This window comes from Pollachius pollachius (genome assembly GCF_949987615.1).
Source record: "Pollachius pollachius genome assembly, chromosome: 5".
NCBI lineage: Eukaryota > Metazoa > Chordata > Actinopteri > Gadiformes > Gadidae > Pollachius > Pollachius pollachius.
The window spans coordinates 13,289,373-13,361,461 of record NC_136938.1 but is presented as its reverse complement, the minus strand read 5'-3'; the positions used below and the strand labels follow the sequence as shown (position 1 = coordinate 13,361,461).

At 42.8% G+C, this 72,089-nt stretch overlaps 4 protein-coding genes across 4 annotated transcripts in view; 2 read left to right on the top strand and 2 right to left on the bottom strand.

The window, feature by feature from the left end:
- cdh16 (cadherin 16, KSP-cadherin) overlaps window positions 1-32,142 on the bottom strand; it is a 37,110-nt gene extending 4,968 nt beyond the window's left edge. The window contains exons 1-15 of the mRNA XM_079736571.1: window positions 31,710-32,142; window positions 31,274-31,324; window positions 31,068-31,166; window positions 29,999-30,133; window positions 29,540-29,669; window positions 27,634-27,792; window positions 27,258-27,454; window positions 19,944-20,069; window positions 18,536-18,686; window positions 16,103-16,315; window positions 15,595-15,671; window positions 12,924-13,115; window positions 4,710-4,951; window positions 3,932-4,062; window positions 1,696-1,935 (exon numbers count right to left, since the gene is read on the bottom strand). Of these exons, the coding sequence (XP_079592697.1) occupies window positions 1,696-1,935; window positions 3,932-4,062; window positions 4,710-4,951; window positions 12,924-13,115; window positions 15,595-15,671; window positions 16,103-16,315; window positions 18,536-18,686; window positions 19,944-20,069; window positions 27,258-27,454; window positions 27,634-27,792; window positions 29,540-29,669; window positions 29,999-30,133; window positions 31,068-31,166; window positions 31,274-31,318 (2,137 nt within the window). The 5' untranslated portion in view covers window positions 31,319-31,324; window positions 31,710-32,142. The remainder of the gene's footprint in view (window positions 1-1,695; window positions 1,936-3,931; window positions 4,063-4,709; window positions 4,952-12,923; window positions 13,116-15,594; window positions 15,672-16,102; window positions 16,316-18,535; window positions 18,687-19,943; window positions 20,070-27,257; window positions 27,455-27,633; window positions 27,793-29,539; window positions 29,670-29,998; window positions 30,134-31,067; window positions 31,167-31,273; window positions 31,325-31,709) is intronic.
- Window positions 32,143-35,538: 3,396 nt separating this feature from the next.
- On the bottom strand, window positions 35,539-38,037 carry rrad (Ras-related associated with diabetes; the record flags this gene model as incomplete). The annotated part of the gene is made up of 4 exons (XM_079736105.1): window positions 35,539-35,816; window positions 36,649-36,853; window positions 36,978-37,051; window positions 37,665-38,037. 4 exons carry the CDS (start codon window positions 38,035-38,037, stop codon window positions 35,539-35,541), a joined length of 930 nt encoding a protein of 309 aa, XP_079592231.1.
- Window positions 38,038-40,271: 2,234 nt separating this feature from the next.
- Window positions 40,272-43,734, top strand: LOC307075673 (ATP synthase F(0) complex subunit C3, mitochondrial-like). Its single transcript, XM_079736348.1, has 5 exons — window positions 40,272-40,317; window positions 40,594-40,683; window positions 41,560-41,637; window positions 42,768-42,949; window positions 43,530-43,734. The coding sequence occupies exons 2-5, from the start codon at window positions 40,645-40,647 to the stop codon at window positions 43,642-43,644; spliced, it is 414 nt and encodes a 137-aa protein (XP_079592474.1). The 5' UTR covers window positions 40,272-40,317; window positions 40,594-40,644; the 3' UTR covers window positions 43,645-43,734.
- A 3,676-nt stretch (window positions 43,735-47,410) lies between these two features.
- LOC307076418 (tRNA (cytosine(34)-C(5))-methyltransferase, mitochondrial-like) lies at window positions 47,411-51,411 on the top strand. Its single transcript, XM_079737418.1, has 7 exons — window positions 47,411-47,618; window positions 48,084-48,214; window positions 48,617-49,404; window positions 49,589-49,743; window positions 50,157-50,278; window positions 50,818-51,175; window positions 51,272-51,411. Exons 1-6 carry the CDS (start codon window positions 47,442-47,444, stop codon window positions 51,092-51,094), a joined length of 1,650 nt encoding a protein of 549 aa, XP_079593544.1. The 5' UTR covers window positions 47,411-47,441; the 3' UTR covers window positions 51,095-51,175; window positions 51,272-51,411.
- The last annotated feature ends 20,678 nt before the right edge of the window (window positions 51,412-72,089 follow it).

Genomic DNA, 72,089 nt, shown 5'->3' with positions numbered 1-72,089 from the left:
TCCAGGTCAATCTGGTCAGGAGAAATAAGGCTAATTCATATTTTTTTTAAATAGCGCCACCATTTGGTGCAGTACCACAATTTGGGTTTATGGGTAGTGCGATCGCTGTACATATACATACTGTACAGAGAAACCAAACACTTACCTTTGAATGCAAAGGTAACTGTATTCAAATTACATTTTGACTTATTTGTATATAGACTTAATTGGTTTTACAGCAAAAGCACCATACTTCTGTTTGTATTTTGGAAGTTAATTGTTCCTACTCTGATTTATATATTGGATTGCAAGGTTGCAATGTTATACAGTTCTGCTTTCACATTTCTTTGTCCATTTCTATTACACATTGCACACTTTCTTTGACAATGTAAGTCAACATGTTGTCCTTCATGTCTTATCACCTTGTTCTTTCCTCTCTCAGTGACCTCATGGAAGACGTTGCTAATAAAAACACTATAACCAAAACACTGCATCAGTGCCTCTATTTTCCAACCACCGCATTCTCCTCCTCTGACTTCATCACTAAAGAAAGACAGTTCTCTACTTTTTGATACAAGACAGGTTGATAGCAAATGTTTTTTAAAGAATAAAATACAGTTTTACATGTATGTTTTTTTGGTTTGTTACTACAACCTCATCCACTTAAGTTGTTGACGATCATGGGCACGGCTGTGGTTAACAAGAAGGGGATAAATGATCGCTGCTGCTGGCAAACACGTCACTATTGTCATACAATGGTCCGGGCTTGCGCACTCATAGTGACTCAACCCTTCGCCATCTCAACCAACAGCAACCCAGCTTTCAATTCCACATCCTTCAGCACCCTTCACCAGAGGCTGCGGTTGCCATGGTGAGCTATGAAAGCCAGTGATTGAGCGTGAGTGAGCGAGGTTGACGACAGTGTTTCGTCGTGTCGACGAACACCCCCCCCCAGGATCACCAGTTTTGTGGTGCTAGTAGGATGCATTCACCATGCTTTCACTTTTGACTATTTGCAAATATGATTTTGCAAAAGTCTTGTTGCCAATGTTCAGCGAAATTAATCCTGTGATCAATCTCATTGTGTGCTGAAATGGAGGATTTAGGCAACACAAATTAAATACAATTCCAGGATGGATCACCTCGGATCCCCATACAGTTGGGCTAAGACCCAAAAGGTTATATCAGCCAAAACCCTGCACTGATTAAGCTTAATTTGTCCACAACAAAATGTATATTCCTTTTTAATATGTGACCACTACACCATAGAGCATACCACTACACCATGGGGCATACCACTACACCATGGGGCATACCACTACACCATGGGGCATACCACTACACCATGGGGCATACCACTACACCCTGGGGCATACCACTACACCATGGGGCATACCACTGCACCATGGGGCATACCACTACACCCTGGGGCATACCACTACACCATGGGGCATACCACTACACCATGGGGCATACCACTACACCATGGGGCATACCACTACACCATGGGGCACACCACTACACCCTGGGGCTCAACACTACACCCTGGGGCTCACCACTACACCCTGGGGCTCACCACTACACCCTGGGGCTCACCACTACACCCTGGGGCTCACCACTACACCCTGGGGCTCACCACTACACCCTGGGGCTCACCACTACACCCTGGGGCTCACCACTCCACCCTGGGCCTCGTTGCTACATCGTGGGGCTCACCGTTGATAGGCGTGAGTTTCCAGTTGCGTCGCACGGTGGCATCGCTTCGGAGGGAGAAGTTGAGGCGCCCGCCGTGCTGGGGCCCGTCGCTGTCTCGCGACGCCAGCACCAGCGCCTGCTCCTCCCGGCGGGGTGTACACAGGTACTTCCAGGAGTAGTCGCCCACCAGCACCGGGCTGTTGTCGTTTACGTCCAGGATCTGCACTGTCACCAGTGTGGATGCTGACAGGTTCGCGTTCCCTGGCAGGCAGAAAGGTGAATCAATTGATTAACCAATCAATCCATCAATCAACCAATCAATCAAACTTTATATACTATTTGGGTAAAACTGCGATACAAATGGCAATTCAAAATCAACCCTTTAGGGACATCACAAGTAGGAGTTTCAAACAGAGATGTTAGCTGGACAGTGAAGTTGATTGATCTATCATACATCTTGGTGGACACTCCCCCTCGTAATATCAGTAAACTGTACTTTGCTGGTTCCACTGAAGGTGGTAACGGGCACTTAGAATATTGATCTGGTGTTGGAAAGAGCTTTGTGATAAGGTCTTAGTTCTGCAGCCTACAGGACCTTGATGCTCTCAGCTTAAACCACCAAGTAAAAAAATTGATCATTGATCACAGTATGCCACCCATGCAGGTAAGGCAGTTCAACCCATTTTTGCTTCTATAAAGGTGAGTTAGAAGAACCAAGGAGACCTATATAAAGTATTGTTTTTGTATGTAGTATGTATTAATTACATTTATTTTATGATAATTGGACCTCAGGATTGGATTCAGCAGATACATTCGGCAAACCTAATGTGATTATTGTTTATCCGTAATGTATTTATATCTTTCCATCTATATAATTGTATTTAACTGTACACCATGTAATGTCAACCTTTGGTGTACAAAGTAAGACCAACAGGCCTAAACCCGTCCTAAATCGCAGCAATCAGCTCAGCAGGCTATGATGATTAACAAGACTCCTAGTTCAGATGTTTAGATGTCTCTATGTCACAGGCTCTGTGCCCATTACCTGGTCTGAAGACACAACCAACAACGTGCTAGATCTACTCTCCTCATTTACTGTGCAACCCTGAGGAACCAGCCAAGCGAGGGGAAGAAATGGGTCATGTGTTTGGGTCAGGCGATGGTGTGTTACTGTGCATATGTTGTTGCGTGGCATCGTATTGAATCAAGCTCAATGTTTTTTGTCATCTATAAAAGCCAGAGACTGATTCATTTTAAACTCAGCTGAACCATAGCTAATGTCTGGGATGCATTGGTTGGAAGACTTTGCCGCGCGATTCGCCAGCAAAGCTGATGACTGAAACGATACATCTTGTCTCTGAAAGAGGAAGATGACGTTGGTACCTGGCTGATTTCTTTGTGAAAGCAACCACTTAAGCTGCAGCTAGCCCTTTCCCGCCCCTCAAGGTTTCTCTTAATTGTATCTTTAGTATAAATATAGACCTGAGGAACAGGCTACATGAGCAATGGAGCTTTTCTAGTACATGACAAGTGGATACCGTCAGCACGGCTATAACTACATGGTTCAATTAGTATTCAGACTCATAACTTACAGCTGCTACATTTATGTTTTCTTTCTTCTTTTTGTTTATATCATTTCATCTATAGGAAACTTTACCGATGGTAAATAATCCTGATATGACGTCACATTTAGGGCAGGAAAGTCTGGTGATTAGGGTGTTTTACATCGAGCTGAATGACCAGTCTCTGTATTCACTGTATAACTATTACCTGATTCTTAATGGCCTGTCACTGTATTCACTGTCTAACCCCATCTACTATTTAATTACCTTATGATTGTATTCCCTGTCCAACCCCTACCTGCCCCTCAATGACCTGTCACTACACTGTCTAACCCCTACATACTACTTAATGACCTGTGTCTGTATTCACTGTCTAACACTTACCTGACCCTTAATTACCTTCTCACTGTATTCACTGTCTGACCCCTACCTGACCCTCAATGACCTGTCACTGTTTTTACTGTCTGACCCCTACCTAATACTTAATGACTTGTGTCTTTATTCACTGTCCAACCCCTACCTGCCCCTCAATGACCTGTGACTTTATTCACTGTCTAACCAATACCTGTCCCTTAATGACCTAACAGTGAATTCACTGCAAGCCCCTTTGGATACTAGTACTGTCCTGTACTGTCCAGTATTTCCAGTCTTGGATTAAGTATTCATAAAAAAAAATTCCTGGGCAGCCATCTTACGTCCATCCACAGCGATGACCTCCATGGTGTAGGTGCTGTTCTCCTCTCGGTCCAGCGCCTGCACCGTCTTCAGCTCCCCTGAATACTTCCCGATGGAGAAGTAGCGCTTTGTGTCTCCTCTCAGGGAGTATCTGGACACAAGAGGGACAGAGCAGAACGTTTTACACTGGATGGGATGAGAACAGGAGACACTGTCAAGGCGGGAGTCCTATTTTTTTAAATATTGAAAGGCCGATCAAATAAGTAAACATAGAGGCGGACCTCACATGTTCTGGGAGTTTGTTTAAGATGTGTGGTGGTAGATGAAAAGTAAAAGATGATTCACCTTGCTTGGTGCAAATCCTGGGAATAGTGAGCAGGCCAAACTCTCTGTATGATGCTTAATGTTTGTTTTTCCTGTAGCGTCAAATAAACTGGGTGAAAATAATTTCACCCAGTATGACAGAATCCAAGGTGCTTCCCTGTCCTGAATTAGAACACTTTGTATTTCCCTAGCTAGAGTCAAGGAAAGTTTATTTATAATACCCTTCAAACACAAGGCCATGCACTTTAAAAGTACTTTTTGAAAGTCTTTTAACCATTGCTTTTATCCAAAGCATCTTACAATTGATAATTTGTTTGATGTCATTAAGGGGCAGGTACAGAGATAGCCATCTGGCTGAAGGTTGCCTACAGGTAGAAAGAAGAAACTTTAAGGCGGAGAGTCGAACACCCAAAACACTTAGCTATCCTACATTTCCAATCTAGAGGTAATTCCAGAGACAAATGTAGGGCTCACCTGATTGGATGGGAGTCAGGGTCATGACCCCGGATGGTGGCAATGACCCGGCCAGGCTCCTCCCCCTCCCTGACCGTAACCTCATAGTGGCTCTGCGACAGGATTGGTCCTTCATTTACATCATCGACGTAGATGGAGACGGTTGCTGTTGATGCAGGCCCGTAGCGACCACGGACCAGAGCCACTGGGTTGCGAGCACTGAGAACTAGGATGTACTCACTCTCACGCTCAAAGTCCAGCACCTCCAGACACACACAAACAAACGAACATTCATAAACCAAACACACACACACGCACACACACACACACACACACACACACAGACACATTCATTTAGACACACGCAAATACATATACACAAACACATACATACATAGAATTCAAACTCACTCACACACACAAATACTTACACACACATCCACAAACATTCATACACACAGACACACGCAAACACAGATATACACACACATACACACCCAAACATGCACTGACGTACACACACAAACACACACATACAGTAATACATTTTAACACAGTAATCCCATTATGACTTAATACATGAATAATCATTGGCACAGGTGCAACATGTGTAGTGATATAATATGTAGTGTTCAAGTGTGTACAGAAGATGATGGGGCCTGCAGCCCTTAGTCCTGTCTCTGTTGCCGTAGAGACGATAGAAGCACAGCGAAGGGTTGTGAGTAATCCTGTAAAATGTTTGTGTGTGTGCGTGTGTGTGTGTGTGTGTGTGTGTGTGTGTGTGTGTGTGTGTGTGTGTGTGTGTGTGTGTGTGTGTGTGTGTGTGTGTTTGTGTGTGTGTCTGTGTGTGTGTGTGTGTTAGATGACAATACTTCTGTTAGTGTTCCTGGCAAAAAGTGTGATTTAATAATTTGCATCAGACGCTGTAGAGCCTCAGTAAAGTCCCAGTAGTCCCCCCTGCCCCCTCCCCCCTCCACATATGGTCTTCTGTGTGCATGCATCACCTCTGGTTCACTGCCAAGCCATTAGGTAGGCCCCACCCACTGCTTGGTGCACTGCTTGGAATCAACACTTCAGAATTCCCCATCCCCCCTCCCCCCTCTTCCACATACGTTCTTCTGTATTCATGAATCACCTCTGGTTCCCTTCCAAGCCATTGGAATCCCCCGCCCACTGCTTGGTACAGTAACCGTGGCAACGCTGTGAGTAATTACCGAGGCTCAATAAAACATTGGTCATCTTGTCCGTTTCTCTGTCGCCCTACTGACCTGTTCCCCTGCTGTGACTGTTGGATACACATCACTGTTCATAATGTTCAGAGCTTGGAGATGCTCATGTTTAAAGTCAACTGTCAAACCCAGTCGGCTGTATTTCCCTCTATTGCTCCACTTATACCCAATTATAGCTTTTAAGCAGAATTTTCTGAATTACCATGTTCATAAATGGGTTCTATTTGACTCCTGCAGCCATGCCACTTCTCAATCTCAGATCTCAATTCACGCTTTTTCTTTAACCAATCTGCCCTAAAGTTCTCATCACCCTATGCTCTGTTCAGCACTATGAACAAAAGCCTCTTGACAAAACCCCTTGGAAATCAATTTTCTTTGGAGGCTCTTGATTAATTAGCATTTGCAAGTTGGTCTTTGTCGATGTCAGGCTTCTTAATTACCTTTGATACAAAATACTGGAAAATCTTGACGCCGAGCACTTCCTTGCTTTTGCTAATATTTTGGTTAACACTCCATCTTGGTTTGACTTGACTTGCGCATTGCCTTTGATACCAATAGTCATACCGTCCTAATATATAGACTCAATACATGGGCTGCTATCTCAGGGGAAGCCCTTGAGTAGTTTGTGCCATATTTTTCAAATATACGCTCGTCAGTCCTGATGGGCACCTTGACGACCTCCTCCTCTCCTCTAGGGGTTACCACAGGGGTCCAATCTCTGTCCTATCTTTTCCATGAATGTGCTCCCTTTGGGCTGGTTAATCTGGCACTTTGGTTGTATATCCCTAAAATGTTATGCAAATTCAAACTCAGCTAAATTTATCAGTAAAGCCAGATGATTTCAGCAACATAGGCACTCTTCACAATTGTTTAGCCACTTTAAAGGACTGGATGGGACTCAAGCTTCTTCAACTAATTTCTGATGAGAAACAAGCTTATCAGCCGGGAAGATATTGAATATGGAATTCTCCAGTGTATTAGCTGGATTGCACCCAGTATCAAACCAAAGGTTAACAAAGGCGTTATTTTTTAATTTAAATTTAAATTCTAACACCATTTCAACTTATTAGTTCATGCCCATATCTTTCAACTCAAAAGATAACTCACATGATATTGCAAGAATTAGGGCATTATTAGTGGCCTCTGATGCAGAACTAATATTTTTTCTCATTTCGATTATTGCAAAGCCCTCTTCACTTGCCTTGGCAGGCTGCCCTGTCAGGTCTTTAGCTATATAAAATGCATCCTCTAAGCTGTTAAAGGCGCTACACATTCACTGTACAAATCATAAAAGGATTCAATTATATTTAATAAGAGATATAGGCTTCTCTGACAACAATTCTGCAGTCAACATGTTGTTCTTTGAAATTATCATTCTGGGGTTAACGGCAATGAAACAATTTTGCACACAAACACAGTGTGCTAGAGCCATGGAAGCAGGCAAGCAAACTCAATAAACTCAAATTGTAGCAGATTCTACTGGAGCTAAAACGCCTCATCCTCATTCGTAATAGCTCCATGGCCAGAGCTGGGCTAAAACAACGATTAATCTTGGAATTGCATTTTAGAGATGGAGACAGCTTTTATATACAAATAAAGTTTTACCTACTTACTTTTAATACTATATATAACTATAGGTAATATGAGCCACCAAGATGAATCATCAATCCACTAATCTATCTTCCTTTTCCTCATCCATTCATCCATTCACACATTCATCTATACAATCTATACTTGCTCTATACTAACCCATTAAGTCTTAGATTCAACCATTCATCCAACCATCTACCCATTCAATCATCCACTCATCCACCCTTCCACTCATTCAGCAACCCATGCATTTATTCATCCATTTAGACTTCAATCCATCCATCCGTCATACATTTCAAGTGATGGAGATGAAGAGAGTTAGAGAGATAAAGAGAAAGAGCGAGTGAGAGATGGAGAGAGATAAAGGGATAGCGCTTCATATATGAAGACTGAGAGAGAGACAGGAATAAAGTCACCAGGAAGGCTGTCTGGCAGGGGGAGGGGGAGAGAGGGTCTGGAGGGGAGTTGGGCCAATATATGAGATTGATTAGAGACCTGGAGAACAGGCTGTGTTGGTTCCTCGTTGTTCTACAAGAGACAAGACATTCCTTTCCTCCCCGTGTTTATGCTTCGTTAGACCGTCGCAAAGTGCTAAACCGGTAATGTCTGCTGGGGGGGGGGGGGGGGTCCAGAGGGCTATCCTAGTCAGCCCAGCTATTAAACACACCACGGGTTCACTCCTCTCATTGATATTTTAATCTGCTTTCTGCTTATTAGGTTCCACTTGCTAATGAGGAATTCTCATACACAGACACACATACTTTCACACGTTTGAATGTGAATGTTTAATGAAAGAGTCTATTCCCCCTAGTCATCATATCAAATGGTGTGGTCGTTAGGTTTCTCACTATGTTCCATAACATCTTAAATCTACAGTGCTGCACAAGGGAAATGTGTTTATAATCTATTTTTATAAGCATGTAATATGAGATAAACCCCCTTCTCTCAGTCTCTCTCCCTCTCCACCACCCCCCCGCCACGCACACACACACACACACACACACACACACACACACACGCACACACACACACACACACACACACACACACACACACACTCCTCTCTGAACATGCTGTGCAGGTGTTGGAGGAGGATGATTGGGTAAAAACAGTCCTGTGTTGTCTAGTCTGTTATCCTCCTGAAATATAATCTGAACACCTGGATAATCAACCTGGGACTTTAGACAGCCGATACCTAGCAGTATCTTCCAAAATGCAGCTTTATACAAATAACTTTGAGAGAGTGGGTCAGAGTGCGTGAGAGAAAAAGAAAGATATATCGTATGAGAATGTAAATGGGACCATTGCATCAGTGTATAATTGTGCATGAAAATTTTTTTTATCTGTTAGAAAAGAGAGACAGAACCAGCGAAAGAGAGTGAAACCAGAGTTAAAACCACTTTAATATAGTGACAATATATCTGTACTGCCTATATTAAATTTTAAAAAACTATCCCATATTTACTGAAAAGACTTGCTCCCTTTAATTTCCTTCCCCTTCAATTGTTATTCTTTCAACACAATGAACGTGTTGAATCTGCCTACATACTTAAGCATCTAAATACTTTTGCCACCTGCCACTTGACCACGCCCACCTCACCTGTTGCAGGTGTTTGTGCACACTTTGGCCCTTGCTTGGCACTCGCCACCAGCACCAGCTCATGCATCCTGTGTGCATCTATTCATTTGATTGTCTTTGGTTTATGCCAGATTCCTATGTTTGCTTGGTTCATGACCAGATTCCTTAGTTTGCTATTTTTGTGTTTGAGCATTGTCTAATTCTATTGTCATCTTGTTGTTATGCCCTTTCTGCAGCACACAAAGATTAGAGAAATCGATGCAGAATAAAGCATCAAATAAACCTGACGAATAAGAAAATAAACTAATTTGTGTTGCATCCAACCCTGCCTCCTCCCTGCTCTTATTCACCACCCATATCAGTTTTCTGACTGAGATACTGCCTACACGCCAAACCTCACTCCACCCACACAACTATTTACATCAACCTACAGTTCCTACAATGATCCTTCGAGCCGGAGACTGAGTGAGTGATACCATGGCAGGCATTGGTATGGAGTCACCAGACGAAAAAGAGTTGGATGAGAGGGCTCTCCCAGTCGACCCCAGTGATACTTCATCCAGGCCTCAAAGAGAGAGGCGGAAACCTGACCTCTATGGATTCCTGCTCCTGATGGGAGAGTCTCCAATAAGCCCTAAACTCTCTGAACCATCTCTTACCACGACTGCTGCTGCACCGGCAGATACCCTGGAACAACAGCCTGTAGAGGAAGAAAAGACAGCAGCCGAAGAGGGAGAGGTGGATGAAAAATAAATCACACACAATAATGCCGAGCCCGAATCAGCGGCCGAGGAGCAATCAGCTCCACGACCAGCTCCACCCTCGGTGAGACCAGATCTAGAGGCAAGAGGGATAAACGTGAGTCATTACCAAGGTCTAAGAAGGCTTCCTCTTATACTTACACTTATGCCAGTGGAAGTTCCCGAAGCTCACGCAAGAGTCACCAGCCATGATTGAGGAGAGGAGGAAACTTGGAGAACTGCAAGAGATCCAGGGAGAACAAGCCCTAGATGACAGGGCACAAGTGGACAGGCAAGCAACTGGACAGGCAAGCACAAGCAGCCTAGAAGGAGCGAAAGAGGTTGACACGATCTTTTACTCTACAGCGACGGCTGCGGAGAGATCAACGAGAATTGGAAGAGGCTCGGCTAATAACATCCTTCACCGGAGAAGTGACCACAGAGAATCCATCCTCACCTCCGTTGTTTAGTGCGGACCGTACCTCATCCTGCCAAGAGTCAAAGACCCTCAGATCCAGTTCCTGAGGAACCCACACCTCTTTCCTTGCTCAAGCCCGCTGATAGGGCATCGGAGGGAGCTAGTATCATGGAGCTGTTAGTGGCCACTGCTTTTCTGCATCCCAAAACCTAGACTGCCTTATTTCGAGAGTGGAAAGGAAAGTGACTTTGTTCTGCTTAATATGCCGTTGGAGAACCTGTTAGATTTCCACACTCACCTCTCTGAACAATACAAGTTCCAGGTCCTGATGAACCACCTGAGGCTGCCCAGTGCGTACAAGTTAGAGAAGTCTTATATGCATGCCTCAACTCCCTACACATCTGCTCTTGCTGCCCTTAAGGCAAAGTATGGCCAGCCACGGCAGTTGATCAAAAGTGAAATAGCCAGCATCCTTCATTCACCACCCATCAGATTCTGAGATAGCAACGCCTTCCAGGACATGGCTCTTTCTGTACATTCATTGATTGGCACGCTGCTAACAGTGGAAGGTGCAGGTGGAAGTGAGTTGCGGTGTGGCTCTCATGTCGACAGCCTACTTACCAAGCTCCCCCTTCCATACCGGGACAGTTTCGTTGAGCACTGTTTGAATCTTGGCATCCTGAAAGATGGCGCAGAACAAACATACACCTCGGAAGACTTCTCTGCCTGGCTCCAAGTGAAAGCCCGGACCAGGAGTATTGCCCAACAAGTCTCAGTTCCTGCTTCAATGGAGAGACGAGAGCCGGTCCAGAAGAACCAGGGGAGAAAGGGGATGCCTACCAGTGAGGGAAGCCAGCCTAGTGTCAACCAGGGCCGTGAAAAGAGGATGACCATCCCTGATAAACCCAAGTTCCAACCTTTCTCTCCATGCTGTAACAACACCACTCCCTGGGAACCTGCCCAAAAGTGAAGGAGTTCAGCCAATCAGAACTGAGAACATTGATAGAGAAGAATGATCGTTGCTACAGATGTGCTCACTGCCATAAGCCAGATAAAAGCAACCTAAAAAGAGCCTTGCAACACCTGCAAAGTGCTGCATCTCACCATCCTGCATGGCATCACGCATCGACTGTCCACACGCACACAGAGCCCTGAGAACTCGACTACGGCAGACATTCTTAATGTGCTTGTTCGGGCACCTTTCACTGAAGAGACTCTGTACATCCATCAGCCAAACCGAGCTGCCCGTGTGATGTTGAAGGTAGTTCCGGTCTTTCTAATCAATGGCCAGCGGAGGCTGCAGACGTATGCCATCCTGGACGATGGCTCAGAAAGAACGATCACTCTGACCTTGGCAGCATCCCAGCTACAATTAAAAGGACGAGAAGAGATCCTAAATCTCAGAACCGTGCGGCATGAGGTAATTCTCATGAGTGGTGAGACCATCTCCTGTCATATCTCCCCTGGTAGCCGGAAGAAAACCACGCCCACCTTACCTGTTGGGGGAGGGACGGAGCCTATAAAATGTTTCACCTTGGCTCTTGCTTGGCACTAGCCACCAGCATCCTGTGTGCGTCTTTAATTAACGAGTCAATCTATTAATTTGATTGTCTTTGGTTTATGCCAGATTCCTTTGTCGGCTTGGTTCATGACCAGATTCCTTTGTTTGCTAGACATGTGCCTTTGTTCATTTGTTTATTCATGTGTTTGATCATTGTCTAATTGTATTGTTATTTTTTTGTTATCCCCTTTATTCAGCACATAAAGATGAGTGAAATTGATGCAAAATAAATCAACGAATAAACCTGAAGAATAAGAATTGTGTTGCATCCAACCCTGCCTCCTCCCTGCTCTTATTCACCACCCATGTCAGTCTTTTGACCGAGACACTGCCTGCACGCCAAACCTCCCTCCATCTGAACAAGTATTTAATTAAACCTACAGTTCCTACCATGACACTTGGCCTGTACTCCCTATATCACATTTAAAACAACTATCCAATAGTGACACTAGACCTGTACTTCCTATATCACAATTAAAACAACTTGACAAAATTAATACATTCAAATAGTTAGATCAATTGAAAACAGAAATAAAATAATAATTGGAATGGATGCTAGCGATTAATTGAAAGATATTTTGAAGTTGCTCCATACTTAAAAATAACAAAACGCCATGGTCATTACATTGAATATAATAACAAAATACATGCAGGTGAAATAGAGACAGCTTCACTTCCTCAAAATATAATTAAAATGTCAAAACCCAAAATGTACAAACAAACTTCCAGCATTGCAAAAGTTGGAGATACCACAGCAACCAATCCTACTTGGAGACGATGTAAACACAGAGGCTGGATGAGAGTTTATATCCGTATGTCATGTCACACTAAAAGATTCCTTAGGAAAAAGAGGGAATGAAAGAGGGGGGAAAAGACATATGTAATCGATTGTGTGTATCTTTGTATTCTATTAGTCTGTGTATTGAATGATATCTATATGTGTATATATGTACTCGTTCCTTGCATTATCTACAAATACTTTTGAATATGCAATTAATTTTATGACAATGCTTCGGCAGCATTTTTTTTCAGAGAGAGTAAAAAGAGTGTGTGTGAGAGAGAGAGAGAGAGAGAGAGAGAGAGAGAGAGAGAGAGAGGTAAAGTTACTCTGCATTCACCTTGGAGAGGACCAGCGAGACCTCATTGGTGTGGCGGTCTACGGCCAGGATAAACACGTCCTCTTCGTTCCCAGACTCCAGACGGTAGTTGACCTGCCAGCTGTCCCCTCCCCTTACATCCGCATCCCCCGCCACCACCGCCGTAACCGTGGTACCCACCAACGCATCCTCCGGGATGTGGTACGGCCCATACTGATGGAGAGGGGAGTGGGTGAAGGGGGAAATGGGGGTGGGGGTGATGGTTGGGTAGAGTAGGGGTGGTGGTGGGGAGGGCGTGGGGTTAGAGAGGGTTTGAGAGGAAGATGGAGGTGGAGGGGTGGAGGTGGTGGCCGTGTTCAGAGAGAGACGAGGGTGGAGGTATGAAAGTGGTGGAGTGGGAGATGGGGAGGGGGGGTGGAGGTGGTCCAGAGATGGAGAGGGAGATGGGTGGAGGGTGGAGGTGGTGGGGAGGGATATAGGTGGAGGGTGGAGGTGGTGGAGAGGATGATGGGTGGAGAGGTGGAGGTGGTGAACAGGTAGAGAAGGAGACGGACGTAGGGTTGGAGTTGGGGGAGAGGAAGATGAGGGGGGAAGGTGGAGGATTTGTAGAAAGGGAGATGGGTGGAGGGGTGGGGGTGGTGGAGGTGGTGGAGAGTGAATGGGGATAGTGTTTAATACCATTTGACAAACCTGGTCCTTACATGATTGTGAATACATAGTAGTATAGTAGTAGTATAATAATAATAATATAGTAGTAGTATAATGTTATTCCCTATGTATCAGGGTATATACAGTCCTATAATGATATATAGGCAATACTAATTACATTTTTCCTTAAAAAAGTATACATAAAAGTTGAAAAACGATAACAGAACAGTGCATATCTGTCACTAATTCTCTAAAAGTTCATGTATGTGCTTTAGATTTACTTACTTAATCGCACTCATGGAAATTCAAATGCTTGTATCTCACAAGTTTGAATATATATATTTATATGTATATATATACTGTATCCATAACCTGACTAGCTAATGAGATGGGAGTGTATTATACATAAAGAACTAATAACATTATCTATACAAATACTATCCATTGTGAAGCTCCCCTCCAGGCAGCGCTCCTCGGCACCTGTCCCTATCAGCTGACCTTTCCTCACACACCTCTGGGGCCTATCGGTGCTATTGGCCTGGGCCTTTAATCACCCACTCACGGCCCCTCTCCTCCAGCCAGGGGACCTTCTCTCATGTGGCCGGCCCAGTCCCAGGGCCCCTGGCTGGGGTCTGTCATCACTCCGTCAGCACACCACCCCCCCCATAGAGCACCATGGAAAATCCAGGGCTGCCCCGCCTGACCCCCCCAACAGCTTTTTCCACCTTGGGAAAAGGGTGGTGGGGGTTTGTGTGTGTGTAGATGTGTTTGAGAGTTTGGATTTATTTGTGTGTGTGTGTGTGTGTGTGCGCTAATTCTTTTGAATATCTATTTTTGTGTAAATGTTGTGTGTCTGTTTGATCAGTGTGAATGTGCTTGCATGGAGGTGTTTATGTGCGTGTGCGCTGATAGTTTCTTGGTGTCCGCTTTGTGTGTTTGTGTGTGACAGTCAGTTGATGCTGAACAAAATGAGCATGTTTGTTATTTAATCATATCACTTAAATACGATTCTTCGTTCAACTTCGGTAATATAACAATGGCTAATGACTTAAAGATAAAATAGTATAACCCTTTCCAAATTTCTGTTATTTAACTTTTTATTTTTATTCCTACTGGTCCCTTTTATTTTACTTTTCCATTTGTGTTTTCTGTGAAGTGATTTTGAGCACTATACAAGATGAATGTATTACAATTAGCATTACTATTAATATTATCATCTGTTAATCTGTATATTCCTCCTTCTCTGTATGTCATAATACATGAACTGATCATTTGATGCGTGAAATGTGAATGGGTTGGATCTCATTCACACAGACATAGAGTGAATCCAGATTTTTTATGAAGAAAAGAGTGGTGGAGAACATGGATCGATGAATGGGATGTGAACTTCAGAAGCAGTCTCTATTGTTACCTGGCCTTCGTACACTTCAGAATAATATCACGACTAAAAAATAATTCCCGCTCACGACTATAAAACAGCACGACCTTTGGTTGATCAAAACACACACACACACATTTGCTTGTCCATGAGCATGTGTGTGTGTGTGTGTGTGTGTGTGTGTGTGTGTGTGTGTTCATGTGCACGGCTTTGTTTCCGTGTGTGTGCGTATCGGAGCGGTTGTCTATAAATAAATGAACTAGACCTTGATAGAGGCCTTTATCAGATTAAACTCAGAGAATACAGAGAATAGAAAATAAGTTATACACACACACACACACACACACACACACACACACACACACACACACACACATATCCTTCTATCTTTCTGGGTGGAAGATCAGAGGACAACTTTAGTCTCTTGACAGGGAGAGAGACATCAATGACCTGTATGATGGACTGCATTGCTTTGTGTGTTTAGATATATTTATAGGTGTGTTTGTCTGTCTGTGTCTAAGTGTATTTCTGTGTTTAAGTGTTTGTTTGTGAGTATGTTATTGTGTGTGTGTGTGTGTGTGTGTGTGTGTGTGTGTGTGTGTGTGTGTGTGTGTGTGTGTGTGTGTGTGTGTGTGTGTGTGTGTGTGTGTGTGTTCTTTGGTGCACCTCGTGTTGTGAGAAGACCGGGGCATTGTTGTTCTCATCCTGGACCGTCACGACCACTGTGCAGGAGCTGTTCAGACCTAGCAATGACATAATCAGCTAGAGACCCTCTCCCTACACACAGCCTGAAACCTCATGTCATCTTCAAGCCCTGCTGACAGCACTGCCTGTACCCAGCTGCTAGCAGTCCTGTTACCGTTAAAGACATGAGTAATAATTGCCTTGGAAACATCTATTTGACCATCAAAGCACCAATACCAGAATCATCTTATAGTATCTTCACAGGTTCAAAATGTGTGCCATATATTGACTTCAGCTCACAAAATCAACAGCATTGTAGGAAGTCTAAGTCTACTATCTTTGCTATATCCAAACTTTTTTCGTTCATGATTTAGATGTTACAAAACAATTTGCGATACCTCAACTCATCTCTTCTCTTTTTATTTTGTGAGTGAGTGACATGGTCCTGATCGGCGCACATCCAGACCGAACCAAGAGGTGAACAGGTCACCTTTAGCGTCCTCTGCGGTGATGGTGAGGGTGTACTGGGGGGCGGTGCCCTCCATGCTGTCTGCCTGCACCGAGATGACGCCGGAGTCCCGGTCCACCCTGAACAGAGCGCGGGGGGTCTCTGGGATCTGGACCACCAGCCGGTAGAAGATCCGCACGTTGTCAGTCTTGGGGTCATCATTGTCTGCGGCCTGCACGGTCAGGATCTCAGTGCCTGTGGGGTTGGGGAGAGAAGGGGTCTGTGTAAATTAAATGAAATGAGGGACCCCTCTGAAAATGGATCAAACCAACATTGTGGTGTAGCATGTTGTACACATAATGTAGCAAGTTACTTGTAGCACATAACATGTACCACTTTGCACATTGCATTCAGCACTCAGTACATCTTAATACTATAGATTAGTATATGCTACACTTAAACCTCCTAAGATGGCGGAATTTGATTGGTTCGCTATCTCGGGATATTGGGCAGTATCCCATGATTGAGATCTCAAACTCGGGATAATGTTTTCAGCATGCGTGACGTTCGTCTTCGTCACGCTAATAAAAACAAATAAATCCCGGCAAAGAGTGTTATCTAGTTTATTTTTGAAGTGGTCACGTGTAGTATATACTAAAACAATTATTCGCCTCAGGCTCCGTGAATGGTGGGGAATAGCCTCCGAGACCAACATTTAAATATATCACCTGAGGCGATATATTTAAATGTTGGCACTACTTTTAAGAGTCATTTTTGGTGAACACTAAAAGATAGGTCTTAACCCTAACACTACAATTCATATGATAAATTACAATACATGAGTTCACAGCTGCACGTGTATATAGATTTGTTTTTAAATTATTATTATTATTATTAACAGTTAGCTGAACATTATAGGAACCCATCCTTCCACTCCATGTTATCTCACTTAAACACAGAAATCAATTACATTCAATTACATTCGTCCCAGTGTTTGTTACATGTTTAATTAGGCAGAAAAATACGCTCTATATCTCCGGGAACACAGTTGTTTGCGACTCCTTTCTTCCTGGTCTTTTATTCTATTTGTCTCTAACTCATGTTCCAATCTTTCATCGATTCGGATTTTGAGGATGCAACGGAATATATGATGCATCATTTTAGCAAAATTTAAGATGATCGCGATGAGTTCTGCCCTTTCTGGCTCCATTTATTCTGTGGTCAAACCAAAACAAACTACAATGACAGTGGCCGCACTGATCCCGCCTCTTGGAACTTAGACCCTACGTCATATCCCGCCCCTTGCAAGCCCACCCCCCTAAACCCCCCATTGATTCTACTGATGTCTAAACGACATTGATGTCCGCTTATAAAGCATCAAGTGTGAAACACCATCAGGGTCGAATCTCCTGATATCTCGAAAATTATTATGCTTGCTTCATAACGTAAGGAGTGAATTATTATGATTGCTTCATTACTTAATAGGTGAACCAAAATGTTATACGTGGTAACATTAAAGGCAAAATGTTAATATATTATGCGCTCAGAAATTTGTTTCATTATCGACTGGGGTTTCCACATTATAGCTATGGGTTTAATTACAACTACAGGTTGAGCGCGCTCAATGCACGCGCTCAACCTCTAGTTGCATTGGTAGCATGGGAACGAGGGGGACATCTACGAATCATCTATCTATTGTTTTTTTCCTGTCCTTTTGATCTCCCCTTGCTGATTTCATTGAGTCAAAAAGATTGTCCGTCGCCATTCTTTTCCAAGAATGACCAAACAGAGGAAAAAACTGTGTTGGGTTGTTAATTGACACAGAGCTACACTACTGGACATTTTATTGGGGCCTTGTTGTCGTACCCAGTACCCATAGCATGAGGTCCAATCAGCTTTCCCCTGCTTGGCCGTTTTATTACTCTCCCTGGCCCTGCTCCATAGTCACTTCTAAAAAATGTTATTCTCATGATAGAGGATAAGGGCCAGATGATGTGTGTCTACACCCCACCTTCCCCTCATTTCTATGAATCTTAACAGGAAGGAGAGGCGAGAAATACCCAATGGTCTCAAATGAACTGTTAGCTAAGCACAAGTTCCAACTAAATATGATATATCACAATGTCCTTAAGGCTGACAATGTATTATGGTATCTTTTTACAACATCGATGAAGGGCTGACAAATCAAGAACAAATTTACAGGCGGAGGTACCATTAAACAGACAGACCATCAGAAAAAGCAGACAGACCATCAGAGAGACAGACAAGACAGACCATACGACAGATAGTTAGAAACCCCATCAAACTGACAGCTAGACATACGGTTTGATACACACACCAAACACACACACATCTACACATACACCCACACCCACACAGACATACACACACACAAACACACACACACACACACACACACACACACACACACACACACACACACACACTAACAAACTACCAGAAAGAGCAGCCGACCTCTGTGTGCCAGCTCTTTGACCACAGTGTGGTATTGGGCCTGGGGGAAGGTGGGTCTGTTGTCGTTGGCGTCTCCCACCATCACCCTCAGCTCCACCGGCTTGGCTATCTCCCGGCCATCCGGTCGCTCCACTACGATGCTGATCTGGAACTGAAACAGTTCCAAACACACACCTCCTTATAAGTTGCCGTAAGTGTAGAATCAGAATTGTAGATTTGTAGAATCACCAAACATATTTAGATTACCCCATGCTGATGATTTGTAAACGTTTGAATGGGCTTGCATATCTGTAATATGCTTCTCACATGCTCTCACATTTCGCGATATTTGTGATCCAATAATAATTATTTGAATTCATAACAACTTCTTATTTATAAAGGTTTGTACACAAGTCATTGAAAACAACTCCCTTCCTGCAAGTGACTAATCTGCGATTCCCGTAATTATTATTATCATTATTGGTATATTGAGCAAGAGTAATGTCTGTTACCGAAACCATCTCAACTCAACTGTCAAATAAGAGTTACTTGATTATATGCCACATTCACCTTCTCCTTTTGTAGAAGCTCGTACATCTTTTAGTGTCAGAAACAATAATAGAAACCATAAAAAAGGAAAAAGACCTCCATGAAACCTATGAAGATGCGTATTGAAGGTTCACTCCCATTTAAGCAGGTTACAGATGACCTGTGCCCTAAAGAAAAACATAATTTATTTACTTCAATATAATAAAATATGGACCAGGTTATCCCTACAGGCTACCTGTAGGGAACCAAGTTCAGTGAGAGTCAATTTGCGATATACAGGATAGCAGCCACACGCTGACCGAAGAAATCGGATGTAAAATAAATCAGAATTCAGAAGTCAGAACTTTAATCTCAGAATTCTGACTTTATTCTCAGAATTCGGATTTTGATCTCAGAATTCTGACTTTACTCTCAGAATTCTGTGATTCAGAATCCACATTTTAAAGTCAGAATATAATTCAATCAAATTCAATTGATCAATGATTAATTAATACTGAAAAAGAATGTCAGGGCACTTTTCATCAGCACCCCTAGTTTCTTCCCACTTCTTGTGGCTTTGGGCCGTAGTAAGTGTTAGATTAGTTGGAACGGTTAGTGGTCAGTGGTTGTGTTTGGTGTTAGGTTAGGGTTAGAATAGAGGTAGTAGTTAGTGATTGGTGCATGTGCCTGCTAGAGTTAGACTGTGATGTTAGAGTGTGGTTCTTAGTGTTAGGTGTTTGAGTGTAAGTGTTGGTGCAGGTGTGAGGTTAGTTTTAGGTGTTAATATAAGGTATTTTGGGATTAGAATAGGTGATAGCTTTGTGGGTGTTACTGCCCGGGTTGGACTGTGGAGTGTGGTTCTTGGTGTTGCTATGGGTGCATGTGTGCCGCTGATACAGACCTGGTCTTGGGTCTCTCTGTCCAGGGGGGCATTGAGGTAGATTACTCCATCCATGCTTATGGTGAACAGCATCTCTGGAAACTCCCCCTCCAGACTGTACTCTGCCTGGCTGCCACTCCACTTTACCTACACACACACACACACACACACGCACACACGCACACACGCACACATGCACACACGCACACACACACACACACACACACACACACACACACACACACGCACATTTGCAGCCAGAAAACCCATTCAGACACAGATAGAAATACACAGACAATTACGAAAAAACAAACACACACATTAACACGCACACACATAAGGAACACACACATAAGCAACCTTAAGTCAAGGTATCTTTCCATCACAAAATCAAGCAGTGTAAGTGGTATCATCTGTAGCGAGAGCAGAGAGGAAAACAGAACAGAAAGAGGTGAGCAGATGTATGATGTATAAGCCCTGCGCCAGGCGACTGCATGTTTACATGATAAAGAACCGACAGAACGAACTGACAATGATGAGGAACAGAGGGTCTCTCTCTCTCCCACTCTCTCCCACTCTCTCCCTCTCCCTCCCTCTCTCTGTCTCTCTCTGTCTCTCTCTGTCTCTCCCTCCTGGGATGGGGGGGGGATTTTCCACTTCGCTCCAAAGCCCCCTAAGCACACAGCGAGGCCCTGGTTAACCATCAAACAGAACCCAACAAGGAGAGAACAGCTTCAGCAACCCCCTAACACACACACACACACACACACACACACACACACACACACACACACACACACACACACACACACACACACACACACACACACATACACATATCCAGGGCATGTGAATCCACTACACCACCCCTCTCCCTCTCTCTCACCCCTCCTCTTTGTTTTGGAGATTGCCGTGCTTCTGTACACACATATAGACACACATGTGCGGCCACACTGCTGCATAACTGACTCCTTCCTGGTGTTCTGGTCGCGCTTCTTGACCGCTACGCCTTTTAAGAGACGAGTGTGAAGGTTTGATAAATGATCAGTCGCGGCGTTATAAATAGCTCTGTGCTGGACATCCACACAAGTGGTGAGGTCATCTGTTTTGCCTGGACTGTGTTTTGTGGTTGTTGTGCAATCCAGTGTTTTTCAAAGAAAGACTCTACTGCCCCAGTCTGAGCTTGGCTGCTGTGTTGTTTATATTGCTGCGAGGAATTAGCTTTTAGGGATTCGTCCTTTGGTTTTCATGAACCCCAAGTCTGGAAATAACATCTGAGGTCTGCCTGATGGCGTTACACTTTTAGACCAGGGGGGTTATCATTTTCTGCAGCTATTATTTCAAATATATACTTGAAATATAATATTTTTCATTGTACAATCATATATTTATACATTATGGTTCTCTTTTAAATTACTTTTAAGTTAAAATAAAATAGGATAGTCGTAAAAGTTTTAACGATCACCTCTTAAAATTTCTTTAAAATGTACTAAATGTAAAGTCATTCTAATGGCCTTGTTTTTGAAGGGTGTATAAATAAAGGGACCCATTCTGCCTGACTCCAGTTGTCCTGCAGGTTAACTGAATGGGGACGCATGTGATCTAATAATGGAGAACCTGTGTTTTGGAGAGGTGTCTCTCCAAACCAGACCAAACCAGAACCTTTCATCCAGACTCTCAAAGTTTGAGATCTTTTTTATGTCCGACAACATCCTGAAGGTAATTATGTTCAAACAATATATTTAGTGTTTACACAAGTGGGCATTTGTGTAGCAAAATACATTTTAGATACAGTGTGACACAAATATCAGCAAACTAATTTGGTATTAAATAAAACACTATTGAAACAGTATAGCATGGAATTTGGCTTATTTGAATGGTTAACACATATGTCACATCAATTTGATGCTGCAGATGGCATTTGGCAATATTCTGTAATGCTAGAAACTAGCCCAGTGGGATGGTTCCCCTTACAAGCATTTCTTCTATTATTCATATATTTAGCTTTTCCAGAAGTCTAACATCTCCACATTCATCATAGAAAATAATGATCATGTTATACATTAGTCATGAATATATCTTGCAATATTTATTTTCTTTTCCATGATAATGTAAAAGTTACGCATGGTTTAAAGACCCAAAATATAGCCAAATATTGTTCAAAAGTGTCTTCCACTGTTTCAAAAGTCTGTGTGTCATGACAAGAGATGGAACAAACACACAAATATTAATCCACACCAATGCACAGTCTCAAAAACACACACTTATGTGGACGTGTATGCCAATATAGAACTAAACTACGTAAAATACCCTCAGATAAGTTTACCTTAGACTATATGGAAATATTATATGGAAAGTTTAAGAACGTTCCATGTACTCTAAAGAGAATGATGTGCTTGTATTGCTGACTGTTTCCATGGTTACAGTTGTTACAGCCCATGAACTAAACAAACCAACCGGTAATCCCAGTCTAACTAGTCAACCAAAGATCCATCAACAAGGACCAGGCAAGATATCATTATTCATAACTCAATACAATTGTAAACAAAATGATCTTGTCTACTACCATGATGTCAAAGAGACATTGTTTGTAGAATGTGATTAGACCAGGGCCCATACCCTGAGAGAGAGAGAGAGAGAGAGAGAGAGAGAGGGTGGAAGCCTTAGAGGGATTGACTGAGTGAGTGACTGAGGGTGTGAGTGAGTGAGTGACTGATGGTGTGAGTGAGTGAGTGACTTAGGGTGTGAGTGAGTGAGTGACAGATGGTGTGAGTGAGTGAGTGACTGATGGTGTGAGTGAGTGAGTGAGTGACTGATGGTGTGAGTGAGTGAGTGACTGATGGTGTGAGTGAGTGAGTGAGTGACTGATGGTGTGAGTGAGTGAGTGACTGAGGGTGTGAGTGAGTGAGTGACTGATGGTGTGAGTGAGTGAGTGACTGATGGTGTGAGTGAGTGAGTGACTGATGGTGTGAGTGAGTGAGTGAGTGATGGTGTGAGTGAGTGAGTGAGTGACTGATGGTGTGAGTGAGTGAGTGACTGATGGTGTGAGTGAGTGAGTGACTGATGGTGTGAGTGAGTGAGTGACTGACTGATGGTGTGAGTGAGTGAGTGACTGATGGTGTGAGTGAGTGACTGACTGACTGATGGTGTGAGTGAGTGAGTGACTGATGGTGTGAGTGAGTGAGTGACTGACTGAGGGTGTGAGTGAGTGAGTGACTGATGGTGTGAGTGACTGACTGACTGAGGGTGTGAGTGAGTGAGTGACTGATGGTGTGAGTGAGTGAGTGACTGAGGGTGTGAGTGAGTGAGTGACTGATGGTGTGAGTGAGTGAGTGACTGATGGTGTGAGTGAGTGAGTGACTGACTGATGGTGTGAGTGAGTGAGTGACTGATGGTGTGAGTGAGTGAGTGAGTGAGTGACTGATGGTGTGAGTGACTGACTGACTGACTGATGGTGTGAGTGAGTGAGTGACTGATGGTGTGAGTGAGTGAGTGACTGACTGAGGGTGTGAGTGAGTGAGTGACTGATGGTGTGAGTGAGTGACTGACTGAGGGTGTGAGTGAGTGAGTGAGTGACTGAGGGTGTGAGTGAGTGAGTGACTGAGTGACTGATGGTGTGAGTGAGTGAGTGACTGATGGTGTGAGTGAGTGAGTGAGTGAGTGAGTGACTGATGGTGTGAGTGAGTGAGTGACTGATGGTGTGAGTGAGTGAGTGACTGACTGATGGTGTGAGTGAGTGAGTGACTGATGGTGTGAGTGAGTGAGTGACTGATGGTGTGAGTGAGTGAGTGACTGATGGTGTGAGTGAGTGAGTGACTGATGGTGTGAGTGAGTGAGTGAACATGTGAGCGGTGGGTCTTGTCACGCTGCGTGGGAGAAACCAGGCTTCCCTCCCAGCCAAGGTGAGCAATCATCCTGGTACTAAAGTACCACATAGCATGGTGAAGTACTAGTCTGTCAGCCTAGTACTACAGTACCACTTAGAATAGTGTATTACTAGTTTGTCAGCCTGGTAGTAAAGTAACAAATAGCATACTGTCATACTAGTCTATCAGCCTTGTACCACAGTACCACATAGTATTCTGTGTGTAGTACCGTGTAGAATGGTGTACTATTGTGCAGTACTACATTGCATTGTATCATGCAGTATCAGGTTCAGTGTAGTAATGTGTAGTTTCTGGCTGACAGACTGCTTGCATGATACCAGAAGTAAGATGTAGCACAGTTTTGAAGAGTATATTATGGTATAATAAAGATAAAACACAACCGGATTTGCATCAACTAAATGCTGTGTTTTATGTGCCATATTTCATGTTCATATGTAAAAAAATCCAGGAATTGCAGACATTGTTCATTCATGACAAATGTATGCCTAAGAAGAGAATATTTGCCTGTTATTTTTCCTGGAAGCATCGTGATGGGCTTCTGAATAATGAGATGAAAAGTCGTCACTCCTACAACTGTGAGTACATATTTAGAGTGGGTGGATGGTGCTGTTATTACAGAACAGATAAAAGACTGAGGGGGCGTGTGGGAGAGGTGGAGAGAGGAGGTGGAGGGGGAGAGGAGATGGAGAAGAGGAGCTTGTGGTGGAATTTAAGTGACCTAATGGAGGGACAATTAACATTTATTGGTCCTTTTATCATCTCATTTCCTCATTGATTTATTTCAATCAATGTGTTCAACCTATACTATGTTTATACTGTGTTTCTTTCTACTGTAGATTGTATAGAAACAAACTTTATTGTGTTTATTGTGTTCCACTGACAATGTATATTTCTGCATTATAATCAGTTTCTATTTTTATATGGTACTGGATCGATAGAAAATTTCTTACATTGAGATTTGTTTTATTAACTTTTCTATGGCAACAGATTGCCATAGAAAATCTTTCACAGCAAGATGTTAGCAACCATCTCACATCTTTAACCGAGCTGTATACAATATATACTGTATAGACTTAGATATAGATACATCAAGGATATATATATGTAGACCTTAGCCAGCTTCTGGTCAATAAACTTGCGGTCTATATTAACAGTGTATTTCTATAGATAGATACATGTACCACTGCCAGCTAGTGATCAATTGTACAATTCCTTGTGTTACCAGAGAACGTCTGATCTCAGAGGACAGTCTGTTTTTAGATCATGCAGTGTATAGTGACATGATGTCAGCTTAAAACCAACATCTGATTCTACCCAAAGTATAGACACCACACACACACAAACACACACACAGACACACACACACACACACAAACACACACACACACACAGACACACACACTAACACACTGCACATATTTATATATAGATATAGATATAGATATAGATGTTGATAATGTGGATGGATGAATGGATAGATAATGCATAGATAGATAGATAATTAGATAACAGATAGACATACATGCATACAGACAGAAGAATAGACAGACAGAGAGAAGAAAAAAACACAAAGTTTAAAGGGGACATATTATGGTGTTTTCCCAACAAGTAAACATAGTATTTGAGTTCCAGAAAACATGCTTTTGAAGCTGTTTGCTGGAAATCTTGCCTACCGCTATTCCCCTCTGTTTCAGTCCCTTCAGAATGCGTTTCTGGTGTCTGTAGCTTTAATGCAAATAAGCTGCTACCCATTGACCAATGAGCTGATAGACTGAACCACAGCATAGAGGAGAAGGGATTTTTGCCGAATCTCGGCCATGGTTGAGAAGAATTTGGGGAAAGGAACTTTGGCCTTGACTCTCTGAAGTCCATGAACCGCGACATGGAGGAGAAAGGGATAGTACTCCGGGAGCTGAGCTGCCGGACTGCCGCCGAGCTCCCCGCGCCGGAGCTGCCGGACTGCCGCCTATGCTTTGGCGGCACCGCCGGAGCTGCTGGATGAAGGCGTCCGGCCGCCGTCGAAGCCGCCTGGCCGCCGCCGAAGCTTCGGCGGCAGTCCGGCAGCTCTTGCGGGTTTCCTCCAGGAGCTGAAATGTCCGGCATGGATAGCTCGGCGGCAGTCTGGCAGCTCAGCTCCGGGAGTACAATCCCTTTCTCCTCCATGTCTCCTCCTCCGGACTGCCGCCGAAGCTTCCGCGGCAGTCTGGCAGCTCCGGCGGGGGGAGCTCGGCGGTAGTCCGGCAGAGAAAGGGATTGTTCTCCCGGAGCTGAGCTGCCGCCGAGTTCCCCCCGCCGGAGCTGCTCGTCCGCTGGTCCACAAAACTTAGCTATGCTCTGATTGGAGGGGAGTGGGAGAGTGGGAGGTAATATTCAACTGTGCCCCCTTCCTACGTAGGAGGGAGCACCGAAACTGAATCGCTCGTTTGGTAACTGTAGGCGGGGTACTTTCAGAAATGCATATCTCACTCAAAAAATCATGTACAGACTTTTTTCAAAGCTTTTATGCGTGTGGGAGCACCAGAGACCCAAAACAACACCCCAAATCCCAGGAAAAGTGTTGTTTTCACAATATGTCCCCTTTAAAACCAACCCGAAAGAAGAAGTCAAGTAGAAGTCATTGGCAATAATGTCAGGAAACGTGGCTTATCTAAAACACAGACATGGGACTAATGTGTGAAATCAGCTGTGCTCAGCACAGGAAGGCTTAAACATGACACAGTGTTTATTTCCTGAACCCGGACCCTGTTTCCGAACCGACGACTAGACTGATGACATCTGCATATCGTTGCATGTGGTGAGTGGAGGTGGAGGAGGAGGAGGAGGAGGGAGGAAGGGAGGGAGTACGGAGGGAGGAAGGAAGAGGAGGGGAGGGAGGATTATGAGGAGAGGGAGCATGAGGAGGAGTAGGAAGGGAGGGTGGAGGAGGAGGAAGAAGTGAGGGAGAGATGGGGGGGAAGGCTGAGGAGGAGGAGGTGGAGGAGGTGTGATGGTGGTCAAAGTGACCTCTGAGAAGTCATCTGTGAGGAGACATCTCACCATCAGCATTAATAATGTATGATACTCGACTATTTGTTGGGTCATGGAAAGACAATCAGTGTTGGTAAAGTTGAGTTCTCAGTAAAGTCAGCACCTCTACAAAGTAATACCAATGGTACAGAGGAGCACTACTAACGGTACAGAGTACACAGTATGGAATATCAAAGTTTTGATCTGGCATAGCATAGGGATAACATAATTATATAACAATGTTTCAATAACGATATCCTCTGAACGAGGTGTTGCGCAGATGGTGACTTATTATGTGATTATGTCACGATTTTGTCATAACTATGTCCTGACTGTCCCAATTATGTCATGATGATGATGTCAAGGTGATGTAATGCCCCTGTCATTGTGATGGCCACACCATGCTGATGTCGTGCCGATGGTGACTTCATGCTGATATCACCTGAGAGATGGGGATAGGGTAGGGCCCAGGCAGGTTCTCTTGCAGGCGGACGGGGTCGGGCGAAGCCCAGGTATTGCCGGTGACCTCCACGGTGACGGTGCCGGTGGAGAAGAAGGCGTTTGCCTTGCCAGCCATGTCCTTCACCATCACCAGCAGCTTGTAGCGCCCACACATTTCTGGGTCGAGCGTGGACGCCCCTGTAAACACATAGCCCTTCCTGGTTCACAGAGCCAACACTTCCTGCTTGAGAGACCAAACATCACTTCTTCAGATCGAGGAGATGCAGATAGCTGATAGAAGTAGTGGTAACACTAGTACAAAGGGTTCTAGTAGTACTTGGAGCTTGGATGCTTATATTAGTAGCAGTAGGACTAACCGTCCTCTGTAAGGGAAACCTCTCCGTGGATGCTGTCTATGGAGAACATGTGTGCTGCGGGGATGCGGGGCGTCTGGTCCATCAGGAGGAACCTCAGCTCAGCGTGGGCAGTGTTCCTATCATCACGGTCAGACGCCTCCACACGCATGAAGGGGATACCTGACACACACACACACACACACAAACACCCACACACCCACAGTGGTGTGTTTTACGATCGTATAACAAGATCTGCTGCATCTCTCTTATCCCTCCTCGTCAATGACGGATTACCGCATGGGCAAAGTGGGTACATGTCCAGGGCACTGGCCAATGGGGGGGCCCTTGAGATATATATATATATATATTTTTTTTTTTTATTAAAAAAATTCAAATGGCCAAGACTTTGGTCATGAAAGGATTTGAATGTTTTTGATTTGCAAAATATCACATTTAAAAAAAAAATGTAACGTGATGTGACATCAATGTCGTAGTGCTTGGTCAACGGTCAATTTCACAGTGAAAATGGAGAAACGTGTGCTAAGCGAGTCGGCAAAGCGTAAACGAAAGAAAGAAAAAGACACTAAAGATACTGCCCTGGTACAACAAATACCGTCCATCTCAACATTTTTTATTGTGGATTGCATGAGTTATAATATGCAACCAAATTCGGTGTGCTAGTGCGTGTGTTTGCGTGTTGGTAGGGGTCCATAGCTGGTTTGTGTCCAGGGCCGTGGTCATGTTAATCCGTCCTTGCTCCCCGTCCTTCTTCACAAACACTCAAACTACTCAAGTATGACCATGAGACACACAGGATGCTGAATTACGAACAGGCAACCTGGCACACAGATACACAACTACACACATACACAACCAGACACACAGATACACAACTACACACATACACAACCAGACACACAGATACACAACTACACACATACACACAGCTATGCATATACACAACTACACAGATTGCATCTTCACAACCAGACACACAAACACAGAGCTACTCAGATACACAACTAGACTCAAAGATACACAACTACACAGATACACCACCAGACACATAGATACACAACTACACAGTCAGACATACAGCTATGCAGATACACAACTACACAAATACACAACTATTCAACCAGACACACAACTACCCAAATACACAACCTGACACACATACACCACCAGACACATAGATACACAACTACACAGTCAGACATACAGCTATGCAGATACACAACTACACAAATACACAACTATTCAACCAGACACACAACTACCCAAGTACACAACCAGACACACAGAAACAGAACTATACAGATTCACAACTATACAGACACATATCTACAGAGATACATAACTACACAACCAGACACACAGACACCCAGCTATGCAGATACACAACTACACAGATAAACAACTACTCAATCAGATACATAGACACACAACTACTTAGGTGCAGATAAACAACTCTACAGAAACAGAACTACTACAGATATACACAACTACGCATCCAGATACACAGACACACAACTCAGCAACTACACAGCTAAACCGATATACAACTACACACCCAGAAACACAGATACACAAGTAGGTAACTTCACAACCAGACACACAGATACACAACTACAAAAAAATACAACTACCCCACCATACACATATATACACAACTACACAGACACACAACTACACAATCATCTACTTTAGCCTTAAACCTGCTCCAGAGAAACACAGCTACATAACCAGAAACACAACTGCACAACCAGCCGCACAGATACACACATCTACACACATCTACACACATCGACACAACTACACTATAAGCTACACAGCAATGCAACTATATAGATGCACAGTCATCTGCTCAGCAGTTCAACCCAGAATGGCATCACACAATGGCGTCACACGATGAGGTCATAGGTACCTTTGAGCAGGCCGAGCTGCACGCTGCCCCGCATGCTGACCGCGCTGAAGGTGGGGACGTTGTCGTTCTTGTCGATGACACACACCTCTACCGTGAAGCTCTGCCGCTGGCCCGCCGCGCGGTACAACATCTACACACACACACAGCGGCAGACATGTAAGCACACACAAACATGCAAGCATGCACACACAGTACGCAGTATACAGTAAATATGAACAAATGGGAAAAAAGTGTTGAATAACTAAAAATAAAAAAGTACACACACACAACGCACTGACACACACACACATACACAAACACATACACACACAATTTAAACTAACATACATTCACACACATGCACACATGCAGCCACACAATTTACATGCACAAGTTTTCTCGCGATCTTTCATTGGTTCAATAGAATAGTAATTTTTTTCATCAATGACTGCAGAGAATAGTGAGAACAGGTATCCTCACTTGTAGAGAGTAAGAGGGCTGCTTCTCTCGGTCCAGGGGTTTCAGAGCATATAGAAAGGCTGCGTCTACCCCGAATATTCCCTCGTCGTCCCCCCGGATCAACAGCTCACTGTAGTTGGTGGTGAGGCTGGGGATCTGGAGACACAATACTGGTGAATCACCTGACCATCTTGGTGAACAACCTGACCACCCTACTGAACCAACTGACCACTCTGGGGAATAACCTGACCACTCTGGTGAAGCATCTGACCACTCTAGTGACTCATCTGATCACTCTGGTGAACTATTTGACCACTCTGGTGAACCACCTGACCACTCTGGTGAACCCACACTGGTGAACCACCTGACCACTCTGGAAAACCAGCTGACTCCCTTAACACCCTTTACCAGCTGAACATCCAAATGTATGTGATATTCTATTGCATTCACTATTGCATATCTCACTATTTGTCATAACCATTATATAATAAGAATAAAGCAATTGAAGGCGTTATAGGTAAGATTTTCTAGCATAAATAGAGAGACAGAGATGGGCTGAAGAGATCATGATTATGAACAACAATAACTTCCCCGCACTTTCTGCTTCTTCCCGCCCTATTGTTTCTCCCCTGGTAAGTGTTCCAAGATGGATTTCCTCAACCATTCACTGATGAGATACCCTGACTGGTCAGAAATTAGCAGAGAATGGCCTAAAACCTAAATTGGCTCTCACAGAGCCAGGCTCAGTCAACTTATAATAGATATTCTCACAACGCATTTCAATTATAGCTGAAGGATGGCTATGGCAATCATAACAAATAACATATTACAGAAAAGAAGACGTAAACATGCTGTGCAACCCTTTATTTTGTATGATGGTATAAAATCTATAAAACTGTTATTAACCTTTGTATTTCTTAATTTCTGTTTATAGTTTAATGAAAGTGTGGGTAATATCAACATATTAGTTGTAACATATTCTTTCATAAATTGTTACAGTATATTACTTCATGGGAAAAAATTAAGAAGGCTGATAATTGTATAAGTCTTAAGTCATAAAAGTCATTCAGGTATTTCGGTCTGTTGTTACCTTTGAAAGATACCACGGGAAGATTCCATCGTAGTTTTCTGGGATTCCTATTTTAACGTTAGCTCCCAAGCAGGGCATAAAGACATGGAACATCCACAACTGTCGAAGACAACAAACTCTCTTAAGTTGTTTCCGTTGTTAGCAAACAATGTTTGATTTAATTTCAAAGATTCATTATAATTATCTAAAATGAAACAGTAGCTTACTGTGAGAGCTCTGAGGAACAGCACTAGAGTATGCTGGGCAGCCATTGTCGCCTACAAGTTTAGAAGGTACATATCAAACATCTACAACCACATATTTTCACACTGATATATGTATTGTTGCAACAGTACTTGTATTTTGCTATTGATTCACTGCTGAACTTTTCTGGCTTCCAGTTTTTATTAACATGGTATGTTTTTTAACTGTTCACTATCGTTTCCAACCCACAATACAACCAAACAATAGGTTAAAAAAGGTATAAAAGGTAAGTAGAGCGTTAATGCTTTCTTTTAGCTCAGCTGTAGGTTAAAAGTAATAATATTAATAGTAGTGATAATAATTATAATTATTATATTTAAAGACTTATTATTAATAATAATAATAATAATAATAATAATAATAATGATAATAATAATAACAATACACAGTTTTCCATACCAATGTATCAGGAGCAGGTGTTTCTTTCTGGAAAGTAGTATTGACCGCAACCCTCCGCTTTGGTTTAACGGCAGCAATAGAAGACGTCCTTCACATCCAGACTGGTGGTTTTAGATGTTAGTAGCAACAGTGACTATATGAACACCTGCCCCACTGGCTCCTGCCTTACCCGCACTAGCTCTGTAATTCTGTACGTGAGTAAAGTTTGTTCATGTCCTGGCAAGGGTGTGAGAACAGTTTAAATTGCTGTGGAAAACGGTGTTCTTGTCGTTCCTAGTGGAATAATGGTTAACTCTTTCACCCAGAGATACTTAACTAGCCGTGGTCCCTTCCTGCGGGACCTTCCTGTGGGACTGCCTTCCAGGCAGACTGCCTCCATTCCACTGATAGAATCTCATCTATGAAAATTCATGAGACCATTAAATGCTTAAACTAATTCCCTCTGTGTCCCTTTGTGTTCTGAAACTTGCCTGCTGTTCAGACACCCCCCCAAGGCAGATAGATATCCTGGCCCTATGTGAAGCGTTGTTAAAACCAGACGTGTATCTGCCATTAAACAAATCTATCCACCCTGCTAACAATTGCTTAAGAATTAAAACAAGGTGGTGGAAACCCACTAGATCATGTCCCGACCTGTGGTGTTTCAGACCTGGTTGTCTCAGCCTGTTCCTCAGCTTTATCTGATCACTCTCTGTCGTCTTTCCCGGTGGGGGTATGGATACCTGGATACCCCCTATGGTTGCACTCTGAAACTAAGCTGCAGGAAGAAGAACGACAGCATTTCAACCAAAATGCATTTAAACCAGCATTTAAACCTATGATAAAACCGCTACCCAAGAAGCCTGGTAGACACTTTACTCAAGTACTCAGCATCTATCGGCCCATTTCTAACCTTGCTATCCTTTTTGAGGGACTGTAAAGTATTATAGCTAAGCAAACCATCAATCACCCGATGACCAATAACTTGTTTGAACCTTTTCAGTCTTGGTTTAGGACTTTCTACTCCACTGAACGTCTCTGAGCAGAGTTGTAAACAATCCTCTCCTCACCATGAACAGCAACGGAGGCTCCCTGCTGGGGATGCTTGACCTCAGTGCTACCCTCGACTCATTTGACCATAGCATTCATCTTCCTCGTCTTGAACAATATGCTGGTATTAAAGGTTCGGCTCCTAGTGCAGATCTTATCTCACAAATAGTACACAATTCATTCTCTGGTAGGCATTCAAATCAAAACACTAATATAAAAGCGCAACCTCAGCTTCCCCCAAGGGTCACTCCTTGGTTCACTGCACAAACTACATGCTTCCTCTTGGCAAAACAATTTGCAGCAACGGAATTAGCTTCCACTGTTATGCCGACGACACTCAAATTGACATTCCTGTTGAATCAAATGAGTCCTCCCGATCCAGAAGCTTGAAACTTGCTTAGCTGCAATTAAAAGACAGATGTCCCAAAACTGCTTGCAGCAGGGAAAATGGACATGATAATCATCTGCCCAAAGCAAGAATGAACACAATTTAAAGACTTAAGGAGACATATTATGAAAACAACCCTTTTCCTGGGACTTGAGGTGTTGCTTTGGGTCTCTAGTGCTCCCACACGCATACAAATTTTGAAATAAGTCTGTACATGATTTATGATTGAGATACGCATTTCTGAAAGTACACCGCCTACAGTTACCAAACGAGCGAGTCAGTTTCGGCGCCCCCTCCTACGTAGGAAGGGGGCACATCTGAATATAGACCTCTGAAGAATAAGTCCCGCCTCCGAGGCTCCTGGTTCCATCAGTCAAATGTCTATGGGAAATAGCATGAGGTTTTTGAATGATCGTACATAACAAGCTCTGTAGGTGGCGAATAAGTAAAAGCTGCTCACGTTTTGAAATACACACTTTTTCCGCCCAAGCTCCCCCGCCAGAGCTGCCGGACTGCCGCTGAAGCTTTGGCCGCAGTCCGGCAGCTCAGCTCCCGGAGTACAATCCCTTTCTCCTCCATGTCGCGGTTCATGGACTTCAGAGAGTCAAAGCCAAAGTTCCTTTCCCCCAATTCTTCTCAACCATGGCCGAGATATCCCCCACTACGAGTCTTTACTTGTTGTAGAAGTACCAGAGAAGTCTTTATGATTCATAATATCATCCGAGGTGCACTAAGCTATTGGCTGTGATATAAGATATGATATTATATAAATACCTATATATATTATTATTATTATTATTATTATTATTATTATTATTACTATTATTATTGTTATTATTATTATTATTATTATTATTATTATTATTATTGTTATTATTATTATTATTATTATTATATAGATATAGAGCTCCGGCAGTCCAACGGCAACAATCCCTTCTCCTCCATGCTGTGGTTCACTCTGACAGCTCATTGGTCAATGGGCAGCAGCTCATTTGCATTAAAGCTACAGACACCAGAAACAGCGCATTGTGAAGGGACTGAAACAGAGGGGAATAGTGGTAAGCACGATTCTTTTCCTAAAAGCTATTTCCGGCAAACAGCTTCAAAAACATGTTTTCTGGAACTCATATAATATGTTTACTTGTGGGAAAACATCATAATATGTCTCCTTTAACGTGTTTTAAGGGCTCGGCTATCCCCCAAAGTCAGAAATATTGGTGTCCTGTGAACCCAATTCTTTATTTTAATCAACATGTAAAAAGTATCACTAGAACTAAATTCTTTAATCTTAGAAACATTACCATAATCAGACCAATGTTATCCTCAGCGGATGCATTACGCTCATCCACGCATTCACATCATCTAGATAACCTTTCTCTGTTTACTAAACTCTACAATACAATAATCTCCGGCTTTTACAGAATGCCGCTGATAGACATGGATTAGCATCATCATATCCAAAAGACCTTGATAATCCTCATTGTCCTCACTCCTAACCATCCCTTGAAGAAGGGATCCCCGACTTTGCGTTCCTTCTGAAGAATTCTTCCTTGTTAATAAAGGGACTTTTTTCTTGCCATTTGGGGTCTAGAGTTAATGGGATGTCATAAATATATGGCTTTTAAAGCCCTTCCAGACTGTAACTGGGTTAAGGGCCATTCAAATACAATATATTTGACTTGATTTGAGAGATTATAAGGATAGTAATAATTTTACCTTTTATTGCAAAAGAAACAAATGTAAACAATCATTTCATTGTAACCGTATGCTTCAAACAACCAACATCTGTTTATTGCTGTCATTATTCATGTCATGTCGATCTTTAAAAAACACAAACACAAATATCATGGAGCAATTTAGAATCAACTTCTCTCTAATCCTGACTTGGGCCGGGTACGAACCTGCGTACCACTCATCAAGTAGAACGGACTCCAGAAATCCAAGTTTGAGATCTGGCACAGTGTGCCTTGGACAACACCATGACTTGTATGTTCTCCTTACACAATCTCTCAGAATACCGTTTATATACACACACTTTCCAACAGAGTGGGACCTCAAGGTAATCCTACCAGACCATGAGAAAAAAAAGGATGGCAGAAAATCTTTTAAGGCAGACACAGAATAAAATAATAGTCTTGAAATGATCATCATAATAATAACAATAATAATAATAAATAAAAATCAACAACATGCGTATTATTCCTCTTGGCACGGCCTGAATATTCCCACAAGTCCTCTGTTGGCTCTTGTGTTTAGTTTCTAATAAAAATAAAAAATATATTGCATTTCTGTACAACGATACTAGTCCTTTAAGTGTTAGTGTTAAAACACACACACACACACACACACACACACACACAGCTTCTGGTCTTCAGCAGGTGGGGGAGGGGGGAGTCCTGCATCCCCTTCCCCTCAAAGCACAGAGAGATCGTGACAGGACTTGGACTTCTGTCTGAAGGCCATCTTCTTGTTCTTGCGAGCGACCATGCGGCCAAGGAAGCGCTTGGCCTTCTTGCTGATGCTCTCGCGCCGCTTGCAGTTGGCCATGCGGCGTGCATTCTCCTCCTTGGTGTCGCGCCGCAGGCGGATCTGCCGCACGATGCCCTGGAACAGGTCCAGCACATTGTGGTGCAGCGACGCTGACGTCTCGATGAACTTGCAGTCGAATACCACGGCACAAGCACTGCCCTCTGTTAGACGGCCGGAGACAGGACAGGTCAGAGAGTCAGGTTGGTTAACTGAAGGGTGCCAACACTTGATAGGTTTTAACACCCAAGGATCAATGAACTATGCACTTTGTCCAGCAGTTGTTTTCTTCTAACTGGATTATGCAGTGCTATAACATTTTGTTATAGCTGCTCCAATTTAGATTCTTAAGCTTTGATTGTAATTGCTTTGTGCCTCAATGTAAATGTAAACCATGGCCCTGACGACACCATGTCAGAATACCTCTACCCTCCCTTCCCCTTTCAGCCTAAACACCTTTTGGAGCGAGACCCCTTTTCATAGTTGAAGAAAAGCAATAACGCTAACCACTATAAAAGATTGTTACTCAATCCCTTCGACTCTTGTAAGGAACATATGTAGACATGATGGACTGTTATATTTATCTACATTTGTACTGTTACGCCTAATAAGGAACCATGTCGGCTAAAAATGCTTTTCATTGTGGCTGATGTGCTTGCTATTTCTTCCACTTTAATGGCGGTATCGCCGCTCTCCCAATATCCCGCTCTTTAACCCTCAACCTCAGCCACTCCCTAAACCTCCTCCTTCGACCAATCTCTAATCTTCACCCTCACCCAGCCTCTAACTTTCACCCTTACCCATTTAATAACCCTCACCCTCACCCACTCTCTAACCCTCACCCTCACCCAGTCTCTATCCCTCACCCTGCCTCATCCCGCACCCAGCCATTAACCATCACCCTCAGAATTGGTCAGGTGGTTCACATCTACCATGATCGTAGGAGTAAAACGATAAAGAGCGTGTTATAAATAAACTCAATCAACCTCAACTCACCATCTTTAGACACCTCTCTGGATCGAACCAGGTCGCTCTTGTTGCCGACAAGGATTATGGGTATGTTTTCTGACTGACGGGCCCGGCGCAGCTGTATACGCAGCTCCGACGCCTTCTCGAAGCTCGACTTGTCAGTCACGGAGTAGACGATGATGTAGGCGTCTCCCATTTTCATGCACTGCTCTTTCAGCCAGGGACTGTTGTCCTGGAAACAGAGACATACATGGCCCGCGTCACTACACTATCGCTCTGGGAACCACCATATCATAATAATATTCAGACCAATGATAATGTCAGTTTTGCCATATATAGTCTGGCTCCTGGCTCACCTGTTCCCAAACGTCGTACAACAAAATGGACGCCTCCTCCTCATCAACCATCACCGATCTGTCATAGCTGTTTCCTAAAGAGTAGAAAACAGATGGAACTTTTATTAATATACAACAAATATACAGTGATATATATGAATATGCAGCGAATTAAAATAAATATACAGGCAATACGTCAGAGATCAATGAATTTAAATTAACTTTCAGTTTGGAAATTAGCCTGTGTTAATGTTTTCATGGTCTTAATATAGTTAAGATATGACATGTGCGGTAAGGAGGCCTACATGTGTATCTATTTATACACTCAGCATTTATTGACTAGAAATGTTTCCTCCACATTGGGTCCATTAATGGATCTGTAATGGCCTGGAAACACACAGTGAATGTCCACATAGACAGAAAACAGATCGATCCGTCCGCTCAGATTCAAAACAGATTAGACAACACAAAGGGTAAAAGATTCAAGCTACATTGAGAGATTGTACAGTTTTATGATTCGGTATTAGTTGTATTCATCAATAGGATGCTATTAGTGATAAGGTCGTTTATTCATGATGAATAATTAAGTTATAAAACTGTCACTTGAAGCGAGAATCACACACCTACACCTCCATCATCTTCAATAGACTTCATGAGTCATCTGCGACAGCATCTCCACCAAAATCATGATCATGATCATCATCTCACCTGTTTCTTCAGAGTCGTGAGCCTCCTCCACACCGCCGAAGATGCGCGCGAGGCTGGACTTGCCCACGCCGTGTTCCCCCAACAGGACCACCTTGTACAGCTGGTTCTCGGCGTCGCTGCCGGATGAGATTACCGAGTCGGAGGAGTCGGACACGCAGCTGTCCCGTAGTGGCTCTCCGGGGGAGGAATATGAGGAGGTACAACGCAGCAGGTTAGACAGCTCGTCCACCTGACTCGGAGGCAATGAGGCGCGCAGGTCGCGGTCGTCCACGGGCATGCTGCGCCGGTGCAGGTTGGGAAGATGCATTGGAAAAGGGACGCTGCCTCGCCTCCTCTCCATGTTCCGCAGTTTATCTCCCTTGTTCAAAGTCATGGTCTACTCAAGGCTGTGGAGATATGCCCCAAGCACGAATTAAAACATGGACAATGAAACACCACACCCACGTGATAATAATATTTTGTCGTTCAGTGAATTGAACTACAACATTACAACACAAAAAATACAACTGGTTTAAAAGGCCGACGGATAATGTTGAACTTACTTGATGTGGCTTCTGGTAGTAGGAGTAATACTAGTCCTGTTCAAATATCCAGGAACCGAATGGACTCGGTTATTTTTAATCCTCTGTTGTCGTTCACGCGCTGGAGAAATTATGTGATTTGAGTTTGAGTGCGGAGAGGAGTCCTGCCCGCTCTATTTATGGGGCACCGGGAGTGACGTCAGGAAGGATTCGCCCCGGAGAATCTCGTTCTAGCTTATTATAGCCGTGCGTAACGGTCACATCATAACGAGAAGGTGGGGGCAAGAGGGAGGGATGACTGGAAGGATATGCGGAGGCGGTGGAGGAATCTCCCCGTCTATCTCTGCCAGGAGTAGGCATATGTCTCTGATAGCAGGTAGAGAGATGGTTTAATATCACAAAGTGCAATTTATTTTACGAATATGATTTTTTTTATTTATGTAGATGCGTTGGGGTTTATTTATACTCACAATTTAAATAAGTAATTTTTATATTTATGATTTAAATCGTTCATAGAGCACCGGCACTGCACGGCTATTTATTTTTCAAATACCCACATTTATATTATCATTATTATTGACCTAAATACGGAGACATATAAAACTATAAAAAGGGTAGCTTACATTTGTACCACCACTCACCACTCGTTGAGACGAGTGGTGAAACTCAACGGTTTGTTGCTGCCCCTTGGTGGCCTAAAATGTTACTGCTTTTCTAACGTTCTGCAGTCATCGCACTCCAGCCATCCTTGGGAGGAAGGATCCCAACTTCTGGGTTCCGTCTCAAAGTCTCCGAGTCTCTTCGAGCTTTTTCTTCTACCATAGAGATCTTAGGGTAAGGGGCGTTGTGTAATGTGATATGAAGCCCTTTTAGAATTGAGCTGTTGTCTTAAGGTGTATAGCCTACAAATAAAATTGACTTGACGTAATATGTAGGCTACATTTCTGTTAACATTTGTTCATGGTTTAAGGTCGATGCCATTAAAGTAAATGTAAGACATAATGATGATAATAAGAAGAAGTAGAATTATATTAAGAAGCATTATACAATTATTATTCAAATATAAAATAAATGCATGACATAAATTATAATTCTGTAGGGGATTAGGATCTTTGAATACTAAAGTATTAACAAATTACCGGTTTGCCTTATCGAGGCCTTTTTTTAATCCACAGGTTGACAGCTGAATACATATCCACCTGTCATCACAAGAGGAGTCACGAGAGGGGACTTCATTATTCCATTTGGGATAAGTGCCTTCAGTCAGTCAGCCTTCTCTGTTGCAGCCTTTCGTGAATGGAACAACATTCCAACATGTGTCAGAGACCTAAACACATGTCGGTCATTTAGTTTCAATCTGAAACAGTAGTTAATTGATAACATGATCGGCCAGCACTAAATTTTATCCGCCTGCTCTTGCATCCTTGTGTCAGCGTGTCTGTGAATTTGTCCTGGGTCTTGTAACTGATATGCTTGCTTGGTTGCATGCTTCTGTGTAGCTCGTTCTATGTCTCTCACTTTCCGCTTCATATTTGTGGTTTCGACTCTTTGTTTGTTTTTTGTGCATGTACTGTCTGCTTTGGTGGGCTACTGACTCGATGGTTTGGTGGGCCACTGCCTCGATGTTTAACACATCTGATGTTGCTATAAGTCCGAGTCTACCTTATTATTTGTATTTGTCTAATGCTGACTTTTGTTTTTCCTGCATGCTTTATGTATTTTATGTCTTGAACGCTGAATATTTTTATGTGGTTATAATTAATGTTTTATCGGTTGCTTTTATCTTAGTTATTATTTTATCTTTTTAATTCTTCCTGTAATTAGTTTTTTGTGTATTTTGTGTAATTTGCTTTTTAGGGAGCCTATTGTTACATCTGCCAAGGACTGCAGAAGGAATCTAGCCTTCTGGCTAAATATGGCATGTTTACAAAATGTATTATTAATATGCATTTTCCCTGTCAAATAAACAAATAAGAATAACAATAAAACAAATAAAATTTGTTGAAACAACGGTTTGACAGCTGAATAAAAGAAACGCGTTGATTGGTTTAGCCATGCCGTCTTAAACCAGGAAGTTGTCGTTTCTCTTGAGCACGCGCAGTCCTTTACCGTCCGACCTCTGGCACAGTCTGGTAAGTGCAAAACCTCTCCGCTCATTTTCATCTTTATTTTATCATTTCTGGGCCTTTTCAAAGTCAAACAACGATGACAATTGTGTTATATGGGATGTTGTTCCATTTCTAAAAGCATGTTTCTATTTATTATGACCTATTTTTCGGTCAAATCTACCTTCATGTGTAGCCAGACATGACCTTAGTTTGGCTCGCTCTATTTTCTAAAATTTAAGTTAGCACTCCCATGCAAGCATAATCTACAATGTTCTCAGTTTTCTAATTTTCTTTCCACAGATTAACTCGCGGTAGTCGTGTCTGTGTATTGGAACACTTTATCCCATCATTATGTACGCCTGTGCTAAATTCGTCTCCACCCCTTCACTGGTGAGTAGAAAACTATAATAAATGACTGAATTGATGAATGAAAGCGCTCTTTTTGTCATTCTTCAGTTAAATGTTGTTAGATTTTTCCACGTAATGAAGCCAAATCTTATGTAATAGCATTCTGTCCTCTATCTACCTGAGGTGAGTTCTCCAGCAATGTCAAGTACACAGCTAGCAGCCCGACTGTCCTCTATGGGCAGGACAAGCCTGGTGACACATGATCAGATATCTGATTATGGTTTTACCATTTAAAGATATATGCTGCATATGCAGTAGTCTTTAAATTGGGTACTGATTTGTATAATTAATTACAAGCTCATATCATCTGCCCTTGACTCCTACATCTTCCTGTATAACAACTGTTATCTGTCTGTTCTCTGCCGTCTCTAATATAAATATGACCTCACACGTGGCGTTAGCTTATTTACCAATTACTGCGTGTTTTTCAGGACTAATGAAAAACCAATTTATATCCCTTAAGACCAGACATAGGCTTGTCCCTTTCCCTCACACTGGTCCTTTCCCTACCCTATGGCATAAGTCAAAGGTCAGGTCCCTTAATCCTCCGGCTTCTACAGCAGAGCCAGCAGGTATATCTGCTGGCCATTTTACGGACCCCTATGTTGAGATCCAATGTGTTGATAATCTATGTCGTAGTCAATAACTTAATGTAACTTTTAATGTAAAATAATTCGATCTTAATTTGTATCTATCTATATACATTGTACTTAATATAAGCAAGTCGTCATCTGATCCTGTTTTGCATGTTTTATATTGCTTTCATTTACTTATTTTTATATCTATTATCTTGAGCCGTGCGCTTGAAACGGGTCAATAATTCCGTCCTCCTTTATGCTGTGTGTTCCCTGACTACAGTTGCGTGCTGGAGCACGTGCTCTCTACAGACCCCTCTCTGCTAGTGTGGTGTCAGGACGCGATGCTGGCAGCGTGGAGGTACGTTTTGCTCTGTACTGGGATGGGAGGGACACGTTAGTGACCAGCAAGCAAAGTCTTCAGTTGGTGACAAGCATTTTATCATCTTCCCTTGACTCCGACATCTTCCTGTATAACAACTGTTATCTGTCTGTTCTCTGCAATCACTAATATAAAAATGACCTCACACGTTGAGTTAGCATATATTCCACTGGCTGCGTGTTTTGTAGGACTAATGTTTAGAAGCTATCAGTGTTTGTAATAACGCAGTTTAAAAGAACGGCGTTAGGTAACGCCGTTATTTTTTCAGTAACGGGGTAATCGAACTAATTACTATTTCCGTCGTTACAACGCCGTTACCGTTACTGCACGATTAATGCAGTGCGTTACTATGAATTGATTGAATAAACTGCGTAATCCGAGCACACCCCTGGTTCCAAACACAAACGGCTAGTGAGGAGACCGGGTGGGTTAACAACGAGATAAGCAATTATGATTGGCTGAGGCAGAGTCATGTTTCATGGTAGCCAATCGGAGCCAGTGTTTTTACACACAAGCCAGGATGCGTGCCACACACACACACACGCACAAACCAAACAGATTCGATGAAGCAGCAGAAATGGCGAGTCCGTAGAATTCCGATAAAAAGTTGGCATTTTCTGTAGTATTCGGCAGATGCATCCTTTGCAACCAAGCAAATTAAAATTCAGTTGGAAATATATCAGGGCCTTGAATGGGCAGTTCAACCATTTAACACATGAAGCCAGGTGAAAACTGCTCAGAAAAATCCAAATTCTTTGACATATAGCAACTTTCTTTTTTTACAGTAACGGAAATAGTTACTTTCCCTGGTAACTTGTTACTTTTATTAAAGAGTAATTCAGTTACATTTTGGAACAAGTAGTGAGTAACTAACTAATTACTTTTTAATTAGTTATAGTAACATTCCCAACACTGTAAGCTATACATAGTTGATTGTAAAAAAAGAAATAAATGTTTTTGTCAGTTGGTGACAAGCATTTTAGACCAAAAAAAAAGGCTCAAAACCTAGATTTATTGATGAGGACCCTACCATGAACGTGTTCAATAGCTAGAGTGATTGCCATAGTAGTTCTATCTTCATTCTGACCAGGATTGGTTGCGTTCCCCAGGCTCCCTCGTTCCTGGCCTCCCAGCAGCAGGTGGCGCTCCGTGGCTTCCAGACCAGCGCAGTGAGCCGGGACATCGACACTGCTGCTAAGTTTATCGGAGCAGGTGCTGCCACAGTGGGCGTCGCCGGGTCCGGCGCCGGGATCGGCACTGTGTTCGGCAGTCTCATCATTGGATACGCCAGGTAACTTTTCTTTTTTGTGGTTGCTGTAGTTTTATTCTAAAAGTTTTCATTAGTGAGCAACGTGCAGGTTGGGGTCCTCAGTTGATGAATGCAGGGCAAATGAGTACAGAATCGAAACTGGGCATGCAATAGCTTATGGTAGATAAATGCAAGAGCTGCAGGGAACAGCAAGTAGAATCACAGCGTCGAGCCTTCATACGATTTTTTTAACTTTTAATACATCTCTCTAACACGTCTCCCACTTGCTTAGACATGTTATGACAACACCCTAAGTTTGGCTAGTCCTTCCTGTAAGAAGGAGCGCTTTTTTCATGGGCCAACTTTCTGCACATTGTGATTTTTCATGCCATCAACTATGGTGTTTGTATTGTCTCAAGTGACCTCACATATTTTTTGATTTTTTTTTTCTGGTCTGCATGTTGCAATATAAAATAACTGAGTTTTAAAATGGATCGGCATGGGTTTACTGCTTTTCCCGCATAAATTAACCAGGAATCCAAGTTGCCCTTTACAGGTCATGATGAGTCAGTAGCATCCTGAAGTCAACTCCCTGGTGATCTTGCTCTCCTCTTCTCTCCAGGAACCCATCTTTGAAGCAGCAGCTGTTCTCCTATGCAATCTTGGGCTTTGCTCTCTCTGAAGCCATGGGTCTCTTCTGTCTGATGGTGGCTTTCCTCATCCTCTTCGCCATGTAAACAAATCCTCTTCCACAACAACCTCTACTATTGGTCCATACCGTCACCATGACTACCAGAGCAGCACTTGAATATACTTATGATATATATATATATATATATATATATATATATATATATATATATATATATATATATATATATATATATATATATATATATATGAATGACAAACACAGCAGCCACTACTGTAGGTTAATTTAAACTATGATACTAGTCCTAGGTTCAACTAGACTAGGATCCTAGTAAAGGCTAGACTGGTCCAAGTCATTGAGAATGAATCATGGACCCACTCATGTCTCTGTCTGTAGTGCTGGCTGTTTTTAAACTGGTGGATTTATAATGGCATTGTTTATTGTATTTTTGTTGTTAAAAAGAACATGGAATACAACACACTAAAATAAATGTGTTTCAATCATTTGAAAGGTGTTGGGTTTGTGTACATCAATGTTCATTTTGTGCTTTGGGAATTTGTTTGCAAATTGTAAAGTAGGTTACATGGGGACATTTTAACTGTTGACCTTATATACCCATGTGTTTTTTAAATAAGCCATATAGGGTTTTCCAATATAATAATATACCACTGGCGATTTCTCTAATACTGCAAGGGAATCTCGGCTTCACCTAAAATTTGTGAAATTAAATGGTCAAATGTATACTGCAGTGTTAACATTTCATTGACTAAAAAAGCATTAGAATACGTCCATCTCGAAGACGAGTTTGTTCAGAATCAGCTGCTTATTGCAGGTCGACTGACTTGATTTCCTTTACATACATTCCCGTAGCGTCACAGTGCATTTGCCTGTTGTTTAATTAAGCTCAGCGTCCTTCGTCTTTAAAGGGGCTGCATAGAACAGCTTTTATTAGTGCGTCAAAATGGATCATTGGTCATTGGATGATAGGGCTGCTCGATTATGGGAAAAATCATCACGATTATTTTGGTCAATATTGAAATTATGATTATTTAAACGATTATTTTTGAGTTTGAATACATGTATTCAGCATGTCTGTCCAAAAAAAACTTTGTAACTGAGAACTTTGAAATATCGCCTTAAAATAATACACAAAATGGGTCAAAAAGAAAACAAAAATCCAATCTAAAATAATATAAAGATATGTATCCAGCTGTTCTGCCCTTTCTATAAAACATCAAATAACCCTTTTTTTTTCACAAAATCGAAAAACTTAATTTTGTGATCGTTTGACGCTAAAATCGAAATCACTATCAAAGTTCGATTAATCGCCCAGCCCTATTGGATGATGCTGTGATTGTGTCCCTCCCACGGTGCCTCAGCGTCTGGGGGTGGAATGGAGGAGTGGGCTGGCCTGGACCCTGGGCTTCGGCTTGATGATTGGAGGGTCTACGAAAGAGTGATTTGCCGTTTGACAGTCATTTTGAACTATAAAACGCTGCCAAAGCTCACTTTAGTCCTCAGTTCCATCACGGATTTTGCAGGCGAGTTGAAAGACAAACTGCAACCTATTTCTTGATATTTGCTTGGCGCAATTGCTCGACAATTTTCATCGTACATTTCATACTTATACACACAATTCCTTGTTTCAGTTTAACATAATTCCCAAATTTCTTTGTTTGAGTTTAATATCATTTTGGTAGTTGGCCATCACTATTCAGGGATCCTGAGGTCTGAACGTCCTTTATTCTCTGGGTCGTTCACAAACTAGTTAGGCTATGCCCTCCCCTACTCAGTTCTGTTCGCTTTGCATTGGTGGAAGTGAGTAGGGGGAGTGGTTAAGTAGAGCCTTCAGATTGGACGGTTTGACTTTAGAGTTACCGTCATGTTTTGTATTTATTTTTTTACCGTTATTGTTTTATAGGGACAAACAATAACAAATTTCTCCTAAAGGGGATTGATAAAGTTCTATCTATTGAACAGAAAGAAACACTTGGTCATACTTTACACACTTTACCACAGCATTGACCTACTGAATGTCAGATATATTTTAAGCATTGAACTGAATGCCACATAAATATATAATTATGTTTTTGAACGTTTGCAACGTTTAAAATTGCAGGGAAAAGTATATGCCTCTCCTGGTGTTGCTTAAGCCAATAGCCTTTTGAGGCAGTGTTCTGAATATTAGTGTTAAGGGCCAATAATGCTTACTATTATACTTTAGTCACCATGTCTATTGACACATTTGTATGCAATGTGTCAATTGACATGGTGTCCCCCCCATGAAGCGGCTCAAGTCTTACAACTGTAACACAACGGGCCAAGGCCGTTTAAGCAACCTAGCTCTGCTGGCCATTGAGAGGACAATGGTAAAGTCACTGGAAAAGACAGCTAGTTGGTATGACAGGGTCACAGAGCATTTCCTTGAAAAGGAACAGAGAGCAGAATTTAAATGTAAATAAATAGACAATTTATATGATGTCTGCCGAAATGAGCTTCCCCTCTGAAAGACCAGCAGCCGCCACTGTAATATACCTATTTGTATCAGTAGCGGTTTCATCTATTTATTTATTCATGCTAAGGTGCAGGACAATACAAGAGCACAACATAATACATACAACCACCACGCATTTACTACAAAGATGGCAGCATGAAAAGGGGATCCCTAGGAAGCAAGAAATGCTGCTATAGCGGGGACCCGTGACTCCCCCCCCCCCCCCCCCCCCACACACACACACACACACACACACTCACACCCATAGCCTCATCCCAGGCACACACTTCCACAGAGAACCCGACACATACATCTCACAGACATACTGACAACACTAGGTCGTAAACATACATTCCACTACCCTATTAGTCACATGTAAGAGGATAACAGCTTCTGTTTTAAAAAGGATAAAGATAAAAAAATTCCCAGAAGGCCTCGGACATTTTTATGAACTCTTCAAGCTTATGCCATATCTGTGGTCCCCTGGAAACAATACTCAGGCTAGTGCTCTTCAGTTTTCTGACTTTGCCAGTTATCAAATGTTTCTTCCTGGTATAGTGTGTGTGTGCAGTGGACGAGAGATAGGTTCAAGCTCACATAGGCGGGTGTTTATATTATATCCCACCTGGTGCATTGTACATGCATTGTGATAGGTGTTGATTTCAGGAAGCTTGAGGAGACCATATGAGTGGAACAGTGAAGCATTGAATTTTGACCAGGATATTGCACAGATATTTTTTTTCTGAACAGAGATTTGTGTAAGGAAGTGTAAGGAGTGCTGAAAGTGGGAGGAAATGTCTTATTTTGAAAAATAGTCCAACATATTTGGAAAGTTTATTTAATAATTGATCAATGTGTCTTTTGAAATTGATAAATTCATCAATTTCTACACCCAAAAACTTTGTTGATTTTACTCTTTCAGTGACATGGCCATTGATAGAGAGACAGGTATTTTCCACATTACTTGTTTGATTTATTGATATTTAGTGATCATTTGTTGCACTTAAACCAAGTGTCCACTTTCAACAGCTCCTTGTTTGCAGTTTCCTGCAAGACAAGAATATTTTTGTGAGACAGGATCAAGTTGATATCATCTGCAAATAACACTTTATGAACGGCATCAGAGACATAGACTAGGTCATTGATATAAAGGGTCATCAGGATAGTGGAACAAAGTTCCCAACTATTCTACATTAATGAGTAGGGTTGTAATACATTTAAATACAAAAATTAACATTGGTTGAATACTGCTTAGTAATTATGTGCTAATTAATAGCCGGAACCTTTGATACTTCGGAGCCAATCCTCTGCACGGAGAGCACATTTGGAGAACGCACCAGTTTTACTTTCATGGATCCCGTGGTTGTTATCTACCAACCGATCTATTGATGTTATTTAATACATATTATCCACGAATGTTGAAGCAGGTTATATCAAGACAAACGTTACATTCAAGGTGGTGTGTAACTTTGTACACAGCATACCTTATAACGCAAATACGGTCTCGTTCCTCAACCTTTGACTCGGTTCCAACGCTTAGTGGACAACAACCTTCAACTAACAAGGTAATGCATAACCATTATAGAGACGGACTCTACGTTCATGTTTCGAATAGACACATTGGTACTAGTAAGTTTTGATTCCAAGTTTGTAGCAAGCTCTTTTCTTCTTTTTTTTTGCTCGATCCAAATATAGAACTGACATTATTTCATTTCTTAAGTGCGTGTGTCACTGTCTAGTAAGATACAACATCAACAATTCTGTCGGTTCTGTATAGAGCTAGGCTTTAGCAAGAGACAAACGGGGCTTATATGGTAATTATCATGTCCATATCTGATACACTTAAGAACCTGAGAATATTTATGTAGTGCTCAAAGTTAACCTGCTCAACGGATGTTTATATAATTAATGTGAGGACATGGTGTCGTGGACTATCGGGCAAAAGCAGTTCAATGTTCTGCTGCATCTAATCTCACAACAAATGAATGTATTCAGATGGGACTACGTCTTTATACATTTTTGATCAACAGACTCCCAAAGGTCTCAAAGGAAAGAAGAACGAGAATCCGAATAAAATAAGTAGGCCGCCCTGTCAACCAGTGCTGGACAGGTTTGATGAACAGTATGGCCGTGAACTTGGACACGTATGGCCTTCTGCAAGGTAATCCTTTGGTTCCGAAGGTATTATTGTACTATTATTGTACCGGGTTAACGAACGGAATTTATCTCTAAAAGATGAATCTGACGCATGAGAGGTACTCAACAGAAACATAAGGATGTTAGGTGTAAATGATCAATATCCTAAATGATTGTCGATGTTCAAACTACTTGGCCAAGTCTATGTTCATAGTGAAGGATTAGGTTGGTACTTTGCAAGGATTGATGGATGATTTATGGACTCAGTCTTAAGGGTGTCAACACATAAAAGTGAGATATTAAATACTGCTCTTTCGCTAATCTCTCTATATGACTTTCTGATCAGAGATAGATGTCTCCCTCAAGTTATTATAAATAGTAGTGTACTAATATAGCTCTAACTTCAACATATAACTGTCTCCTGCAGGTCTGTACTCTTGGACCCAGACTCCTGGCAGTACGGTGTCATGCTCAACCGCTTCGCTACTCTGAATGACATCACAAACCTCCTCCAATCAAAAGGCTTCTCGAGCTTTTTGCCACAGACACACAGCCCTATTTTACCAAAACCTTGCTCCCCAGCAATCACGTTGCCAAAGCAACACGGAGGAGGAGAAGATGCGGCTGAGACTCAATCTAAGACTGTCTCTACGGTAACACCAGACGCTCACGGGACCGTTCAGAACCCACAGGCCGTCCTCGGAGCCAGCCCTCTTACAGACACCCTCGCCATCTCCTCCTCCTCCCATCTCTCAAGCTTCACCTCCTCCTTTCTGTCTGCATCTTCTTTACCCTCCTCATCATCTCTCTTGTCCTCTTGTCCCTCCTCCAGCATCTCCTCCTCTCCATCCATCTCGTCCCCCCCCTCTTCCCCCTTCTCTTCTGCCACCACCTCCTCCTCTCTCTCCTTGTCCCCTTCCTCCTCTCTCTCCGCTCCCTCTTCTACCTCCACATCTCCCTCCTCCTCTCTACCTACCTCCTCCCTTCCCATTTCCTCGCCCTCTCCCTCCCTGCTACAGTGTTTCCTCCATCCCCGGCCTGTGCGTTTCCCGTCCCAGGTCCACTGGCGTGGTGTGCTGAAGCAGTACTACTTGCTCAACGCTTCCTCCCTGCTGCCTGTGCTGGCACTGCAGCTCATAGATGGTGAGAAGGTGCTGGACCTTTGCTCTGCCCCAGGAGGGAAAGCACTGGCCATAATGCAGACGGCCAACCCAGGTACACAAACAGATGGCTGTGCTTCAACTTTTTCTAACATCCTTATAATATGTTCTGAATGATGACAATACTATTATAAATTATTACTATCATTTTTTTTACTATATCTTGCTTACTGTCGACTTTATAAATGATAACGACAGGGTTCTGACTGGTTGCCCTGCTGCTTTGTGATTGGCTGCAGCGTTGCTCTGCTGTAACGAGTCGGACCCGCACAGGAAGGAATGGCTTGCCCAAACCCTGGAGTCCTTTCTTCCATGGTCGCTAAGCAAAAGGGTGATTCTGTCCAATCAGGACGGTCGTGTTTTTGGGTTGAGTGAAGCAGGGACGTACGATAAGGTGGGCAGAAGAATTCTTTCTTTCAGTTTTTTTTAAGAGCTAGGCTTTCATGTTGTCGCACTTCACTGTCATGTCCAGCAGGTAGCAATGAGGAAACGCCAGCAAGAGTTTGTTTGTGGGACATATTGAATGAATAAAACTCAAGTTGACATGAAGTAATCAAACTCACCTTTTGATTTAGCCCTCTGATCCTCAACCCAAACATCTCTCCCCTAATAACCCAAGCTTAACCTTGAGACCTTACCTTTTATCTTTAAGATTATTTCCCTGTGATTGAAAATAACCATCCGATGTAACCATCTATCTTGTTTAATAACATGGGAGAGCTTCACCAGGTTATGTTATGGGTTACTAGAAACCTAGTCCTTCACTGTAATTCTGTATCCACCATTTAATGTTTCTGCCCCTGATAGGTGTTGGTGGACGCTCCGTGTTCCAACGACAGGAGCTGGCTCTATTCCTCCAACCGCCAGCAGGGGGAGCTTCGACTCAAAGAGAGAGCCTCACTGCCTGATCTTCAGGCTCAGCTGCTACGGTAACACAACCCTCCCTAACACCACCACCTCCCAGCCCCCCTCTAGAGCTACTCCCTTAGGGCTACCTGCCACTTCCATCCTCCCAGGAATTGACTCAGAATCCCGCTGATTGCAGGTGAACAGGTAGCTCAGCCCTGCTGCGATCATGAAAATATGCTGACAAGTGGACTGACGACTATGTTTGACCTTAACACGGGCTGGTCCACTGTGTAGTTGTGCTTTTGGTTTAAACAAATAATATTTTAAGCTCATAAAAAAGAAGAGACAAATCTTTCTGTCATCCAGTTGCTGTTTAAAATGATCAGAACACCTTTTTTTTCAGACAGTTGTTTTGACCAAGAGAATCTTTGTTGGGTACATTTTGACTCGTTTGCAGAAACAGATTTTGCTATCAAATTTAAAGGAGTAGTAGTAGTAAGAGTAGTAAGAGTAGTAGCACTGAGTCGCTCGTTCCGGATTTACTTTGTATTTGTAAAGCACTTTACTGCCCCCTTGTGTATAGAGAAAGGTCAGGCTTTTTAAAAAGACTGTGTTGCAGGTCGGCTCTGTGTGCGGTGCGTCCAGGGGGCGTGGTCGTCTACTCCACCTGCACCTTATCCACTAATGAGAATGCAGAGGTGGTGGGGGCGGTGCTGGAGAGCTGCCCAGAGGCAGCTCTGGATGACTTGTGGGAGGAGTTAGCCATACCCTTATCGGCTCACTTTACCTTCGTCCAGCCCCACCACCTCGGGGCTCGCTGTGGGCTGCTAGTGGTCCCCACGCCCGGCCGTACCTGGGGACCCATGTACTTATGTCGGATAAGAAGACGAGGCTGACTGTCCCAGAGTACACACGAGAGACTAAAAAGCCAATGGACACTTATTATGCTGAAGGCATTTGGAAAGAATTAGCAAATTGTGAGTTAAATTATTCATTTTGAAAATATGTTGTATTTTTGTCAATTTATAATAAACATAATTTATTGAAGTTCTTGCATCATTATGTATTCCCAGGTTTGAGTGATGCGTTACATACATGAATAGAACATCCTGATGGATGAAGGCTACGGTGTCATCGTGTTGCCTCAATCCCTTCATCTCTCTTGAAGTGAGTGTAATAATCTGAATTTGAAAAATATATACATTAAAATTTGTTAAATTATTTTAAGTTTTTGAAGTATAATTTAGGAATAATGCGACCTACGGGCTGCATTGATCAAATATTTAAGAAACATCTCATGTCTCATCTTCGCCACACAAAGCTTTCCAGAGTGACCTCTTTTTACTGTTCATTGTCGTATCTCTGTCCAATCTGTATTAAAAAATACATCTTTACTGCCGCCATAAAATATGGGAAGACAATATCACCATATGTTTAACCATATCCACTTGGTTGTTAATGGAGAGATTAGTATTTCCACAGCTAGAGTGACTGAGTGAATTTAAAAGTCACCTATGGAACATGAATATTTTACACGGTTCCTCAAAGTTTGAGGTATTTTAGGCTGAATCCGAGGCTTCTGCACTTCGTTGACTATTGCTCTGTGCAGCTAAGACTCTTCCACCCGTTTTTAGGTTTTTTTTAGTTCACCCACAACGACCGAGAGAATTATCTACTACTTTACTGAATGTCCTACTTTCTATCTTCTTCATTTTTTTTTTGGGGGGGGGGGGGGGGGGGTGGGGGGTGAAAGTAAAGGTAAAGCAGACTGTCTTACTGGTTTGAGCACTTCATCTACTAGCACCATAAAGGCATGTTGAAGCAGGGACAAGTTAGCGGTCTCCAGGGTAACCGTAGCATTGACCCCGTGGCGAACCCTGCGATGGTGCGCTGCGTTCAGGGAAGGATTCTGTGAGACGCCTCCCTTTCACTTCAAAGCTGCAGAATGTAGGCCTGCTTTGCATAATCAGGTGGAGGAGGGTGGGTGGGGGGGGAAGGCGCCGCCAGATGTAATCATTAAATCCCCTGCTATTGACGACGGGAGGAGAGGAAATTAGAGAAAGAATTACAAGAACAGCAGACACACTCGGAGATCGGGGGGGAGAGAGAGGGACCATAGGGGAGATATCCCTCCCCCCCGTTCCCTCCTCTCATACATCCCTTCAGGGTACCCGTTCTGTAAATCAGCACAAATATGTTCCGCCATCACAGCACACACCCACACCTCCACAGTCCCCTTGGTTCAGATGGGAGTAGAGGTCCTACCACACAGGAATGTTTAGTTGTGTTGTAGGAGCAAATAATGTTTTCATGGTGGAAAGTAGGTCATTAATGAAAGAAAAGCACAAGCTTGTGATGTGAGAGGTCGATTCGTCAATCTTTTTTTTTATCAAAGCCAGAAGTTTGTGAAGTCTAGGTGGACCCATTGATGTCATCACACATCTCATTTCAGGCATATCCGGTACATAGGGGGGTTCAGGGGGGACCCTTCCTGTGAAAACGATGTTGGCCCTTGGTATAGATGGACCGAAGCTAGGGCCCTCCTGTCAAGATAGATGGTAGCTGGGGCCCTCCTGTAAAGAGGCACTGTGGCTGGGGCCCTCCTGTAAAGAGGCACTGTGGCTGGGGCCCTCCTGTAAAGAGGCACTGTGGCTGGGGCCCTCATGTAAAGAGGCACTATGGCTCGGGCCCTCCTGTAAAGAGGCACTGTGGCTGGGGCCCTCCTGTAAAGAGGCACTGTGGCTAGGGCCCTCCTGTAAAGAAAGACCGTAGCTAGGGTCCTCCTAAGAATCTACTGTAGCTAGGGTCTGTCAGGGCATCAACAGAGAAGATTTAATTTAGATAAGTTCAATGATTTTGTGTAATCAGCATTGAATCTGGATACGTTGCCCTGAAAACAGTTGGTCCTTCACAGGCACAAAGACCCAGGCCCCCAGCATGTGCCCTCTCAGCATCAGAGAGCTGCACGAAGCACCTGGGATCGTTTCCGATTCAAAAATGAAATGCAACTTGTTCCAATCCAGCGCATCTCAAGTTGTGTGCTAATCAATCCTTCCGTCGTTGATCATAACACTCATATGATCAATATTCAGTCCCTCCAGAAAAATGCGCCGTTTCTTTGGGATTGTTGCGGCCAAAAATCCTTGATTATGCGGCACGTTTTCTTAAAAAATGCGATGAAATATGCGGCATATTTATGCAATTTTATGTGATGAAATTGCGGGGACTTGCGAAAAAATGCGGGAACTTGCGAAAAAAGCAGCTTTTCGATGACGTTCACGTCGCGTAATTACGTCACTTCATAACGTTCCCATGGCAACAGGGGGAATGGCTGCTCTTGTGTGAAGTGAACGCAACATTTTTCAAGATAAGCTAAGATATATGTGACTTTTTTGCAACGAGAATGCGGGGATTATGAAATCATGCAAGCCCCGCATATTTTGCGCGGAAATCTGCAATTTATGCAGTGAAGGTGCGGCATATTTGAAAAAATGCGGACCCGCATGAATATGCAGATTTTGGCTGATTATGCGTTGAATTATGCGATCGCATAATCGCGTTTTTCTGGAGGGACTGAATATTGCCTAAAATCCACAGTCTCAAAGAGCGTTCAGTCGGACATGGAAAAGCACATATTATTGCTGACTCAAATTAAATGAACTTATGATATACTTGTCAGAAGTATCTACACGTGTTCATAGCCAACACAGATTTACAGCCCAGTGGATGTCGTCAGGGTGAGCACAGGAGTGAGCAGAGGGCACAGGGTACAGGGGGGCACTCGACCCCACAACTTAGCAATTAACTTAACAAATATCACATTCAAAAAATGGTCCACAAATATGGCAATAACAAAACAATGTGTATCATATAGTTTAACCTGTTTTCTGATTCTGACAAGTTAATACCATAAACTCCCGGATTAAGTTGGGTTGTCCAATCAATTGGGAGGGGCTGCAGATGTCCCCCCAGCAGGAGTCCCCCCCCCCCCCCGTACACGCCCCTGTGAACAACACTTTATAGGTTCCCTGCTGGCTTTTAATAACATGGATCTGAAGCGCTCCCCTCAGTGGTATAGCACCATAATGGAGGACTATTGACTCCTCTGGTTCATAATGCATTACACAGCTGGGGGTACAGGAGGAGGGGATCAGGGGGTCCCAGTGAAGGACATGTCCGATACCCAGCGTGTTGTTTCTGACAGAAACACATTTGCTGAGTTTGAGGTCCTGGCGACCCGTCGTGGGCCAGTGCTGTGACAGCATCCAGACAGGAGCTGGGGGGAGCGAGGAGAGTCTAAATGAATGGTTGAGGTGGACGATTTATTTTTGATTCACTCTCTTGGTGTTAAGCCAGATTAGAGAGCCCGGGAAAAAATACCCCTGAACCCGCTCTCTCTCTCTCTCTCTCTCTCTCTCTCTCTCTCTCTCTCTCTCTCTCTCTCTCTCTCTTTCTCTCTCTCTGCATCTCTGAAGTCTTTCTTATAAGTCCTCATTATGTTCCATATCTTTACTACTAACTACACAAAGAATGAATTAAAACTTGTTAACTGGCATGCAGCTAATTTTGCATATGAGAGACTTCAACAACTCACTACTCCAATACTGCCTTGTAGTTTTGTCAACCACAAAGTAAAAGCCACTTTATACTATTTCATATACCTGTAGACACACACACACACACACACACACACACACACACACACACACTCACACACATCAAGCGGTGGGAATGGAAGAGGGGGTGGGGGCGGGGGTCCCTAACATGATCTCCACAGCAGCCATGTAATCAGACGGCTTGTCTCCCGGAGCCTGGTGGTTGTAGACCAGAAAGAGACAGAAGACATCTATTAGGACGGTGTCTGGACAAAGCGGCCCAGCTTAGCGGGCCCCGGCCTGGGAGTGATCACTCTATCACCCACATCTCGACTTCACTTTGAAGGGAAAGACAGGCTTGATTAGGGGGATATAAAACTAAGCCCCCTTGATACCCTGCTGCCTGGCAGAGGTAGGGGGGTGGTGGTGTTAGGTTCAAAGCATCAAATTGAATCTGAATCGAAGCGCTTTTGGTCTCAAGTAGGTCACAGATTTGCGACGAATTGGTCATGGTTATGTCAATGAGTAGATTATAAATAAATAATATAACGCAAAGCAGCAATTATCTCGCGCGAAACGCGTACCGAGAGTTTGTCCAGCTTATCCTGAATCAGGTTCATGTTTCACGTCTGACTGGAGAATGGGAGTGAAAGCAGAGCTATGTCTGACAAGTAGGGATATAATGATCAAGGCAAATACAGAAAGAACACAATTTCATGCTATTGTAGCAGTTATGTAATTCAATGGCAGATGGACATGATGTTGTTTCCTCATTTTATTCAAAACAAATGAAACAGTTGTATTTTGTAGGGCTAGAGGTGGGTTGCTGGGAACTAAACTGTTTTAGTGCTTTATTTTCTGGAAGAACCTTCCTTACATACCTCCTTTCTTTTCCACCAACACCTGCTGCTGTCACCTCCAACTCCTCATCTCTTCCTCTCCTCATCTCTTCCTCTCCTCATCTCTCCCCGTCCGTATCCCTCTCCCTCTTTCTTTCAGTCTGGCGCTCTTTCTCTCCTATCTCTTGTAGTTTCTCTCTCCTTCCCTGTATCTGTCTCTTCTCTACATGGACCTCTATATAACTCTATGCAGGTCTCTTAGATGCCGAATCTATTTTATCTCACTCTCTATGTCTCATTTTTTAATTTGTTGTCTCTTTAATTGTCTATATGTCTGGTTGTCCTTCCTCTCTCTACTTTGCTCTCTATGTTTCCGTCTCTCCTCTCTCGCTTGGTTTTTATATTTATTTAACTCTGTCTGTTTGTCTTTGTGTGTCTCTCTGTCTCTCTCACAACCCCCCCTCCCCCCCCCCCACCCACCCCTTCTCACTATCGCTCTCAATGTGTCCCCTCTCCCCCCCTCCCTCTCCCTCCTCCCCCACCCCCCTCTCTCTACCGAATACTTTGATGTGGCAGCAGGTCCCAGCTCCGAGCTAGACGATGATGCGTTCTGGCTCTCCTCTGCCCTGTTAGTGTGTCACTGAGGAGCTCCTTCGAGGCACACCCCTCACCTCACTCTGAGTATTAGTCTAATGATGGACCCGGCTCTGTGTGTTTGTGTGTGTGTGTGTGTGTGTGTGTGTGTGTGTGTGTGTGGGCGGGCGGGCGGGCGGGCGGGCGGGCGTGCGTCTGCTTACGTGCCTGTGCGTGTGTCTGTGTGTAAGGGAAACTAGTGGAGTATTCTGTGAGGTTAAAAACTTTAATTCATTTTTGGGTCATATATTAACAAGTATGTATGACAAGTATTACACATGGCCAATACCACCCGAATACAAAAAATTATTTATTTTCTGATAACATTTTTCTAATCAAATCTATCTCAACCTATCTAATCAGGAGAAGCATCCAAGAGCACCCTAAAGGTTGCTCTCAATATGATCAACAGAGAGACTATTAGGTAAAGATACCTGACCTGGTGGATGTTGAAGTTGTAAAGGACACAAATTCTGCTCACCGGTACAAATGAAGTCGCTCATGGATTGATAGAAAAAGATGGGACAAGTTTAAGTCGAATAAAATCTAAATTGTCATGCCATCAAACTCTCGGGACGTATTTATCCAAGCGTATTGGACCTTAAGCATCTTGTTCTGTCTGCCTCCCCCTTCCTCTCCCCTTGGTGGTTTGTACATCTTAGTCTTGCTGGAGTGGGTCTCGATTCCCTCACTGGCTGTCAGCTGGTGGCAGAGAGGAAGAGAAGGAGGAAGAGGAGCAGCTCGCTGTTAGCGTGGAGAAGGAATGTCAACCTCGCTCGAATCCACTACCGTCTTCAACTAAACACTATGTGTCTGTTCGGTAGAAAGTTTTGATATTTATCAGTTGTCTAGCAGACCTGGATCCTCTGCTAAATAAAACAAAGGTTAAGACCATCATATAATTGAGGTTGAGACACTGGTTTCATCTCATGTGATGACTGTAGAGAGATACCAGTCAATGTTAAGAGCTAAGAGTTGAATCTATCACTATCTTGAGACATCATATCAATAAATCAAAGGTCTATTTGATTTTTTCACCCTCTCTCTCTCTCTCTCTGTCTCTCTCTCTCTCTCTCTTTCTCTCTCTATCTCTCTATCTCTCTCTCTCTCTCTGTGTCTCTCTCTCTCTGTGTGTCTCTCTCTCTCTCTCTCTGTCTCTCTCTCTCTCTCTCTCTCTCTCTCTCTCTCTCTCTCTCTCTCTCTCTCTCTCTCTGTGTCTCTCTGTCTCTCTGTCTCTCTCTCTCTGCCAGGCGCCACAGGGACCCTCTTCACTAGATTGTGTTTGATGTGAGACTGAAGCCCACTCCACCACCACACCATTTGCATTGAGCATTGACTGTTTTCAGCGCAGCACACAGAGTGTGTAGCGAGCAGCAGGTGTTTACTATTAATGCTTCCTCTCCAGAGCTCAGCATTCTCCGCTCTCCTTCATCTCAACCAGGAGCTCAATCCTCCCATTACTCAGCAAAACGGCACCACTCAGCTCTGCAGGGTGAAGCCCTGAAGTACATGGTAACAACAAAATGAACAAAAATAACTAATTGAAACAGGGGAAATGGATTAGAACCTTCAGGAAGGAGAGGAACAGGAAGGACAGCTTGACGAGATCAGTGTCCTAAGTAGATGCTGGTTTAGTTTACAAAAAATACAAACAATAACAAGAGAAAAAACTCCTCACTGTCTCTCCCTTCTCCCTCTCTCCTATTCTCTTTCATCCCTTCCATCTCTGTCCTTTATCTTTAACCCACCTCTCTCTCTCTCTCTCTCTCTCTCCTATTTCCCTCTACCTCTCTCTACTAAGATTCAAGGTCTAAAGTTGAAAGTTCAAAATCATACTTTTACATTGCTAAAGCACAAAAAGTACAACAAGACACAACATCAGATACAAAATAATCATAATCTTAATAGTAAAATATAAATATAAATAAATGAAATTGTCAAAAATACTTGATGGGTAATTAATACCAGTAACACCAGTGAGACATTAGTTATTATCTCTCTGGCCCCCTGGTGTCCTCTGTGTTCTGTGTTTATCTGATAGAGAGGGTCTGAGAGGTAGACTGGTGGTCTTTAGTTTGATCAACACATGATTGGGTCGCCTGGGACTCCTTCTTAAACCAGTAGTGTGGATCTGACTTCAGTTTAAGACATTGAACACAGCTGTGCCTTAATGATGGCTTTTACATGCTGGCCATTAGAAGATTACCAGATGTTGTCGGTAGTAAAACTTGACCAATGTTAGAGCTGCTTGTAGTACAAAACATAGACCTACAGCTCGAACAGGTTCTGGCTCTGCATTATAGATCATTTATAAGCTATATATAATCATAATATTATATTGTATCCTACCAAGAGGTAATTTCTATCATGATTACAAGACATACAAACATTTTTTATGAACCGTCTTGACATTCAATCATCCCGCTGATAAGGCTTGTCTCATATTCGCAGGCTGTTTTCTTTATCCATTATTATAAATAGCTGTTTGTCTCAGAAGCTGCTCTGCAGTGGTTGGAAAAACAGAGAAAAACACCTCATTTTTATGTAATCAAGGATATCTATCTGTCCTGAATGGCACTTCCTGCTCCCCTAATACCACCTCCTGCTACCCTAATACACTTCCGGCTACCCTATTACCACTTATTACTACCCTAACTTCCTGCTCCCCTAATACCACCTCCTGCTACCCTATTACCCCTTATTACTACCCTAACTTCCTTCTACCCTAATACTACGTCCTGCTACCCTTATACCACCTCCTGTTACCCTTATACCACTTCCTGCAACCCGAACTTCCTGCTAGCCTAATACCATAATACCTAATAATGCTTAATACCTGGTGAAGCACATTTTTGGTGAGGCACAACAATATTTATTATATTTTATTTAACCCTCATACACATGCACACACAAAAACAGACATGTACACACATGCATGCTGGCACATACACACACACACACACACACACACACATAGACACACACACATAGACAAACACACATAGACACACACACACACACACACACACAACCCCCCCCACACACACACACATACACATACAACCAACCTATTATATTATACGTAAATTCAAATTATACTAAGATATATTGCCTTTTTTAATTCTTAAATACGTCAATGGCCCTGAGGGAATGTGTGGTGTGTGCATACTATGCATACATACATACCCGTGTGTGTGTGTATGTGTCCTGTTATTGATGCTCAATGGTGTTGTTGTATGAAAACAGTCAGTAGCTGTATGCCGGTGCCTCATGCATTATGCATGGATATTTAAAATGAATAATGCAGGTGACTAAACTGTTCTACAGAACTTGTTCAATTATCACCACGCATAATAAATTCATTACTAAAAGCCACTTGGAGAATACAGTCACAGAATAATACTGCCAAGTTCATCTCTTTACACCCTGGCTAGCTATTCAATCCCAAACTGCAGTAATTGTATTTTTAAACACAAAGTGTGGCAAAGGTAAACTTTTTGACTGACTATTTTTCAGATTTTGACCAAAAACACATAAAACAGTCATGACAGTAATCTGGATTATCTGGGAAAATTTAACTCTGACAGGAAGTAATGTAGGTTGTCTTCTCTCACTTAACTGTTAAACTGCCATGTTAATTAGAATAAAATTGCTGCACGGCTTTGTCTTAATTAAGTGGTCTCATAAAAAAAACATCCGATAGCCACAGCCACCTCACAACCTAACAAGGTCTTCTCTGAACCCTGCTTGTTCTCTCTAGCAGGGTGACACTCCATGTTCCTATAGACGCTGGGACATGTGATCGTTCACACCCTCATAGTGTTTGCCTCCAAAGTCGTGTAAATCAGATGGATTACCGTTTGCATGCCAATAACAAATCTCAACTGTTATTTTTATATTTTAAATCCAAATCTTACCACTGTTAATTCCTCTTGAGCTAGTTACCAATTTACCGATTTAGATGCTTATGAAGACCATATCAATGAAATACCAGTTACTCCAGTTCGGATTGTTTCCATTGATTGTTCTCAGCCTCACTTGTAAGACGCTGTAGATAATAACTACAGCTAGATAACGCAATAAAAAAAAGCAGAAAAAAAAAGGTTAACGCAACAGCATGTAACGCCTGTCTGTAATTTCCACAGTCAAACCTAAAACCTTAACTCGAAGGGTCACATGCTCACATTTCTTCCCAGGCATTACGATTTGCTTGTAAATGTTACAGTGTTACGATATTGTTTATAATATGAAAGCACATATTATACACACACACACACACACACACACACACACACACACACAAATAACATGGCCAAATTTGATTTGACTGGGGGAGGGGCACGCTGTCCCAGTGTGTTGCCATATTGGCTAAGGCCCCTGTCTGGATCAAACCAACTCCACAAATACACAAACTCTAGAATGTGTGATGTTACTCTAATTGCCTGCCTTCTGTTGTGTCCCATGGTCCTCTCTCCTCCTTCCTCCAACTCACTCCTCCTTTCTCCAACTCTCTCCTCTGTTATCCAAATCTCTCCTCTGTTATCCTCCTCTCTCCTCCGTTCTCAACCTCTACCCCCTTTTGTCCAACTCATTCGTCCCTCCTCCTCAATTATAGTTGGAAGGCAGTGAGCCAAGAGAGTGGTGGAGGGATCATAGCAGTCTCCTCTCACTTCCTCCTCCCTGCTCCCCCTCTTTCCTCCTCCCCCTCCTCTTCTCCTCCTCTCACATCCTCCTCGCTTCTCCCCTTCCTCCCTTCTCTCTCCTTTCTCCTCCTCTCAGCGTTCTCCCTGTGAGTCAGCGAGCCCAGAGAGTATAGAGGAGGGATCATAGCATACTCAAGCTGTCTGGCTCACAGCTGGCAGCTGATTACAAGTGAACGGCGCATGCCTGTCTCCTGGTTTGGTCTGATCTCTGACCCTTCGTTGTAAACCCGGCCATACAGCCGCCGGTCACACTGCCACAGATTCTCTTGTTTTCTCCTTCTCCTCCACATAAGTAAGTTTTCCCCTCCCGTTTTTCATATAGTTTTGTCTGTGATAGAAAAGTTTGCAACATATTACAGAGGGTTATTATATTCTTTCTGTGACTCATGCCTTATTTACAATTCTCTATTTAAGGCTCTTCTTTCCTCTCGCTCTTCCTCCCTCTCTATCACTCCCTCTGTCTCCCTTTATCTCCTTCTTTCTCCTCACTCACTCTATATCTCTCCCCCTCTATCCCCCTCGCTCCTTTAAAAAAAAAAAAAAAAATTGCCGCCATCTTGAAATTATAAGTTGCTGTGGACGGTTTCTTGTCAAATTACCCTTTGAGACAGCTCATGGCAATTTTCATGCTTGTATCACCAACTAAATGATTTCTTAAGCCTAACTGCTCCACTAAGGTGGTGGCCATCTTGAACTTTCAAGTAGCTGTGGGTGGCTTATTGTCAAGTGACCCACAGAGACTGCTCATGCCAATGTTCATGCTTGTATCACCAAATAAACTACTGTGTCACTTAACTGCCCACTAAGGTGTCGGCCATCTTGAAAAATGGCCGCCATCTTGAAATTCCTATTGGCTCTGACAATTTTCTTGTCAAGTGACCCATGGAGACTGCTCATGCCAATTTTCACGCTAGTATCATAACCTGAACGATTATATCACTTAGCCCTTCCACTACTCTATCTTCTTCTCTTTTTCTCTCCCTCACACTTTCTATATCCTCTCTCACTCTTGCCCGCTCTCCTCCGAACCCCAGACCTGTTTCTCTTTCTATCTATCTCTCTCTTTCTCTCCCCAACCCTTCTTTCTCTGTAGCTCACTCCCTGCTGTCCCCCCTCCCATAACATCTTCCTGATAACATCCGATGAAGCTGTCAGATGCCCTAACTTGTTTACCAGGGCGATCAAAGGGTTCATGTGAACGTCAGCAGGACGAGGAGTGATGGGCTCTATTCACTATAAACACCCACTCTGCCACACACTATCCTCGCTTTCCCAACCACACTCCATGTCATAAGTGGTCTGGTAAACACAGGTGTGTAACCATTTCTCACTAGAAGTGGTTTCATACCTTATTGAACCGTAAAGTTTGAATTGGAACCCCTTTTTTGCATGGCAGAGGGTGCTTGAGCTTTTATTTAAATGAATCCCTTGGGACACAGCCATTAGCCTGATGACTTCCACCATCCTAGCAACAGTAGCTTAGCTGCTATGTTCACAAACATCCTGACCAACCTCCACTCTGCATATGTAAGTCTACATACACATCTCACTTATCAAACAGCACGCGCCTCTTCTTAGCATCTACATATGCAGCTCTCTGCACAGGTACATGAGAGCACATTTTGATTGAAAAGGCACAAGCGTCAGTACCCAGGTGGGATTCCAACCATCCAACCTTTTATGTGCGTTCATTCCTCCCTCCGCCCCAGCAGGGGGGCTTATGCTACGTGGTTCGCATCCCGAACGCTATTGATCACAACGCTGATGCACTCCATTCAACCGCCCTGTTAGCCCATGGGCTTTCAGAAAACAGAGGCCGCTGGCGTCTAGGAATAGAGGACGTCTCCTGGCAGTCTCCGCAGGTACACTCTCTCTTTTAATGGATCAGACATCAATACCACGTAATCTGGAGGGCTTCCACCACACAATGACCGCTGTAGCTGTGTCCGTCTTCAGACAGGGCATCCAAGGGCATTCGGGAGAGTGGAGTTCCAGGGTCTAAGGCTGAGTTGTCCTTGGACATGAGCTGACGTGGTATTGTGCAAACATTTGCACAAATGATAGGCCTGCATTGTTTGTGTTCTCAGTGGCAAACTTCAGTGAGTTGACGTGTTGAAAACGCTTTGTATACAGTGGGTTCCCATGGTAGGCTACCGCCTTGGCCCACAGAGGCCATTGCCGTATGTGATGAAACTCCATGTCAGGACGAACAGACGGCCCGCTTTGTCTTTCCTGCTGAGTGTTCCGGTTCATTGATGATCCACTATTTGAGGAGGTTTACATATACATGTATGACCCATCATCTTCCCATTATAAGCATCACAAGATGTCCCTGAATTAATAACTTTTAGCAAACTTCACTCATAATCACAGACGCGGAAACATCAATGCAGGCACAGGCATGGAGACTCAGGGCGTACCTCCGGCGGTTTTTTGATGAGGAAGTATGATTCAGGCTTAACAGAGATATGTGGGTTAGGCTGTGACAAGCTTACAGATGGAGATGTCAAGACTAGTGCGTCAAAAACACCAGGAGCATCTGAAACAGCTGGGCGACTGTAGTAGACAGCACATACTGTGGAGTACCTCTTATGTGGGCCACCAACTCCACACCTTTCTCACTCATGAATTATTCAATACATTGATATCAAATTCATTCTCAGCCTACAGATCTTACTCTAACCATTGCCTAACCACACATTGACTGATTGATAGCCAGAGACCAACCAGGGACGAAGGAGTAAATAACTAATGAATAACCAGTGCATAACTAACTAATGACCAGTTACTAACTATGCATCATTGCCGGCTATGAGATTTTCTTTCACATCATAAAGATGACCTCCAATAAACCGATGCTTGGTGTCTGAGGACGATTAATACAATACAATACAATACAATAAAACTTTATTAATCCCACTAGGGAATTTAGTGTTATGAGACTAAAAAGTCTTAATTCATAAACCTGTTAACCTTCCTTCTCCTGGTGATGCAACACTAAGTGATGCAACATGCATAGGACATGTATGGAATGGGACTTGCCTGGTAAAATTAAGGTAATAAAAAATGTATTCATCTCACACCTTACATTGCACAATTGTTCAGACCTGGAAGGGAATGACCTCTGGCACTGCCCGACTAACGAATGTTCTGCTAATGTACTGATATGAAGAGGTAATACTTGTTGTGAATGGGTCAACCTGTTTAGTTGAGGTAGTACGGACAAGGGGAATGTTTTGATTTCAGCTTAGGTTTGCTCCACTGAGTCCACTCAGAAGTCTACATACACATCTCATTTATCTCTTGGTTCCAATTGAACCAAGAGATTTAAACGGGATGCCTTACTGTTGTTAGACATATCCCAGTGTTAGCCGAGCAACATATCACCATATTGTAAAAGCTTAAAAATGTGTTATGAAAGACCTCAGACTTGTGAACTGCACAACCCACCACCTCCCTGTCCCCACCACCCTTCTCCCTTCCCTTAGCTGACAAAGGAGAGGAAAACTAAAATAAAATGTCTAAACCTATTTCAGTTGAAAGAGTAGTTGCATATATAGACACCTTTAAGAAGTCAGTTTTCAGTGTAGCTGTATTTCCTCTTACTTCCTCTTAATCTCCCACTAACTCTAAATTGCCAAAAGTTGCTGAAGGACCCTTGAAGAAAACAAAGGATTATACGTTGGAAGAGAAGGGACATGACAACTTAACTCAACTTTTGCACCGATACGAACTCAAACTGTGTTATTGTTGAGGATTCCAAACCAACAACAGGCTTCCTCTTAAAAAGAACACTCTCACTGCTGCTGATGTCAACAGCCCTGACTCAAACTGACAGCTATGTGAAAGGTGTGATGTCATAAATCCATTACAGGACCCCTCTGAATGTGCTACATATTAACTAAGGCATATGGATACAACTGCACCAGCTGATAAATTTTCTTGTGCAGGAAAAAAAGAAAGAAATTATACTCATTTGATATTCAGGGACTGGCAGCTGGTATTCGTAAAACCCCTCCCAAGCTTACGAAACTGACAAACACAGTTGCTTCTATAAAAGCACACCTGTCTGCCAAGGCTGAGAGCATAGACTTGATTCATCCCTAATGGGAATTCTGTTGCACTTGTATTAATGATGAAGCCAGGCGAAACAAACAAATGATTCCAAGAAGATGATTCCAGCATTTCACCAGCATTTGTTTCCGGAAAAATAGTTGATGTTGCATACCAGGAATATGAAGAAGTGCTTTCTTATATTAGAAAAAAGGTGAGCCTCACCGTCTCCCTTTAATGGTCTAATTAAAAATGCCTGTTTGGTTGAACTTGTTTCAAGTGTTAAATTGTAGTACTTTCCAAGTGCTCTAGCAAAACAATATCAAGTATTTTAAATTCCTATTTAAAATATCAATATCAGCTCAACTTTTACTATTGCTATTCAGTAATTTAGAAAATATATTAGCCACTAACAAATGTTTACATTATGGGTAAATATCAAGTATGAATCACTGAAACTTTGTGTAATACAAACAACTTGGTTCTAAAATATTCCATTGGTTCTTGAATTCTGGTATTGACTTAAATATTATAGGCCCCCTAAGCAATCTTTTCGTTCCTCGGAAAACAGTTCCTGGGAGCGCTGGTAGTGGCTTTGCCTGTTCTGTGATTGTCAGTCAACACGGAAATACTGCTGCCTTCCCGTGAACGTGCAGAGAGGGCTGCCTCTTGGTGAAGTTCTCTCTCCAGATGGGATAAGTTTGAAATTAATACCATACTTTTTGTTTACTGCCGAGCGGGGGGACTTGGAGACCCATATTACTGAACAAACACTCTATGGGCCCTCTCTTGCATCCAGCATAATTGACTATCTACACCGACGCATGTATCGTTGCTAGTTTGCGCCCGGAGTTTAACAGATTTCCCCCTCAGCAAACTTGAGCGTCTACACTTGCGCCCTGGAGAGGCGTGTCGGCGAAAAGCAGAGGCGTGTTCCGGCACAAATGATACTTGCTATTTTAGTGATCCACAAAGCAATTGCGGCACTGACCGGCAAAATAACTGGTCTAAATGCACTAGCGGATAGCACAGTTGGTGTTGCTATTTTGACGTGCCATTGCAGGTCGGAACTGCAACATAAGCTTACACACACGAAGGCTATACACAGCACAAACATTGAAACTATTAGCCTAATTGAAATGTTATGATGTCAAAGATTGTTCATATATGTGAAACTGCATAGAAATAGCATGTGGATTGTGGGAAAAATAATCCATAGGGACTGAATGAATGAACACTGTAGTAGGCTAATGCCATGCGTTAAAATAATCATAATAATAATAACAATAATAAACTTGACCAAAGTATATCCCAGCCTTCCAAAACAAAATCTTGTTTTAGGGTGAATGGGGATGGGAGATGGCCCTCTGATTGGTTTATTGCATGTTACGCTGAGAACACATCTACGGGTAATTAAGCTACTTCAGACCAACCCATTTTACATTTGCAGCGGGCGCAAGAGTCATGTATCCGCCGGTATAATAGCAACAGCGCCAGAGATCTGCCCACAAAGCTACTTGCGTTTCGCGTTTCATACTTGTGTTTCAGCCCGTTAAAATAGGGCCCTATATCAGTGATGGCTGTTGGAATAAAGAGCTATGTTACACTTTAGAACAAATGATCTCTATAATATGCTCTACCTTGAGATTCTTTAAGATGGATTGCATGTCCAATTGGACGTCCAATCCTTTTTGAAAAAGGGTCTTGAAAAAAACTAGAAATCCTTTGAGAAAAAAGCGGGATCTAGCTGCGGTGGCAGACGACCATAACGTGGACCAAAGTTATGGAACAGGTCTCAGTTGCTTTCATTCCTAGAGATTCAGGCCAAGCCCAAAAAAAGCATCATCATGTATTTTCAGCCAGGAAAAATCTCAGCCTTTATTTCAGACCCTACCCATCTTGTGCTTAGCTGCAAATGAAAATCTCTGGTCTTTCTGGTCACAGCTGAGTCTAACCAAGCAGAAGTTCCTGTTTTTCGTTGAAAGAACCGATCAATAAATAAACATATTTTCCACTTGGTTTCCTGGCCTCTGTAGAGGGGAAAAGGATGTACGAAGCAGGTTTATGACAGCGTTATCAATAGGCCAAGCCTAGTGTGTGATTGAAGTATGGGAAATCTATCTATCTTTGCATGGTCTGCATCAGGACTTAGCTTACCAATATGCTGTTTGTATGGGCGGATATAGAGAGCAGTGCTGCAGTCATTGGTGAGATGTTTGTGGGCACGATATGATAAATCCAGATGTTTGTCGTTCAGCCCAACTTTCCGTAGTCATTATGAACATAATTATTGATTTAAAAAATAAACAGAACCCCTCTTACTTACTTTTTTGTATCCCATATTTGATTTATTTACAGAACCAACATACCTTGAGAAACTCATTGTATGTGAATGCTTAGCTGGCAATAAAAGCATTTGATGGGCGTGAAGAAAGGCAATAAGTGATAGTTTCCACTTCTGTAAAACACTGTCTGAGTTTTTATCTATGGAGCATACATATACAGGCCTGCTGTGTGTTCCATATATAAAACACTGTCTGTGTTTTATCTATGGAGCATACATATACTGGCCTGCTGTGTGTTCCATCTATCTTGAGCTGCTTTGAGAAGATAGTTGACTATTAGGGGTTTCTTCAGTGAAGCTCTGCAGCAGTGGGCCCTAGGGCTGTGCACTTCTGTATTTCTCTTTGGATGGTCCTTTCTCCCATTTACCGTAAAGACTGGGATGGGCAACTTTAATGATAAAGAGGGCCAGGAATTTTCATCATCACCCTCAGAGGGCCACATGACCGTGCACTTCACTAATCTGATATGAGAGAAGCTACTAAATAATACTAAACAAGAACAAAATATGTATATATACATATATGTCTGTATGTTAATTGAACCAACATACATTCATTTCCATATTTCAAATATTTTCCATGCTCAAATGCATTTTTAACAAGTCTATTCTTGTTAAACGACAAATACAACAAGTTTGTTTTAAAATAAACAACGGGCCACCAGCTAGCCATCCCAGGTACAGAGTATATTATGGCAGCTTTAGTTGCATTTTTCTTATTATCAGCCTCCACAAGCAATACTACTTCACAAGCAATACTCCGTCTCACAAATATTGTCTGTCTAGCATCTAATAGTCAGCAAAAAGATGATGGCCAATAGATTGTAATTTGGCCATCACATTTTCAACAGCTCTTGATATGCCCCGTCAGAAGATTTGTTTGCCTCCCCCGTCTCACTGTCAATCCTGTGCCCCTCAGGGGCTGAAGCCCACCCTTTGAATACCAGCTGCCTGGGGTGTCACATACAAATAATACTAACCCCTAACCATAACCCTGTGTAACCTTTTGAATAGTTGGCATCTGCATTATTTTTACCAGGCTCTGAGATGTACAGTATATCATCTGTCGAACACCAGCTATAAAACAAACCTGGAAGCACTGATTCTAGGAAGCCATGTTACTCCCCCCACTGACCCCTTACCTTGACCCTTCCCTCCTCCCTCACCACTTCCCATATCTCCCCTTTTTGCCTTCCCTGCTACCTCACCACTTACCTTTTTACCGTTACATCAACCCTTACTTCCTCCCTGACCTCCCCCTCTACTTCCCCTTTTACCTTACCCCTTACCTCATCCCTAAACTCACCCCTTTTTCTCAACCTTACCTTAACCTCCCCCTTCATCTCCCTCATTACCTCACCCCCATGGTGATATCCAGGCTGGTGGGAGGTTGGGGGAGGGTGAAGGTTTTCATCCCTGTTGTCATCACAGTGTTGAAGGGGAGGAGGAGGAGCAGGAGGAGCAGTAGGGGGAGAGGGGACTGTCAGTATTAAAACCTGTCACCAACTGTCAGTTTCTCAGCTCCTCACCTGAAGTCCCAGACCACCGGGTCATCGTGACAACACAGCTCATTTTGACAGGCGGCATATGGCCGGCCTATATAAATATATAAATATAAACATAACACACAAACACTTCTGCTGGAAAGTTTTATAGAGACTCACAACTAACTTCAAACTGCCCACAGTAGGGACAAGCCTCTGTTAAAGAGAAAGTTAACCTTCTTTTTTTTAGGACTTCCACCCAGGAGATCAAAATAATGCCTTCCCAGGCCAAAACAATCAGTAAAGATTTTAGAAACTTTGTCAAACGTCCAAACACACTTAACATTCATATGAGCAAGGACATAGCAGACCCGGGAAATTCACGTATTTTTATTGTGAATTTCCTTTGTTTAAAGGTGTTGTGTGTAGAATTAATTTGCATTTAGTGTAATGGACTTGGCAGAAATTGACTAATATATTATTAGTAAGTCTATAATCCCATTAGAATAACAATAGTTGCATTTCCTTTACTTCATGTCTACATTTGGGGCGGGTCCACTTACACAGGGCACACCATGTTGTACCACAATGTTGGCTGTAGAGAGGTCGCATTTTTTATCTTTAATCATAATCGCCTCATGTCATACACGTAAGCTATGACCTATTAGCCAGACATTACTTGACCAATTTGCAAATCCGTATTAGACTGGAACCTCTCGGTTCATTTTTTGATTTGCAAGGGGGGTTATAAACAGGCGTAGACCAAAATGCTTCTGGCTGCAATTGGAATGACCTACAACCAATCAGAGCAATGAAATGTGTGAAACATCAGCGGCTGCCATCTTGGTTGTTTATGAAAATTCCTCAATGGCGCTCCTCTGTACTGTCATCGTATCAAACCCGCCATGTGAACCCGTGAAATAACCGTTTTTGAATGTAATTGGCTCGACCCAGCCCAGGTCTCCTGGAAGTCTGTCTGAATGGGAAGGAGGCCAGATATATATGCCAGAGAAAATAATTAAATAAATGGTATAAATCTATCAGGGAACCTCATCACTTGATAACTGTAGGTTCTCATATGTTGTTTGCAAGGGAGGGGTGAAGGGTATTCAGTTGGTTGCAATCTGCAACTTTACAGCTAAATACCTCTTAACCCTACAGACTGCAACTTTACCTACTTAATACATTTTTGTATGAATATAACAGAAATGTTCACCAGCTCTTTGGGAGACCAAAACAGTATGGGTTCTACTGAATAAAAATAATTTTGGGGTTTAATTAAAAGCGCTGTTACCAATAATTATTTCTCGTATTAAGGGTAGTTTAGCTCTATAATTCGACAGACATCACTGATATAAAGTGTTTGCTTAGTAACATGGTTCTCCCAGTCTCCCCGCTCTGCAGTAAATAGAAAGAAAAGCCTTGTATCCGATTCCCACTTTATCCAATCAGGAGAGAGAGCTCCAACAAGAAGCCGTCCTCTCTGCTGCAGCAGGATTTCCGTGTTGACTGACAATGGCAGATCAGGCAAAGCTACTAATTCCAGCGCTTCCAGGAACAGTTTGTGGAACGACAACATCGCTTAGGATGCCTTTAATATTTACCTCAACACCAGCGTGCGTGAACCAATGGAATATTTTATGCCCAAGTTGTTTGTTTTTAACACATAGTGTTAAAAATAATGTTTACATTTGTAAGTGGCAAACCATCATCAAGGACATTTCTTGACCTCACTGCAACAAACAAACACAGAACAACAACAACAAAAACAAAGATATATCCCAATAGCCTTTTACAGCTTAATGCAACTAGCTGTTCAGAGAGAGGTTTGCATATAACTATATATTACATATTTTAATTGTTGCATCTCACCTATTTTGACATTACTAAAGAAATAAAGCTTTCTGATTACGAACATTTGGTCTCGTCAAATGTTGGGCCTAAACTATTATTTCACTGTCCGTTGACTGTGTCTGACAGCAGACAGCAAAGGCTGTATAATGTTTTCTCCGGGGTTTACTGCTGTGCCAAAACACAATGCCAAGAAATAGATATTTGCTTATTCGCTCTAAAAACACTCTCAGTCTAATTCCAGCAGCAAACTGGCGTTTGAAGGACACAACGTCCTCTCCGACCCGTCTGTCGCTCACAGGTTCCAATACCCACCGTCCCCCACCCCGGCTCTGTCCAACTCTTTAAGCTCAATCTTACCTCCCCTCCCTTATCCCCCCGACACCGGTATCGATCTTGTCAACAGGCTTCTGTCCACACTGCAGTCACGTTTGGCAGACCCTTAAAGGCTTCAAACCAACCAGGTCCGTCTCAAGGATGTGCCAGTGGGGGGAGGTTTAGGGGTAATGTTAGCGATCAGTGTTTGCCCTGGAGTAGAGATACAATTGGATGCGATATCTGTTTTCCATAGTAGGATGGCGATGAAGACATCTCTCTGGTCTTCTTTCTAATTGAATCAGCTGACTAGAACAGGAGTCTAGAAACAGAAACAGCCGCCGGAGTTGAGATAAATTCTAATGTGTTAGAGTAGAAGACACATTGACCTTCTGCTGAATAACCAACTCACTCGGAGTCTGGGATGCTGCAGAAGTCTCTCACTTTCCTGCATGCTATTTTTAGTCTCTTTTAAAGTAAAAAGCTTTTTACTACGCTAGTAACAATCTATCCTAGATACTATACTATAGTTTTAAAACATCAAGCAAAAAAAATGGTTATTTAAATTAAAGAAAAATGAATGTGTTGATAAAAGATTTTTGATATCCTGAGAATGGATGCCTAAGTCGATAAGTTAAGTTGTGCACAGTTCTAGTTTTAGCGATTACTCACAGTTCTAGCGATTAGTCACAGGCACTGAACATCTCATATTTATTGGGACTCTAACTTTTTAATAAGTTCATCAACAATGCATAAGGTGTTACGAAGTCACAAATTAATTCAACTTTATTATGGATGATAAAACCTGTGCATATGAAATTATAACTAAATATTATTCTCCTGATGAACAATCAATAACGCACTGCCTTCTCACACACAAACACACACACACACACAAACACGTACATACACTCAAACTCACACACACACAAGTACACTTATAAACATACTCACAGGCACACATCCACCCCTACAAACACACGCTCACACTCACTCACACACACAGACACACACACACACGCACACACACACATACACAAACACACACACACACACACAAACACACGCATACAC

Coding starts and splice junctions, on each gene's coding strand:
- LOC307076418 (XM_079737418.1), top strand. CDS start 47,442: ATGTTATTTAATACATATTATCCACGAATGTTGAAGCAGGTTATATCA. Junction 49,405..49,588: donor AATGCAGACGGCCAACCCAG/GTACACAAACAG, acceptor GATTGGCTGCAG/CGTTGCTCTGCTGTAACGAG. Junction 49,744..50,156: donor AAGCAGGGACGTACGATAAG/GTGGGCAGAAGA, acceptor TGCCCCTGATAG/GTGTTGGTGGACGCTCCGTG.
- LOC307075673 (XM_079736348.1), top strand. CDS start 40,645: ATGTACGCCTGTGCTAAATTCGTCTCCACCCCTTCACTG. Junction 41,638..42,767: donor GCGATGCTGGCAGCGTGGAG/GTACGTTTTGCT, acceptor TGCGTTCCCCAG/GCTCCCTCGTTCCTGGCCTC. Junction 42,950..43,529: donor CTCATCATTGGATACGCCAG/GTAACTTTTCTT, acceptor TCTTCTCTCCAG/GAACCCATCTTTGAAGCAGC.